This window comes from Cannabis sativa, chromosome 6 (genome assembly GCF_029168945.1).
Source record: "Cannabis sativa cultivar Pink pepper isolate KNU-18-1 chromosome 6, ASM2916894v1, whole genome shotgun sequence".
NCBI lineage: Eukaryota > Viridiplantae > Streptophyta > Magnoliopsida > Rosales > Cannabaceae > Cannabis > Cannabis sativa.
Genome location: NC_083606.1, coordinates 28,201,221 through 28,273,309, shown reverse-complemented (window position 1 = coordinate 28,273,309; position 72,089 = coordinate 28,201,221). Strand labels below are relative to the sequence as shown.

The 72,089-nt window shown below is 34.5% G+C and overlaps 5 protein-coding genes and 1 pseudogene across 5 annotated transcripts; 3 read left to right on the top strand and 3 right to left on the bottom strand.

Annotated features, from left to right (window-relative positions):
* Positions 1-2,231: 2,231 nt before the first annotated feature.
* On the top strand, positions 2,232-5,586 carry LOC115725587 (uncharacterized). The gene is made up of 4 exons (XM_030655163.2): positions 2,232-2,915; positions 4,126-4,575; positions 4,655-4,985; positions 5,081-5,586. The coding sequence occupies exons 1-4, from the start codon at positions 2,502-2,504 to the stop codon at positions 5,215-5,217; spliced, it is 1,332 nt and encodes a 443-aa protein (XP_030511023.1). The 5' UTR covers positions 2,232-2,501; the 3' UTR covers positions 5,218-5,586.
* A 29,843-nt stretch (positions 5,587-35,429) lies between these two features.
* LOC115695084 (uncharacterized) lies at positions 35,430-39,077 on the top strand. The gene is made up of 4 exons (XM_030622177.2): positions 35,430-35,892; positions 36,002-36,351; positions 36,399-37,110; positions 37,225-39,077. Exons 1-4 carry the CDS (start codon positions 35,430-35,432, stop codon positions 39,057-39,059), a joined length of 3,360 nt encoding a protein of 1,119 aa, XP_030478037.1. The 3' UTR covers positions 39,060-39,077.
* Positions 39,078-40,714: 1,637 nt separating this feature from the next.
* Positions 40,715-45,276, top strand: LOC115725669 (EH domain-containing protein 1). The gene is made up of 16 exons (XM_030655253.2): positions 40,715-41,038; positions 41,111-41,190; positions 41,710-41,778; positions 41,884-41,941; positions 42,041-42,096; positions 42,231-42,273; positions 42,358-42,419; positions 42,768-42,881; positions 43,001-43,103; positions 43,214-43,263; positions 43,422-43,550; positions 43,629-43,880; positions 43,977-44,056; positions 44,266-44,392; positions 44,527-44,670; positions 44,759-45,276. The coding sequence occupies exons 1-16, from the start codon at positions 40,954-40,956 to the stop codon at positions 44,942-44,944; spliced, it is 1,638 nt and encodes a 545-aa protein (XP_030511113.1). The 5' UTR covers positions 40,715-40,953; the 3' UTR covers positions 44,945-45,276.
* Positions 45,277-45,749: 473 nt separating this feature from the next.
* Positions 45,750-47,808, bottom strand: LOC115724538 (GDSL esterase/lipase At4g26790). The gene is made up of 4 exons (XM_030653842.2): positions 47,689-47,808; positions 46,695-47,564; positions 46,109-46,601; positions 45,750-46,018 (listed from the first exon to the last, which is right to left on the bottom strand). The coding sequence occupies exons 2-4, from the start codon at positions 47,061-47,063 to the stop codon at positions 45,822-45,824; spliced, it is 1,059 nt and encodes a 352-aa protein (XP_030509702.1). The 5' UTR covers positions 47,064-47,564; positions 47,689-47,808; the 3' UTR covers positions 45,750-45,821.
* Positions 47,809-68,537: 20,729 nt separating this feature from the next.
* Positions 68,538-69,001, bottom strand: LOC133039227 (uncharacterized mitochondrial protein AtMg00810-like). The gene is made up of 2 exons (XM_061118068.1): positions 68,899-69,001; positions 68,538-68,803 (listed from the first exon to the last, which is right to left on the bottom strand). Exons 1-2 carry the CDS (start codon positions 68,999-69,001, stop codon positions 68,538-68,540), a joined length of 369 nt encoding a protein of 122 aa, XP_060974051.1.
* Positions 69,002-70,020: 1,019 nt separating this feature from the next.
* On the bottom strand, positions 70,021-71,416 carry LOC115695083 (uncharacterized; annotated as a pseudogene).
* Positions 71,417-72,089: the final 673 nt, after the last annotated feature.

Genomic DNA, 72,089 nt, shown 5'->3' with positions numbered 1-72,089 from the left:
GAAAAAATTATTAGAGAAAAGGCCTGAGAGATGTATCAGAAATCTAATAAGATTGACTCATGGACTATGCAGAATTTTAACTGCAAAACCACGTAAAAACCTTTGTGTTCTTATCTTTTCTTTACTAGCTTTTAATTCCTGTACAAGTTTATCACGACTTAGGCTCAAATATAGTTAACGAAAATCTGCGCTAACAAATAGAATCCTACAAACAAAAGAAGATGATTGAGAAAGTGAGAGTGACTATCCGATCAAGTTCTCCATCTAGATTCATTCTCTTCCTTTTTTTAATTTTGTATGTTAATTTTTATTTTTAGTTAAAACATGGATTTGATTGTTGAAGTTATGAACTAATTTTCCAATTTAGAGATATAATGAATGTTGATTGATTTTATTCCAATTTGTTAATGTGATTTGCTTCTTCTTCTTTTTGAATCTTTGTGATTTGTTCATATTTGTGTTAATACATATTTTAGATTGGTCACATTTAATATGATTTATGATCCTTATATGAAATCTCAAAAGGTGAATATTAGGAATGTTCTAATTGAACAAACATGGATTTTGATGTGAAACGAGAGTACTCACATCGCTTGTGTGACTCTTAGATTATTTTTTAATTCAAACTATACGTGATTGATCTATCTCAAAGATGCAATAAATGATATATAGTTTAGGACCTTAATGATCTGAGTAGAGTTAGGGTTATTTTTATAATTTATCTCATCACTTAAAGAAAGAAGAATAGTAAATAGCATTAACAATTGTGTAATTGAAACAAGATTCCTCATCTATATTTGAACAACGTTAATTGCTTTCTTCAAATTTTCTGTCAATTTTTATTATTTTTCTTTCCAAAATTATTTCAATTAACCAAATGGAAATATAAGTCTAATTTAGTGGTATTTAATTTTAATTCCTTGTAGTTCGACCTCATATGTGTGAGTACTGCTTGATACGTGCACTTGCGTAAGTTTATACTTTTCGTAACCACATGCTGTCTTTTATGACAAATTTAACCTAATTTTTAGTTTGGGTCAAATTTAACACACATTTTACACTATTAAAGTTAAATTAAACTTATCTTGTACGTAGAATTTTTTGCATAAGGCTCAATAACAGTCAAATTTTAAATCTGTTATGAGATATTTCAAATGAGTTTGGTTTCTATAATCCAAATCTGACAAACCCAAACCCGATTCACTCGAACTCGACAAACCCGCCCAAGTTCAGCCGTTCGAGTAACACACTTCACATGCTAAATCAATAATTGCCTAAATATAAAAGTAAAAGTAATGAGGATCAAAGGATGCGATGTGTTCTCTGAGTGTGCACATGTATCGATTCAAATCACTGAGCTCAAACTTTATGTACACTAAACCACAAATTCGAAGGTTTGTTTGTACTAAACTAGAGTACAACAATAAATGAAACATAGGTCGTCCAATCTTTCTGATTAGTTATAAACAATATATATTTGTAAGGAACAAACATATAATTTTAATAATATAAAAAGACATCCCCATGTTCTTTAGAGGTTTCCCATAAGTAAATAAATTTGGCCGATAAATCTTGGACAAATTTATTATGAAAATCGAAGTCATATGATGCAGAAACAAAAATTATTGTCATTTTTAAAATATTATTAGTTGAATAATTGGCATCGTTTATGTGACACCTAGTCCTAATCTAATATATACATTATTTGCCAGGTTAAATCACATAATTATTAGGTATATATCCAAAATAAGTCATTTTCCAATCACCATATCCCACGCAGTCATTCCAAACCACCATTGACCAAGCTACCAATTTTTTTTCCCATGGATACTGTGTATTATTTGATGCTATTTTAACTTTAAATATTATAAGTGAATTAAGGTGTAAAGGAATAAGAATTCAAATAGTTCACGAACAAGTGTACTTTGTATAGGTGTAAGTAAGTAACCCTTTTGTTTGTTTAAAAATAAAACAAAGACAAGAACTACTCTCAATTTAAAACGACACCATTGACATCCTAAAATGGGATTCCCATGTGGCATCGTCACATTGGCTACTTGCGTAATTAGCGCCCTACAATACACGTCGAACGAATGGGTCCCATCCCCAGCTGTTTTTTTACCATTTTTAATTTGAGATCTCAAATTAATTATTATTATTAAAAAAAAAATTAACAATGAAAGCTTACAGCATAAATATCAATAATTAAAAACAAAAAGGAAAATTATCTAATTTATATAGTCGATTACGGCTGGAGCTGTTTCAGTAAAACCCGTAATTTATTTCCTTTCTTAAAAACAAAAAAACAAAAACAAATCACCACTTCTCATTCTCTGATTGGGCAGTGCCCTTTGAAAAACAAAAAATAAAAATCATAAATTTTGCATCATGTATAAATTTCCAATCCCATAGACCAGGAAAGCACATAATAAAGCCTCTCTCTCCCGTCGTAGGATCATCAAAAGGACCCCAAAACATATATTTTCCACCGTCGTTTTGGGATGGAGGGTAGCAATAGGGAGCCGTTAGTAGCGGAGGGAATAAAGAGCAGGAAATTCATGCGGTGCGTTTCGCACGCGCAGGACGAGCTCCAGAGCTTCCGATCGTATCTACGGTGGATGTGCGTGGATCAATCAACCATCTGGACGGCCAGCCTTTCGTGGTCGGTATTCGTTCTCTTCACGATTGTGGTTCCTGGCATTTCCCATTTTGTCCTCGCTTGTTCCACCTGCGATAGCAAGCACGATAGGCCATACGACAGCGTCGTTCAGCTCTCGTTGAGCAGCGTCGCCACTCTGTCGTTTGTGTGTCTCTCTAATTTTTATAGGAAGTATGGACTTCGAAGGTTCTTGTTCTTTGATAAGCTTTGGAATGATAGTGAGACCGTTCGCAGAGGATACACATCACAACTCGATGTGAGTTATTCTTTTTATCTTCATCTTTATCTTTTTCTTTTCTTTAATCAAATTGATTTATATTTATTTATTTATTTGTTTGTTTTTAAAACTACAATTGTTCTACCGAATCGCCTTCTGTTTTTCTTTATTAGTACTCTTTTGGTTATGGTAACTAAGAATATTTACAATTATATCATTCTTTACTTTTGTCAAATGGGAGTGTTGGTCCTACTTTCAATCAAAATATATTAACTTATTTGATTTAGGCCAATTGCATTGCATCATCAACCATTAAGAGTTTGACTTTATTTCATTATAAGGCTATACCAAAATTAAGTATTCGTTTTTGAAATAGTGCAATCCTTCACAAGAATAATGGTGTTATATAAAAGTCCCAAATTTATGAGTTTTATAGTACAGGACTTCATTTCCTACCACAAAAAGAAAAAAAAAATCTCTTTTATTAATGTTGATCTGTGGTTCATAATAAATAGCAATAATAATAATAATAATAATAACGTGACCGTGACAAAATATAATACGAAATCTGTCTACTGCTCTTTTATTTTTATTTTTTACTCCTTTGTATTTTTATATCTTGTCATATGTTACCGACTTATGTCTGAATAACTTTCCCCTGTTAGAAGAAAGCTTTGACATTATGAAGTTTGAACAGTTGTCACCACTCACTGTGTGGAGGAGGCATCCATTATGATTGTTCTGTATAATCCACATTTAATTTGCTAATTAATCATATATGAGCATATGACAGGTCATTCTTAGTGTTAGCTTATCTCTAAATAACTCTTAGAATCTAAGTCATTGCAATGTAGAATATTTCTTTGATTTTCCTTACTTTAGTTTATATCATTCACTAGAAGGTTGCAAAGAAAGACTGCCTACCACTATAAAAAAAAAGTGGGAAAAATTATTAAAGTAGACAAATGTAAAACGTAGGAAGAACATAGATAATGATGAATTAATTGTCTGTTTCGATCCATAAAACGACAAAGAAATAAAAAAAATATTGTTTTAATATTTCAGTAATGATAGTCAGATAGTGCACATTTTGTCGAAAAATATCACATAATCTCATTTAACTTTTACCATCATATTAGCTAAGAAAAAAATATAAACTGTAATTTTCATATATTTTAACTTGAAATTTGATCTGTTTTAGAAGTTAAAAAGTTAGCTTACCCCAATTTTCACTTGTTGATCATGGCAGAGATCACTAACGATTCTTGGCATATTTGTATTACCGTGCTTGGTAGCAGAGACTGGATACAAGATATGGTGGTACACCTCAGGATCTTCACAAATCCCATTCCTCGGTGATGTTGTGGTGAGTGATACCGTGGCATGCATAATGGAGGTCTTCTCCTGGTTCTATAGAACCACGGTCATCTTCCTCGTCTGCGTTCTCTTCCGCCTCATATGCCATCTCCAAATCCTACGTATTCAAGACTTTGCTACTCTTTTCCATGTTGATTCTGATGTGGGCTCTGTTCTCTCTGAGCATCTCCGAATCCGAAAGCATCTCAGGATCATAAGCCACCGTTTCCGAGTCTTCATTTTGATGGCCTTGATCTTGGTTACCGGTAGCCAATTCGCGTCACTTCTAATCACCACCAAAGCCAAATCCGAGCTTAATATTTTCAGAGCTGGTGAACTTGCTGTAAGCCTCTTAACATAACAATTTGATAAGAGAATCCAAATGTTGTCATAATTAATCATCATTTTTTTGTTGGATGTAGTTGTGCTCCATGACTCTGGTTACAGCAGTCCTCATACTACTGCGTAGTGCAACCAAGATCACACACAAGGCACAGGCAGTTACATGCCTTGCTGCCAAGTGGCATGTCTGCGCCACATTGGATAACTTTGAAGCTGACACTCCTATTTCTCAGGCAGCTGCCGCTGCTGCCCGTGATGTGTTTAATGCTGCTGCAGCAGCAGCTGCAGCAGATGATCAATCCGATGGTACTGAGGATGAAGCTGAAGGCGAAGAAGATGAGTTGGACAATAGCAAATTGATACCAGCATATGCTTATAGTACAATTTCATTTCAAAAGAGACAAGCTCTTGGTAAGTTAACACCAACATTAATTGTCAATTACACTATTTTCATGATTAGCTTAGCTTAATATACTCTTCTTGTTTTTTGTTTTTTAAATTTGCAGTCACATACTTTGAGAACAATAGAGCAGGTGTTACAGTATTTGGATTCACATTGGACAGAACAACTTTACATAGCATATTTGGAGTTGAACTTGCTTTGGTTCTATGGTTACTTGGAAAGACCATTAATGCATTGTAGAAAACTGAATAAAAAGTCTTACACGCATATCCTCACCAATATATTTGTATTCTCCAATTATGGTGCCGTGAAAGGAACAAAAGGGGTTTTGAGGTTAGCCACTTTCGATTATGATTGCTAGCACGATTGGACATAGAAGAAAGATCCCTTTTGGTTAAGTGTTCGTAGAGCTTTTCGATCTATTGGTGCAGCACAGCTTAAATAAATGTCGTTTTCTGAGTCCCCTTATGCTCTATCACTTATAAAGTCGTTTTTTCTTTCTTTTCGTCTTTATGTCTATCCTCCCTTGTATTAGTTATAACTCTTTCCTGCATACTGTAATATTTTTTAATTGGTAAATACCAATTTCTCCCCAACGTTTCGCCTCAATTCATCATTTTGCCCCGTGTTTATTAAATAATAAAATAGACTTGTTCTGGTCAAATTTTTGTTTAAAACCAAACTGACCACAATTTTTATAAGAAGAAAATACCAAACTGGCCATTAAGAGAAATGCTAAAGGGCACTAGTGGTGCTTAGTATTCTTGGTCTAACTAAGCATCGAGTCTCATATAGTTTAATATAATAATTTTAGGGAATATCGCTAGTCAATCGCAACGCAACATGTCGAGAAGGTGCTAACTGGTGCCTAATAACAATGCTCTTATGTTAACTAGACTACACAATTGCTCATATCTATATATCTATCTACTATATAGATGTTACGTGCTAAGTCACGTATGTTAATTTTATTTTAGTTTTCAGTTTTTTTTAATATCATAATTTTAAAATTAATAATATTCAATATAGTGATAATTATTGAAATTTGAAAGCATAATAGTGATTTAAATAAAAACACAAATTACTATTATACTTTATAATAGTAAATAAAAAAAATTATTATTCGTCATAAATTAATGAAAATGCTCATCTCGTTAAACTATCAAAACATTCAAATTTAATAACTACATGGATGTTGACCCTTTACATGGCAACATTTAATAATTTTTTATTTTTTTAATTTTTTTTAAAAAAAAATCACCCAATAATTTCTCATAAACCAAGAATTCTGTTATATATATACATAATAATACTAGCAAAAAACTACGTGCGAGGCACGTATACTAAATTTATGCTAGTTTTTTTTTTATGTTATTTGAAAGTGATACAATTAAAAATTAAAGAAAAAATATTATTAATTATTAGGTGAGATTATTATTATGTGTATCTAAATATTATATTTTATAATATTGTCAATTAAAAGTGAATACCGAATGCAATATATTAGTGTTTAAGAAAGCTTGATGATTTAAATATGTTCTTTAAGTTAATCTAAAAATAAATTAAAAATTGATGTTCCAATACTTAAAGAAACATTACTTAAATGGGTGTAAGATAAAAAGAAAATTAAAAATCAATCTCTAAATTATTGATAATTGAAGATAGCATTTGTCTAAAAATTGTAGATAAGAAAACTAATGATAGTCATTGGTGGATTTCAATCTTCATTTGTTTCGATAGAGACAATAGTGTAATTTTTGTATTTTGCACTTTTCATTCTAGCCGGGTCCGCATATATTTGGATTGCCATTTTTTCGTTGATAAATTGAATATGGTAGTGTCGACAAAAAGTGAAAACCATGTTTAACAAAAAGTGATAGTATTCTATAACAAAATACTAGTAAATTATTTTAAAATACTATATTTTATTAAAATAAAACTCTATACGATTAAAATTTCATATTTATCATTACTCAAAAAGAAAAAAAATTGATAAAAAAAAAGAAAAAAAAATGAAAAGTTTCTATTATTATCTCTACTGCCTTTCTAGATGTGAATAATGGTCTCTTCTTTCTTCCATATTCTTCTTTATTTTTTGTATATTGTGTTTGCAACATATATGTAAATTATTACGTAACTTTAAAAAACTTTGCTCCTGGAAACTAATGCATATGCCGAGCACTTAGAATCATTAATTAGCTGTAAACTTTGTGGGTTTTTTTCGCCATTGATGCTTGGTTTTGTGAACTTTGATAAAAGTCACGCTTCTTTTTTATTATTATTATTACTTATATATTTTGTTATTAAGTTGTGAAGAAGAAAAAAGAGAAGTGCGGATTGGAATATTATGTGTGATCCCATGAGAATGTCCAAATTGTAATAGAAAAATGAATACAATAAATAATTAAAGAAAACCTAATCGTAGATCCCATGGAAGGACTGTATATGAATACCCATATATTATATTTATTAACTATCATTTCGAAGATAGAAAAGAAAAAGAAGGACTGTATATGAATATACAAATGGCATAGTTTAGTTTCCGTATAACACAACAACGATGTGAGCTTATTAATTTTGATAGAAACAATGCAGATTTGAAAAGATTCAATAAGGAGACAAAAAACCCAAAAATGTTAGAAAATGAAAAATTAATCTTAAAAATCGGGGGATGATTTACGAATAAAAAGAAGACCCAATTGGATCAGAACCTGAAATTGGGGGACGATTTTTTTGAATTTCTCACAGCGAATTTGCGTCAGATCCTCCATTTTTCGTAGATTCACTCATCCATCTAGACGGCAATAAGAATTTGCGTGCTTTGTTCATTAAATAGTGGGAGTGGACTGCGATTAAAAAAAATATATATATAAAATGAAGATAAATACCTAGAGGAAACCTAAACGATTTGGTAAAAAAAAATTCCATATATAATTCGTTCTTTTCCTGATCTCTCTCAACAAACTAATTGTATATGCGGTTTAAGGTTCAATTTATTTTATATATATATTTTTAATTTCTAGAGTTATAGTTGTGATTATATATAGAGTTGAAATATGCTAAATATCAGTTCAAATATTAATAGGATTTGTTTTATTATTATTTTATTATATATAAATAATATTTTATTATTTTATTAAATAAAAATAAAAAGTCACCCATGAATTTCTCATAAAACAAGAATTTCAGTTATATAGACACACTTTATATAGAATAGATATGAGGCGATGACATGATTCTTTAAAATTATTGTAAAGCTATTTTTTTTTTCTCTCCTTAATTCTCTATTTTTTTTTTAATTTTTTATTATGTTTATAAATATTAACTAAAAAATTAAGGTGCTCTTTGCACGGCTATTTAAATTTTTATTTTTTTAAAAAATTACACTTTATACGATATTTTTTTATGGTAAAATAATTAATTAGAAAAATATTACTTAATTTTTGTAAATATAATTTAAAAATATGTAAATAAAAACTATCTTTTTAGGCAAAATAACTTATATAGAGGTGAATCCCGAGTCCTGACTTTTAAAGTAAGAGTTATGCCCGAAATACTTAAGACTGATTATTATAATCATTTTGGCATGTATCATCAAAACTAAACATAAATGTAAAGTTACGTCTTACCACTTGATGTGCAAGCTAGTGAAACTTAATTAGTAGTTTTTTTTAACTTGAATATCGTCTCAAATTTAAAACTTTTCGATAATACTATAATTAATTAACTAAAAAAAAGCGTAAACATAATATTCAAAACTAAATCTTATTATATTCAAGTACGCGTGACTACAATTATTTTCTCAACTAATTTTATAAATATGCTATTAACACCATTGTCTTTTAAATTGTAAAATAACATTTTATGAATATATATTGAATTATGTTTTAAAAATAAATTAGCCTTTTGATAGAAAAACATAAATAAATAAACAACTATTTATTTAACGATTTTATTTACAGTAGAGATATATGAAACCATTTTAAAGTGTCATATCATCATTTTATACTTAATTTTATGTATATATATATATATATATTTATATATCTATACATATTAACACAAATTAAGCTTCGCTTGCCGTTGTATTAAGACATGAAAAAAAAAAAAGATAGAGAACACCATGAATAGGTATGAGAGCTTAACAATTATACATTTTAATATGATATACTCTTTGTATAACAATTTTTTTTTTTAATTGGAACTCTTTATAACAATTATAATTACATATTTCAATGTGACTAAAACCTAAAAAATTTAGAGATATGGCTAATAAAATATATTTACATTTATAATGTATATTAGTCACAAAATATAGGATTTATAGTTTTAAAAGTTTTTTTTTTTTTTTTACGAACTTCCAATCGAAAAATCCACTTCTGCTAAAATATAATAAGGACATTCTATTTCTTTTTTTTTTTTTTTTTTTAAAGTAAACAGAGAAACTCTATTAAAATGCATCAAGCCAAAAGATCAAGATACAAAAGATAGGCAAAAAGTTATTTTTTTTAATAAATGAGAACATATTATTACCGAAATTTTTTAGAATAAATGAAGTTTTTTTCATAACATTATTTATGAATATATTTTTACCAAAAAAACGTTAGTTGAATATACATATTTTACTTCTAAAACTATATGAATTTTTCTTTTTTTTTTTAAAAAAGAAAAGTATAGATTGATTATGATATTTACCATATAGAGGACTAAGATTCATATTATTTTAAATTTTAAGTTTTGTTTTTATTTAAAGTTTTAGAAGGAAAAAAATACTGAAATAGTTGTTTTCTATTTTTATGTATTTTTTTTATATGTAACTGAGTGTACAAATAATGATTAGAATTTTTTTTATATCAAAAATAATCCTATCAAAATTTAAAATAAAATATTTAGTTGTAAATTCGAAATATAAAATAGTTGAAAATAAATTATTAAAAAATATCTTATTTAAATAGATAAATAAATAAATAAATAAGAGTAATTATAATGTTCTTTTTTAAGGAAAACTAACCACATACAAAAAAAGCATAATTTTTAGAAAAATATATATAAATCGTCCAATCCAGTAAATAATTAAAATAATTAAAAAATAATAATTATATAATTATACAAAAAAAAAAATACAATATTTCCAAAATGTTAATAATTTACTAAAAATAGTTTAGGAGTTTTTTTTCTTTGTATTGCCTCGATCTATTCAAGTGGTTGCATATTTGTTAACCAAATATGTCATAACTTCTATTCTTAGTACTGTTTAGTGGTCTGACTATCTATCATGTATTAAAAAAGTTATCTTTACAGATATTAATATTCAATAATTCATCTAATCTTTTTTTAAAAAATAACATCGCAAAATTTAAATTGCTTCATATATATATTTGACAAATAAAAATTTCCACATTTCTATGGATACCAAATAATAATAAGCACATAGATACTTATAAAGAACAAACATTTATATGGAGGCTTTCTTTCTGGACCCACTCTGTTGAAAGATAATAACCGTGAGGGGGATTACTCTTGTAATGAGAAAGGAAGGGTTTTGATCAATGAAGAGAATCCACTTGCTCTGGGTGTTGGGAGTTCGGTCGATCCCCCTTTTAATGAAGAGAATGCTTTGGCTCATTTTTTCCATGCTCAAGAGGAGTTGCTTCATGACCTGAAACATTTTGGTAAGCTTGATTTGTATGAGATTAAGAGTATTGGAGGGGACATTGGTGTGCCGACCTCCTCGGATATCAATGAAAGAACTACTCCTTTTAAGAAAAGGAAATTTGAAGGCTCAGCTTCTTTATGTACTAGACCTCACAAGATTATTAGAACCCACCTTGATGTGGTTCGAGACTTTCCGTGGGACACTAAAGAGAAGGACCGAGAATCTAAGGTGATTTATGATGAACCGTCTGAGGAATCTTCCGATTCCCCGAGCTACAATGAAGGTATCATGAAGAATCTGCTGATTGGCTCCTTTGTAATTGATGAGGCAGAATCCAGCGGGTCTGTGTACTCGCCAAACCCTGTGGAGGAGATTGTCATTGCTCCTCCACAGGAGCCATGAGAGGGATCGCGTGGAACCTGCAGGGTTAGGGCGTACCCCGGTTCGTGAACTGAAGTCCCTGATTAGAGCGCGCTCTCCCGATTTTGTTTTTCTGTCTGAGCTAAAAGTGGATGCGACTCCTCTGGTACGTATTCTTAGATCCCTCCACTTTTACTTTAATATCTGTGTGCCTTCTATTGGAATTGCGGGAGGTATTATTTTGGCTTGGAAAGTTGGTTTTAGTTTTGAATGTATTTCTTGTACCCGAAATCATATTTCTGGAATTGTGTACTCGGATCCCCCCTCCAATCCGTGGCTTCTCTCGTGTGTGTATGGCCCCCCTTACCTCTATGCAAAGAAAAAGTTTTGGTCCGACATCATGGCCATTGGGGACAGGTTTGGGGTCCTTGGTTGATTTTAGGAGACACCAATTTTGTTTTTAGCGACTCTGAAAGAGAAGGTTCCTCCGGAAGGGACCCGTTTATCCCTTTCATTTCCAACCTGGTAGATATGAGAGGATTGATTAACCTGCACGTCCAGGGTGATAAGATGACGTGGGACAACCATAGATCTGGGGGTCATCATGTGAAATCGGCACTTGATAAAGGGATTGTGAATGAAGCGTGGCTCCATCTGTTTCCGAAAGCAATTATCTGTTCCTCCCATACTAGCAATTCGGATCATCGTCCTCTTTTTCTGAATACTAGTGGTAATCCTCCAAGCTCTAAGAGAAGTTTCAAATTTGAAGAGGGTTGGACGAGGGATGATAGGAGTAAATTGATAGTTACCAATGCTTGGGATTCAGTGAACCACTCTTGGGCTCCTGCCCGGATGTTCAAAAAGCTGGGAGCTACTAGGGTTGCTCTTTTGAAGTGGAATAGGGTGCAGTATGGAAGAATTGATTGGGTTATTAAAGACCTGGAGCAGAAACTGGATAGACTCCAGAGACTCCCAGTGGGTGCTCGGGAGTGGACCCAGGAGAGTGAAATGCGCAGATCGCTGAATGAAATGTTAACCAGGAAAGCGCTTTATTGGAAGCAACGTGCCAGAATCACTTGGCTCAAGGAGGGTGATCGATGTTCAAAGTTCTTTTTCCTCTCGGCTGCAATAAGAGGAAGGAGAAACGCCATTGAAAGTATTTTGAGCAAAAATAATGTCTGGCTTACAGATAGAGAATCTATTGGACTCGAATTCACAAATTTCTTCCAAAGTATATTTGAAGGCTCAGATCTTGACCAGAGCCTGGATTGTAGACAGCTATTCCAGGAGAGGCTGTCTATAGATGACCAAGAGGGGACCCTTCTGTGCCCTTCGAGGGAGGAAATCAAGAATACTTTGTTTGCCATGAACAGTCATAAGGCACCGGGGCCGGATGGAATGTCAGTTCTTTTCTTCAAACATTACTGGGAGTCTGTGGGTGATGATTTCTGTGAAGCAGTTTCGGACTTTTTCAGGAACGGCAATATGCATAAAGGGATAAATACCACCAATGTCGTTCTCATCCCTAAGGTCATGAACCCGAAGAGACCTAGTCAATTTAGACCTATCTCCCTTTGCAACGTTATCTATAAGGTCATTTCTAAAATAGTTGCAAATAGAATCAAGCCTTTGCTGCCCTCTATAATCTGCCCTACTCAAACGGCGTTTGTTCCTGGTAGAAATATACAAGATAATAATGTCATAGTCCAGGAGATTATTCATTCCTTCAAACGAAAGAAAGGTAGAGAGGGTTATTTTGCAATCAAAATCGATCTTGTTAAAGCTTATGATAGACTGAGTTGGAGGTTCATTGACCATGCTTTGGACTGTTTTGGCTTCCCTCCGAAGATACGCTCTTGGATCTCGCAATGCATATCCACTACCACCTTAAACATTTGTTTGAATGGGGGCCAAGTTGGAAAGATTATGCCATCGTGTGGCATCCGCCAGGGAGACCCCCTATCCCCTTACCTGTTTATTTGTGCTGCGGAGGTGTTCTCGAGACTGCTGGAAGAGACTCTTGGGCAGGGCAATATTCATGGAATCAAACTAAGTAGGGGAGGTCCAACTATTACCCATCTTTTCTTCGCTGATGACCTTATTTTGGTGGGTAGGGCCAATATAAATGAAGCAAATTGTGTCTGGAATTGTTTGGAGAGATTTTGCTCTTGGTCTGGCCAGAAAGTAAATAAACTCAAAACGTCAATTTCTTCAGTAAAAACACTCCTGACGGTATGAGGAGAGGGATTAAGGAAGCTTTGGGCATTAATTCTCCGGAAGGATCTATAAATTATTTAGGGTTGCCGCTTTTTAGAGCTAGACAGATTGATGCTGATTTTAAGTTTGTTCTGGACAACCTAACCTCTAAATTGCAGGGCTGGAAGGCGAAGACTTTGTCGAAAGCCGGACGCGCTACCCTAATTAAGTCTGTGGGCTTGTCGATGCCTGTTTATGCCATGCAGACCACAAAACTCTCTAGTCGCATGGTCTCGAGAATAGATGGTTTAGTCAGAGATTTCTGGTGGGGCTTTGAAAGAGGAAATCATGATATTCATCTAAAGGCTTGGGATAAGTTGTGCCTGCCTAAGTCTTTGGGTGGATTAGGATTTCGGAAGACCAAGGAAATGAATTTGGCTTTCCTTGCCAAGTGGGGCTGGAATTTTCTAAATGGATCTCAATCCCTATGTTGTAAAATTTTGGAAGCCAAATATCTTAAGGGGAAGGATTTTCTCAGATGCAGCTATAAGGACTCGGATTCCTGGTTCTAGAAAAATGTTGTCAAGGCCAAAACTATCTTAAAGAAAGGGGCTTGTAAACTTGTGACAAATGGAAGGGTGACTAATATTTGGAGGGATCCCTGGATTCCTCATCTTAAAGGTTTCATCCCGAAACTAAGGAGCGGGATTTTAACCAATGATAACTGGGTGGCTGATCTTTTCCTGGCCAATGGAGATTGGGACATCCCGAAGCTTAATATCCTTTTTGATAAAGAAACGGTGTCTGCAATCGTCAAAGGCGGTAATCCCTCGGGCCGTGGGGATGATAGATGGGTTTGGACATTGGAGAAAAAAGGACAATTTACTTGCAAGTCGGCGTATCTGGCTCAAGCTCTGGAGAGAGCCCATCAAAGTGCGGTTGCTCCGGCACTTTGGAACAAGATGTGGAATAGCAAAATTTTGGAGAGACATAAGGTCCTCTGGTGGTGCATCCTTTCTAATGCACTCCCAACTAGATCTGTGATTGGGAAAAGATTCCACATTGAGAATATTGAATGCCCTTTATGTGGTCTAGGGGAGGAATCAATGGAACACCTTTTCCTGACCTGTGATGTGGCAATGCATTTATGGCGTTCCTCACCTTGGGGCATTTATCCTATATCCAATTCTGGGATTCGAGTTTGGGACTGGGTCAAATTCATATGGAGTCTTAATACTAGGGGGATTCGAGTAGATGAAGTATTTCTGTATGCTTCGATCGTTGTGGAAAATATCTGGAGAATGCGTAATGACTATATTTATAACAACTCTCATCCGGATGTTTTGAAATGTATTGACAAAATTTGTAATTCTTATGCAGAGTTTCATGATGCTTTCTTTCCTTGCCCTACCCCTTCTTTGGTGGGGACCTGGAGGCCTCCTCCTCTGGATTGGATTAAATTAAACTGTGATGTCAGGGTGGGTTTGGACAGTATGTGCACAGCGGTGGTAGCTAGAAACCATTGGGGTGCAGTGGTTCGGATTCACACGGCTCGGTTAGACTATGCAGATGCTTTATGTGGAGAAGCTGCAGCTTGTTGTTCAGCTGTCTCGTTGGCTCTTAAGCAAGGCTTCAAGTTTGTTATGGTGGAGAGTGACTCGAGCATAGTTATCAATGCTCTCAATGGGAAGGAGTCTCATTGGGCACTTGAGAACTATGTCTCCTTTTGTTCTAGGTCTTCTCCCTCCTTTATTAGTTGTAATTTTGTGTATGCCAATAGAACTTGTAATTTTGCTGCCCATAATGTGGCTAATTGGGCTTTTACTCACAAGTTGTATGGAATTATCCCGAACGATTCGGTTCTGGTGGACCTATTATGTAATGACCGACAGGTCTAGTTTTTCTTATTTAATGCTACGAATACGTTTCCTCTCAAAAAAAAATAATATATTTGTAAAATTATAATAATCTATATTTATATAAATAAACAAATAATAAATATATAATTAATCTTTTGTTTCAAATTAAACCATGCTATCAAAATAAAAATTCAAGAAAAGAGAAGAGAAGAGCCAACAAAAAAGTATGTTATCAATGAAAAGGAAGTTCTTTCATACTTTATTGAAGAGTCATTACCCAAATATAGTATTTAGACATTAGTTATTAAGTTCTACTGTTTTAGCTGTTGTATTACTAGTAGTTATTACCGTTTGTTATTACTGTTATTTTTGTTGGTTATGTGTTAGTGGGTTGTTAGCCAGTTAGTTTTCTTAGCTGTCTAGACTATAGACTTGTATATATAGTCCTTGTTTCTTGTACTCAACATTCAATTCATTCATTCAATAAGATGAATTTCATTCATTCTCTCTCCGCAATATGGTATTAGAGCGGAAAAGAAATACTTTCCCTGATCGATCTTGATCTTGTTTCTTCTTCTCCGGTGACGGTATCTGTTGGGTTTTGTGCCCTAAATAAAACCCATTACAATCTGATTAGTTATCAATTTAGAATTTTGAAGTGATTTATGATTACATGTATGTTACATGTTTATGGTTTAATATATATATATATATATTTGATATATGCACAAAATCAGTTAAATCTAGAATATATAGTTATTCACAATTACAGTATTGTCAATACAGTGGAATGTGATTGTGATTATATGATTCAAAAGATTTGGTCCCTGTTCATCAGTGTTTTGGATTTACACTGATGTGATAATCCGCGATGAAGTATACTTACACTTGGAGTAAGTGTTATGCTCTTTCCAGGACATTGGTAAAGTATACTAGTTTCGAATGTATGGAGTATGCATTGACTGGACCGATATTGAACTTGGTCAAAGATATTGTAAACTTACCGTTGTATCTTTCCAAGTCAATGTTAGAAGTTGATCTTAGATTAAGAGAATCTAAATCCTGATATGCTTAGGCTCAATCTCAGGAGTGCTATTCATGTTCTTTGATTTATTAGTTAAGCCTACTTTTGGGTCAGGGTGATACGTATATTTTGGGGACATGATAGCATAACTAAGTGGGAGTGTTGAACATAAATATGGAAATCTATAGCTTCTACTGGTGTATAGAAGTAAAGTGATGATTCCCTTCGAGCTTAGTTAAATAGAAGTAAATGGATGAGCTCTTGTTTCAGTGACTGTATATTAGATCACTAAAACATCATTTACAGGTAACTAAGTGTTCAAAGGAGCAAAATACATTGAGGGGTGTAAACGGTAAATTGGTCCCATCTCGATGTAAATCATCTATATAGAGGATCTCTAAATCACATTAAGATTATAACAATGGTTAAATGAAATAGCATATTGATATCGTGAAACATATGATATGCTCTATATAAGTCTGAGAGTGCAATTCCAAGTTCTAAGAGTGGATTCAACAAGGAATTAATAAGTTAGGGATGTACTTGGTAAATCGATTCAACTTATTGGAAGCTCAGTATATAGATCCATGGTCCCCATTCTAGTTGAGACTATACTGTTTGTAAGACTCTATAATTGATTGATGATTAATCAATTATAATTCTAAAAGTTAGACTATGTCTAATTTGTGAATTCTCACAGTTTAAGGATGAAATTGTAAAGGGGTTTCTAGGTTTAATTATTAATTAAGAGACTTTGCATGTCTAATTAATAATTATTTTAAATGAAAATATTATTTAATAATCTATTTTAGTTATTAAATAATTAGTTTTGGCATTTAAATGATTAGAATTGGAAAAATAGCATTTTTGGAGAAATAGAAATAAAATTGAGGAAACTGCAAAATCCATGTGAGGCCCATACACACCATGGCCGGCCACATGCTTGCATCTTTCCCAATTATTATTTTCAATTTAAATTGCCATGTAATTGCTAATCAAGGCCTAGCAAAAATAAAAAAGTGGTGGATCACACTAAATAAGGCAGTCATTCAATTACACAGTAAAAGAGGAAACTATTTATTTGGAAAGTTGTGCTCTTCCCTTTTCCTATTTATAGCCGCCCCCTCTCTACTCTTGGTATGCTTTTGCATGGTCTTTGTATGCATTGTATCACACGAAATCAAGAGAGAAAAACAAGAGAGAATTTCGAAAAACCTAGTGAGAGAGAAGTGCCCACACACATCACTCAGTACCTCATCATAGTTTGGAAGACTGTGAAGGATCACATCCAACTGAAGAACATTCGGGCTCAGATCTTGATTATACTCTGCTATAGACAGGAATCAAGGGTTAGAGATCTGAGTGGAAGGAGACACTTAATTCCGCTGCCATCACTGTAAGTTATTCTTAACTTTTATGTGTTTAGTTCATCGTTTTAGAAGTTCAATTTTAGGTTGTTAAATCAACATACTTGTGAGTAGATCTAAGTTCCTGGTAAAATATAAATCCAACAGTATCGTGTTCCTATCATCTTCTCTGATACTTTGTGTTGGGTTTTATGCCCTAAATAAAACTCAATTTCAATGTAATCTATTTTATTTAACATCAATAAAGAAATAGAAGTAATTTTCATTCATTTGTGTATGTTTTGGTTCACTTTATCAATTGCTTGTCTATTTGATTTATAAATTTATCTTAAATCCTTTTCACATACTTGATCCTGTTTATTGTGTTGTCATCACATTGGAAAGTAAACATGACTATGTGAATAAAGTTTCCTAGATTTATAAGACACAGGGTTTTACTGATATGATAATCTACAACAAGAGTTTACTTGCATTTGGAGAAATGCTATGTTCTTTCCAGAACATTGGTTAAAGTAAACCTCAGGTTGGATGCATGGAGTATGCATCGGAAGGGACCGATATTGAACTTTGACTTAGATTTAATTAAACTTACCGTAAAATCTATTCAAGTCAACATCGCCAAGTTGATCCTAGATCAAATGTTCTTAATCCTGTTATGATTAGGCTCAATCTTGAAAGGCTATTCGTGTTCTTTGATTTGTTAGTTAAGCCTACTTTTAGGTCAGGGTGATACGTACATTTTGGGAACACGGTAGTGCAATTGAGTGGGAGCGCTAACATAAACATGGAATTTATAGCTTCTATCTGGCGAATAGTAAGCAAAGGATGATCTCCTTCGAGCTTGACCAAACGAACATAAATGGTGGAGTACTCATTTCACATAAGCTGAAATATCATTTATACGGGGTCAAGTGTTTTAAGGATAAAATACATAGTAGGGTGTTACGGTAATCTAATCCCTTTACAGTGTAGATCATTCATATAGAGGATCATTGATCAAATTAGGATTATAACAATGGATAACTAATGATGCGTCTATATGGTGGAACATATAGAGCATTCTATATACTAAGAGTGCAATTCTAAGCTCTATGCGTGGATTCAACGAAGAATTAATAAGTTAGTGAATTTTAGTGCTAAATTCTTTGATCTACTTATTGGAAGCTCGGTTATATAGACCCATGGTCCCCGCACTAGTTGAGATAATATTGTTTGTAAGACTCATGTAATTGGTTTTGATTAATCAATTATAATTCTCAAATTAGACTATGTCTATTTGTGAAATTTTCACTAAGTAAGGGCGAAATTATAAAGAAAGAGTTGTTAGGGGCATATTTGTTAATTATGATACTTTGTATGGTTCAATTAATAAATATGATAAATGACAATATTATTTAATAATTATTTATAGTTATTAAATAGTTAGAATTGGCATTTAAATGGTTGAATTAGAAAATGGGCGTTTTTGAGAAAATCAGATACAAAAGTGTTAAAACTGCAAAATTGCAAAAAGCAAGGCCCAAACCCAATAATCCATGGTCGGCCACTTTTGTAGGCAATTTAAACTGATATTTTCATTGTTTTAATGCCAAATAATTCAAACCTAACCCTAGTGGAATGCTATAAATAGATAGTGAAGGCTTCAGGAAAATTACACTTCTAATTCAGAAAAACCTGAGCCTTCTCTCTCTACCTTGGCCGCCACTCTCTCTCTCTCTTCTTCCTTGATAATTTCGAAACCCCTTAGTGATTAGAGTAGTGCCCACACACAGCAAGCAATACCTCAATAATAGTGAGGAATATCGTGAAGAAAGATCATCAGCAAAGGAGTTTCAGCATCAAAGATTCAGAGAAAGAGATCCAGGTTCAGATCTTGATAATACTCTGCGACAGAAAGGATACAAGGGTTAGAGATCTGAACGGAAGGAGTCATTTAATTCCGCTACACCCAAGTAAGGTTTCTTAAACTTTATATGTGTTTATTTCATCGTTTTAGAAAGTTCATATTTAGGGTGTTAATCAACATACTTGTGAGTAGATCTAAGATCCTGGTAAAATAATTTCCAACAACTGGCCTCAGAGCCATGGTAATTGATTTGCTTGCAAGAAATTTGGACTTTAAAACGATTGTTTGATGTTTTTTAGATGGTGTCATGTTGTATTGAGTGTTATTTGATGATTGATTGATGTTTGTGAATTTTCGTGAAAAATAATTGAATATCTGTTTCTGGAATTATTTTTATTGGATAGTATGGAAAAAATTAAGCAAGTTATTATTTTACAGAACTCAATTTCGATTTAATTTGAATTAGTTATGATTTTTTGAAGATTCGGAAAAATTGGGGTTGAGCTGAATCCCACCTGCGCGCGCGGAAATCATGCGTGACACGCATTCCACCGAGCAAACTCGGCCCAGCACCCAGCACGCGCGCGCGGACGGGTATGCACTGCATCCCGTCCGTACAACTTGCAATTTTTTCATTTTTCTTCATTTTTTCATGCTTTTTCATGGAATTAACTTCCGATTTTTTGTGTAGTTCTGTATTTATATATTTACTATTCCTAATTCAACTCTAATTATCATAATGAATTAATTTAATATTTTTTAAATTTAATTCATGATATTAGTGTAATTTGAATTCGAAATAGTCAATATCTATTTTTTTTTTTTTTTGCTTAATTATCTATCTTATTTTTAAATTTGATTATATCTTATCTTATTTTAAATTTAAGGTCAGATTTTAAATTTTTAAATTAAATTTTTTTAAAATAATTTGACCTTATTTAAATTTAAAATAATATAACTATAATCATGTAATTTTAAATAGATGTAAGATATTTTGCTAACTTTTAAATTTTGTTATTTTATTTATTTAAATTACATTTAAAATCTGAAAAAGATATTCATTTATCTTTTTTAATTTTTTATTTAATTTTTATTTATAAAATAACATTTAATTTTTAAAAGTAGTTAGCAAATTTTAAAATGATATTTAGGTTGGTTGAAACCTAATTTTTCAAAATTGTAGGTTTAATTTTAATTTTAAATTTTTCAATTTTTTTTTAAAAAAATTTCGAAAATATATATATTTTTTTAATTAATTATTTTTTCGAAATTATTTAATTTAAAATTAAATAAATCCTACATCCAACTATCCAGCTAACCTTGTTGCAGGAGTATGTGTTTTAGCTTGTGTGTAAGTTTTTAAAACCTATTATTACTTGATTGCAAATAGCCATGGTTAACTTGTTCATAGATCCAATGATCTGATTTTAACTCATGGCTCCCTTGGTCAAGTAAATAATTTGTAACAGGTATATTTACAATCTTCTTTCATCTGTGTATGACCTAGCAACATGATAGGACCCATCCAAAGTGTGCCTGTGTGAGCCTATGTGTTTAATTTCATTATAGATGCATATAGGTTGTTGTTGCTAAATAAAATGTCATGGCTCTTGATAGATTTTATTTAGGCCCATTTAGTTTTTGGGCCTATTCAATTAATAAAAGATGTTCATTTTAAGGTTAAGTGTGAGAGTTGGGAGCCATAGTAGTGGGTACGACATACTGAACCCAACACCCCCTCACATGAACCACCCCAATTGTGAAGGCCCATTTGCTTGATTTGAATAACTGTACTAGGTTAATTGCACTAGTTTAACCTAATAAAATTGATTAGCAACATAATTAATTTCATTTATTTTGAAATTAATTTAAGAAAACCATAGTTTAAAGAATTTTATATTCTAAGCTAAACTATATGTATTTTCTTGTATTTAATTAAATATAGAATTCTAACCATCTAGATTTTTTGTGAAGCTTAATTTAAATTTTTCATTAAATATTCCTATTTAAGTTGATATTTAGTTATCTACAACTAACCAACTTAAATCTGAATATCTTTTGGATTTAAAATTTAAAAATTAAGTTGAGGAATTTTAGGCATTGGTTATTAAGATTCTTTAGATATTTTTTAAGTTAATATCTTTTCGAATATTAACTTAAAATGAAATATTTTAGATATTTTTTGAGTTAATATCTTTTCGAATATTTACTTAAAATGAAATATCTTCAAATTAAGTGGTTACAACTTAATTTTAATTTACTTAAATCTGATTTGAAAGATATTTAAGTTGATTTTTTTTAGATTATTTTAAAACAACTTAAACATGATATTTTCAAATTTGTTCCATTTTAATTCGAATTTAAATAATAATGGAAATTTAATTAAAGTTGATTTTTTATTTAAACCAACTTTGATTTGTAATTTTTCATTATTATAATATGGAACTTGTTCGATATTTATTCGAATTTATTTTTCGAATTGAATAATAATTGAAGTTGATTTTTTATTTAAACCAACTTTAGTTTGTAATTTTTCATTATTACAATATCGAATAAAAATGATTATACAAAATACATATAATCTTTTTAAATAATGAGCTTTTAATCAAGAGACATTCGATCTCCATTGTTGGTTTTTTATCGCGTTTGTTTTAGTGAGTAATCCTCCCTAATGGAGGAACGTTCATTAGCAATTTCACACCGTTTAATCTCGAAAGATAAGTAGTTTGTAAGTGTTTTGTATGGTATAGATCACCCTAATGGTGGTGACCATACTTGACTTGCAAATTATGAAACAATGGTGGAAGCTCATAAGATAGAATTGCCTTGACTCTCGCCTAAACGAGACAACGCTGAATTCCAATCTTGATCGAATAAAAGGTTGCTAGAATGGTTATCATTTTAGATGAGCTGACAACTCTATTCAATGGATGATGCTTTGACTCTCGCCTAAACGGGACACTGTATCAGTTTGTTGAAAAACCTTGGAAAATAAACTATGTTAGATTTAGTATTTCTATAACATATGTGATTATTTGTTATTTTCTGAACTGTGTATGAATTTATGAACCAAAACCTTACTTCTGTTTTATTGATGTGTTGTAGTGTCATTATGAATAACCCTGACCCCGATCCTCTCCTAGTTAATATCTTAGCAAAAGAACTCTATAATGTGAAAATGCATCCTGGTAGTTGCATAAACTTGCACCTGTTGATGATGAATCTGAAGTTCCAAAAGGCAAATCTACTAGGAATTGATTTATCAAGAGAACAATGGGTCCAACTCATCCTTAATAGTCTTCCTCCGGAGTATAATGAATTTGTTATCTCTTACATGATCAACAATTCCAACTCCTCCGACATGGACAAGCTCGAAGCAGAATTACGAGCCCATGAACGAAATTTGATTGCAATAGGTCCCCCTGGGTTTGCAATTCATAATCAAAGGAAAAGGACTAAGTATGAAGGATCTAGCAAAGCTGCTTCTTCAAGTACAATTATAAGACATAATCTTCTATGTTTGAATTGTAATGAAAAGGGACATCAAGAAGAACGATGTCCCAGGCTTCTAAACAATTCAAACGAAGGTAATGCTTTTGTCTTTGAATCATGTGTTTTAGAGAACGACAAATCCATCTGGATTGTTGATTCTGGGTCTACTAACCATGTATGTTCTTCACTGCAGTTGCTTGAAACTTGGGAAAATCTGCTTCCAGAAGAGTTAAAGCTTAAAGTTGGCAATGGCGAATTAGTATCTGTCAAGGCTAGAGGAAAAGCCCGCATCAAGTTTCAACAAAGATTTTTAATTTTAGAAAATGTTTTATTTATTCCAAACTTTAGTAGAAACTTGATTAGTGTCTCATGTTTGCAAGCACAATCTTATATATTGAATTTTTCGAGTACAAATTGTTCAATTTCTCGTAATGGATTTCAAATATGTGTTGCTACAATGGAACAAGGGCTTTATGTTTTAAGACCGAATACACAAATCTCACTAAATAGTGAACTTTTCAATGTAGCTAGACCTAGAAACCTCAAAAGAAAAGAGATTGATAATGATGATCAAACTTATCTATGGAATTTACGTTTAGGTCATATAGGCTTTGATAGACTCAATAGGCTAACCAAAGGCGGTCCATTGAAAAATGTCATCTTAGGTGAACTGCCAGTATGCGAGTCCTGCCTAGAAGGAAAAATGACCAAACGTTCTTTCTCTGCAAAGGGAGAGCGTGCCAAAATCCCTCTAGGGTTAGTGCATTCCGATTTCTACGGACTTTTGAATGTCAAAGCCTGAGGTGGTTATGAGTATTTTGTCACTTTCATTGACGATTTCTCTAGATATAGTTTTCTTTACCTAATGCAAAAGAAATCTGAAACGTTTGAAAAGTTTCAAGAATTTCATGCTTTGGCCCAAAACCAATTAGGTAAATCATTAAAGATCTTGCGAACTGATAGGGGTGGAGAATATATGGATATGCAGTTCAAAGATCATTTAATTGAACTTGGAATTGAATCCCAATACACTGCCCCAAGCACTCCACAACAAAATGGAGTTGCAGAAAGAAGAAATCGCACTCTTTTGGAAATGGTTAGGTCTATGCTGAGTTATTCAACTCTGTCTACGTCCTTCTGGGGATATGCTATACAAATGGCAAATGATATTTTAAATGTTGTTCCATCTAAAGCAGTCCCTAAGACACCCGTTGAACTTTGGAATGGTCGTACACCTAGTTTACGCCACTACAGAATTTGCGGGTGCCCTGCTCATGTCTTAAGAAAGAAAGAAGGCAAACTTGAATCACGTACCGAAGTATGCATGTTTGTCGAAAATTCTAAAGAGACTAGGGGTGGACTATTTTATAGTCACAAGGACAACAAAGTGTTTGTTTCTACAAATGCTACTTTCCTTGAAGAGAACTATATTAAAGACTACAAACCGAAAAGTAAAGTTGTTCTAGAGGAATTGCTATCAGATTTAAGTCCTTCCAATGTTCCATCCTCATCCACAGGTGAAGAGGACAATCCCACTTCCTCAGTTGAACCAACTGAAAAATCCACTACTAAAGTTTCTGTTCAGAAGATCACCGCACCTCGTCGTAGTGGGAGGGTTTCAACAAAACCAGCTCGTTATGGCTTGGATGGTGAAATCAATATGGTTGTAGGTGACGGTATTGATGACGATCCATTAACCTATAAACAGGCAATGGCTAGTCCGCAATGGCAACGATGGTCGGCCGGCATGGATTCAGAAATGGATTCCATGAAAAAGAACAAAGTCTGGGAATATGTAGACGCACCTGACAACTATCATCCGATAGGATGCAAGTGGGTTTACAAGAAGAAAAGAGGAGCTGGAGGCGAAGTCAAAACTTTTAAAGCTAGACTTGTAGCCAAGGGTTATACCCAAAGAGAAGGCGTGGACTATGAGGAAACTTTTAGTCCTGTTGCCATGCTCAAATCCATCCGAATTCTTCTCTCCATAGCTGCTGCTTTCGATTATGAAATCTAGCAAATGGATGTCAAGACTGCCTTCCTTAATGGGGTACTTGAAGAAACCATCTATATGGAGCAACCAGAAGGTTATGTTCTTCCTGGGCAGGAAAAGAAAGTTTGCAAATTAAATAGGTCTATCTATGGACTTAAGCAAGCTTCTCGCTCATGGAACAAAAGGTTTGATGAAATCATCAAGACCTACGGATTTCTTCAGAATGAAGATGAACCTTGTGTTTACCAACTCAAGGAAGACCAAATAGTAGTATTCCTGGTCCTTTATGTTGATGACATTTTGATTATTGGAAACAATGTCAAGAAAATGACTCACATCAAGGAATGGCTCAACACTCAATTCGATATGAAAGATTTTGGTGATGCAGCCTATGTTCTTAGTATTCAGATTATTAGAAACCGGAAGAACAGATCTCTTGCTCTCTCTCAAACAACCTACATAGACAAAGTCTTAGAGAAATTCTCCATGAACAACACCAATGGGGCAAACATGCCTTCTAGATATGGTATTCGTCTATCTAAGGAACAGTCTCCGACTGATCCTCAAGAGATAAAGGACATGGCGAAAATTCCCTATGCCTCTGCAGTTGGAAGTCTAATGTATGCAATGCTATACACTAGACCGAACATCTGTTATGCAGTGGGAATCGTGAGCAGGTATCAGTCTAATCCAGGACATGAACATTGGAATGCAGTTAAGTATATTCTGAAATACTTGAAGAGTACAAGGAATCTTGTGTTAGTCTACAAGGGTGGTGCTTTAAAACCCATAGGCTACACTGAATAAAACTCCATTTCAATGTAATCTATTTTATTTAACATCAATAAAGAAACAGAAGTATTTTTCATTAATTTGTGTATGTTTTGGTTCACTTTATCAATTGCTTGTCTATTTGATTTATAAATTCATCTTAAACCCTTTTCACATACTTGATCCTGTTTATTGTGTTGTCATCACATTGGAAAGTAAACATGACTATGTGAATAAAGTTTCCTAGATTTATCAGACACAGGGTTTTACTGATATGATAATCTACAACAAGAGTTTACTTGCATTTGGAGAAATGCTATGTTCTTTCCAGAACATTGGTTAAAGTAAAGCTCAGGTTAGATGCATGGAGTATGCATCGAAAGGGACCGATATTGAACTTTGACTTAGATTTAATTAAACTTACCGTAAAATCTATTCAAGTCAATATCGCCAAGTTGATCCTAGATCAAATGTTCTTAATCCTGTTATGATTAGGCTCAATCTTGAAAGGCTATTCGTGCTCTTTGATTTGTTAGTTAAGCCCACTTTTAGGTCAGGGTGATACGTACATTTTGGGAACACGGTAGTGCAATTGAGTGGGAGCGCTAACATAAACATGGAATCTATAGCTTCTATCTGGCGAATAGTAAGCAAAGGATGATCTCCTTCGAGCTTGACCAAACGAACATAAATGGTGGAGTACTCATTTCACATAAGCTGAAATATCATTTATACGGGGTCAAGTGTTTTAAGGATAAAATACATAGTAGGGTGTTACGGTAAACTAATCCCTTTACAATGTAGATAATTCATATAGAGGATCATTGATCAAATTAGGATTATAACAATGGATAACTAATGATGTGTCTATATGGTGGAACATATAGAGCATTCTATATACTGAGAGTGCAATTCTAAGTTCTATGCGTGGATTCAACGAAGAATTAATAAGTTAGTGAATTTTAGTGCTAAATTCTTGATCTACTTATTGGAAGCTCGGTTATATAGACCCATGGTCCCCGCACTAGTTGAGATAATATTGTTTGTAAGACTCATGTAATTGGTTTTGATTAATCAATTATAATTCTCAAATTAGACTATGTCTATTTGTGAAATTTTCACTAAGTAAGGGCGAAATTGTAAAGAAAGAGTTGTTAGGGGCATATTTGTTAATTATGATACTTTGTATGGTTCAATTAATAAATATGATAAATGACAATATTATTTAATAATTATTTATAGTTATTAAATAGTTAGAATTGGCATTTCAATGGTTGAATTAGAAAATTGGCATTTTGAGAAAATCAGATACAAAAGTGTTAAAACTGCAAAATTGCAAAAAGCAAGGCCCAAACCCAATAAGCCATGGCCGGCCACTTTTTTAGGCAATTTAAACTGATATTTTCATTATTTTAATGCCAAATAATTCAAACCTAACCCTAGTGGAATGCTATAAATAGATAGTGAAGGCTTCAGGAAAATTACACTTCTGATTCAGAAAAACCTGAGCCTTCTCTCTCTACCTTGGCCGCCACTCTCTCTCTCTCTTCTTCCTTGATAATTTCGAAACCCCTTAGTGATTAGAGTAGTGCCCACACACAGCAAGCAATACCTCAATCATAGTGAGGAAGATCGTGAAGAAAGATCATCAGCAAAGGAGTTTCAGCATCAAAGATTCAGAGAAAGAGATCCAGGTTCAGATCTTGATAATACTCTGCGACAGAAAGGATACAAGGGTTAGAGATCTGAACGGAAGGAATCATTTAATTTCGCTGCACCCAATGTAAGGTTTCTTAAACTTTATATGTGTTTATTTCATCGTTTTGGAAAGTTCATATTTAGGGTGTTAATCAACATACTTGTCAGTAGATCTAAGATCCTGGTAAAATAATTTCCAACACTTTGCTCACTGCGTTCTCTGTCATCGTTTTCTGCTTCCCCTTCATGTCGAATGAAAATCAAGCTGAAACTCAAATGGAGGGTGAAGATTAAACTGTAAGGGCAACAAAAAATCCACCAGCCTCTATTGGACATAGAAATCAAGACATACAATTCATCAACTTAAAAAATCCACTCGAAGATCCCACAAATCCATACAACTTCATCATGGTGATAACCCAGGTAACATTCTTGTCTCTCAACTTCTCACTGGACAAGATAATTATGTTTCTTGGAGTAGAGTTACGCAACTTTCAATCTCTGTTAAGAACAAACTTGGCTTTTTTGATGGATCTATTTCAAAACCATCACCTTCCGATTATACTCTGTATAATGCCTGGATTAGGAACAACAATATTATAATTCTTGGATCTTGAATTCTGTCTCAAAAGAAATCTCTTCGAGTATCTTATATGATGAATCTGCTGCAAACATCTGGACTGATGTCAATATTCATTTCTACCAAAGGAATGGACCACACATTTACAATCTCAGAAAGAACTTAATGAACCTTAAACAAGGACTATATATGCAAGTCTATAGTCTAGACAGCTAAGAAAACTAACTGGCTAACAACCCACTGACACATAACCAACAGAAATAACAACAATAACAAACCATAACAACTAATACACTAGAACTTAATACTTGTGTGACTATGAGTGTCACTCTGTGATGCAAGACAAAACTTCTACTCCACATGGTCTTCACAAATTTGTATCCTATGACAAATTATCAGATTCTCACAAAACTTTTATTTCTGTTATTACATCTTTGTATTAACCAGCTACTTATAATCAGGCTTCTCAATACAAGATTTGGAACCAAGCCATGCAAAAGAGTTGTTTGCCTTACTCAAAAATAAGACTTGGACCTATGTCAAGTTACCACCTAACAAGAAAGTTATTGGATGTCGTTGAGTGTATAAAATCAAGCTCAAGAGTAATGGTACTATAGAAAGACATAAAGCCTGTCTCGTTGCTCAAGGCTACACTCAACAAGAAGGCATAGACTTGTTCGACACTTTTTCACCAGTTGCTAAGATGGTGACTTTCAAGTTACCGCTGGCTAATTCTACCGTCAAAAAATGGCACACTTTGCAACTCGATATTAACAACGCCTTTCTAAATTGAGACCTCTATGAGGAGGTATATATGGAACTTCTCAAAGGACTGACTTTACCCCTGAAATTGACACCAACTCCAACATAGTATGCAAATTAAATAAGTCAATTTATGGACTCAAAAAATCATCATGACAATGGTACAGAAAACTTTCTCATGCCTTAATTCAAGAAGGTTTTACTCTATCCCAAGTCGATTATACTTTATTCACCAAAGGATCTCAAGACAATTTCATTGTTCTCCTTGTCTATGTGGACGATATGATCATAATTGGACCCAACTTGTCCTCATTAAATCAGTTGCAATCCACTCATCACAGCAAATTCTCCCTAAAGGCTCTTGGCAGACTTAAATACTTCCTTGGCTTTGAGATTGCTCGTGCACCAGAAGGATTAGTGTTGGGTTTTATGCCCTAAATAAAACTCATTTCAATATAATCAGATTTACTTATTAATATAGATCAGAAATAAAATTTAATGTTGCATGGTTCACATGATTTATTTCATGATTATGTGTACATAATGTATGAATTCATCTGAAACCCTTTTCACATATTTGATCTTGTTTATTGTGTTGTCAACACTTTGGAAAGTAAACATGACTATGTGAATAAAGTTTCCTAGATTTATCAGACACAGGGTTTTACTGATATGATAATCTACAACAGAGTTTACTTGCATTTGGAGAAATGCTATGTTCTTTCCAGAGCATTGGTTAAAGTAAAGCTCAGGTTGGATGCATGGAGTATGCATCGGAAGGGACCGATATTGAACTTTGACTTAGATTTATTAAACTTACCGTAATATCTATTCAAGTCAATATCGCCTAGTTGATCCTAGATCAAATGATCTTAATCCTGTTATGATTAGGCTCAATCTCAAGAGGTTATTCGTGTTCTTTGACTTGTTAGTTAAGCCTACTTTTGGGTCAGGGTGATACGTACATTTTGGGAACACGGTAGTGCAATTGAGTGGGAGCGCTAACATAAACATGGAATCTATAGCTTCTATTTGGCGAATAGTAAGCAAAGGATGATCTCCTTCGAGCTTGACCAAACGAAAATAAATGGTGGAGTACTCATTTCACATAAGCTGAAATATCATTTATACCGGGTCAAGTGTTTTAAGGATAAAATACATTGTAGGGTGTAACGGTAATCTAATCCCTTTACAGTGTAGATCATTCATATAGAGAATCATTGATCAAATTAGGATTATAACAATGGATAACTAATGATGTGTCTATATGGTGGAACATATAGAGCATTCTATATACTGAGAGTGCAATTCTAAGTTCTATGCGTGGATTCAACGAAGAGTTAATAAGTCAGTGAATTTAGGTTATAAATTCTTGATTTTCTTATTGGAAGCTCGGTTATATAGACCCATGGTCCCCCCACTAGTTGAGATAATATTGCTTGTAAGACTCATATCATTGGTTTTGATTAATCAATTATAATTCTCAATTAGACTATGTCTATTTGTGAATTTTTCACTAAGTAAGGGCGAAATTGTAAAGAAAGAGTTTTAGGGGCATATTTGTTAATTATGATACTTTGTATGGTTCAATTAATAAATATGATAAATGACAATATTATTTAGTAATTATTTATAGTTATTAAATTGTTAGAATCGACATTTAAATGGTTGAATTTGAAAATTGGCATTTTTGAGAAAATAGAAATAAAATTTGTGAAAACTACAAAATCCAAGTAAGGCCCATTACACAACATGGCCGGCCACTTGGGATGGTTTTTCAAACTGATATTTTCATTATTTTAATGCCAAATAATTCAAACCTAACCCTAGTGGAATGCGATAAATAGATAGTGAAGGCTTTAGGAAATTCACACTTAACTTTCTACTTTTTCCTTCAGAGAAAAACCTGAGCCTTCTCTCTCTATACCTAGCCGCCACTTCTCCTCTTTCTTCTTCCTTGAGATTTCAAAATACTTAGTGATTAGAGTAGTGCCCACACACATCAAGTGATACCTCAATCATAGTGAGGAAGATCGTGAAGAAAGACTTTCAACAATAAGGAGTTCCAGCATCAAAGGAAGAAGAGAAAGAGATCCAGGTTCAGATATTGATAATGCTCTGCTACAGAAAGGAATCAAGGGCTAGATATCTGAACGGAAGGAGTCATATTATTCCGCTGCACCCAATGTAAGGTTTCTAATACTTTATATGTGTTTATTTCATAATCGTTTTAGAAGTTCATATTTAGGGTGTTAATCAACATACTTGTGAGTAGATCTAAGATCCTGGTAAAATAATTTCCAACAATTAGTCCTATCTCAAAGGAAGTATACACTACAACTCCTAGAAGATAATGGATACATAGGGAGCAAGCCCACGAAAACACCAATGGACCCAAGAATCAAGCTTAATGATCACCAGGGAGAACTTCTTGAAAACCCTTCTCCATATCAACAACTTGTTGGCAAATTACTTTACCTAACTCTTTTTAGGCCTGATGTAACCTTTGTTGTCAACATTCTAAGTCAGTTTATGTCTTCACCACGCACACCTCACATGCAATCTGTGCATCACTTGCTCTGTTACTTAAAGGAAGCCCTGGCTAAGGTCTTCTCTACTATGCATCTTCATCTCTACAACTTCGAGAATTTTCTGATTTAGATTGGGCCTTCTGCCTTGTCACCAGACAATGCATTTTCCTTAGAGACTGTTTAATCTTCTTGGAGAACCAAGAAACAACCTACAATCTCTCGAAGCTCTGCTGAGCAATGACAAAACTTAATATTCAGGATAATTTTTTGTGATTATTTTTTAATGATATTTTTCGTTGTATTGGCCATTGGGTAGATGGTGGTATGATTTCATAATTTATAAAGTAAAAATTACACAATATATGGGAAAAACTGAAGACTTTACTTTTTTATGGCACATTTTTTTAATGCATTTGTATTATAGATTTTTAGCAATTTTTATATTTTTATGGATTATTTTTATGCCATATTTTTGTAAAAATAAACTAAAGTACCATATTTTATAGTTTTTTCTTATCATTCTCCTGTCTTCTTCCTGGTCAATCTAAAGCCTGCAACCACATCGTCCGCCCTAGATTTGTATTTAGAAATAGTAAGTAGATGAGATATCCAGATGGTATAGTTGGGCGAGATGAGTTATAGACGCCGGAAACTCGCCGGAGAAATCGTTGTAGGAGAGACAGTTACTTTTTCAGCTCAAGGCTCGGAGCTGAGTTAGTGCGGTGAGTGACTCGAATGAGATGCAGAGATTGGGGTTCTCTAAGATGTGGTTGGAAACTGTGCGGTTGATGTAGGAGACGCCAGAGAGGCTACAGATGGAAGTAGAGTTCCAATCGGAGAGGTTGTTCAATCTATTCCAATTACATCTCTTCCTTCCTTTCTTCTTATCCTTTTCAACTCACCTGAACCTCTCCGACTCAATTCCTCTCTGCCTCTGCTTTAATCTTCCTCAATTGTTTACTCAAAAATTGGTAGTGGCTATGCATCGCCAAACTTTTCCCTGCAAACTCGACCAAAGGTACATTCTTCGACCATATTATGTAAAATTGTTTAATTGTGTTTTGTATGTTGAACGAAATATTCTCTCTGTATGTATGTATATATATATATTGATGTATGTGGTTTTTAGATGAAGTCCATCTTTTTTAGTGGTCTATTTATTATGCAGAGTAATTTATAATAGTTTTTAAGTAATGTAGAATAATTAATATTTGATTGACATGTACAATATATATAGATTAAGTATTAAATTTTGTGTAGTGACTTGTGAGTTATATATATGTGTAAGTTTGTATAATTCTATTCTATTGTGTTATGCTCTAAAGTTTGAATTTGTATATTAGTTTTTAAATGGTTCTATTCAATTTATGTCTCAATATTATTTTTGGCTTTGTTCTTTTGTAGGGATATGTTTGGAGGTGATAATAACACAAGTCCTTTGTTCTTTGCTTTGGTTGAGGAGAACTACTTTCAGTATCCTCCTAATAAATTCCCTCAGCTGCAATTATTTGCAACTGTGATTGTGAGTGTTTCTTTCACTTTTTATTTAATCAAATCAAAAATTAATTCTTGAATTATTTATTTTAGAAACTAGTTTTAATTTAGTTATTTCGAGAACTGATTTTTTATTTAGTTAATTTAAGGTATTAGTTTTTTTATTGATTTATTTTATTTAACTGGTTTTTGTGTGTGGGTTTTTATCTTAGTTACTTTACGAACCTAGTTTTTTTTTCTCAAATTTTTAACTATTTGATGTATATAACTGGTTTTTTTATATTATATTTTTAGTTATTGTGTGTTATTTATTTTTTTTATGGAGCTGGTTCTTTTCATATTTATGCCTCAGTATTTTTTCAAATTGATCCTCACCTTTTAAAAAAAAATTATAATCGGTTTTATGAGGTATTATGTGTTAAGAGGTTTTTTAGTGTAGAACTAGTTTATTTTTAATTTATGTTTCAGTGTTTTTGTTTGAGTTATTTTATTAAACTGGTTTTTGTGTGTGAGTTTTTATCTTAGTTGCTTTACAAAACCAGTTTTTTTGTCCCAAATTTTTAACTAGTGGATAAATATAACCAGTTCTATTTTAGTTATAACCAGTTTGATTTATTTCGTGTTATTTATTTTTATTCATTATAACAATGTTATATAACTGGTTCTACTTTAATTATAACTGATTTGAGTTATTTTATGTTATTTATATGTATTTGTTATGTTACAGAACCGGTTATATTTCAATTATAACCGGTTTGAGTTATTAGTTTTTATTCATATAACCAGTTATTTTTTTAGTTATTGTGTGCTATTATTTGTGTTATTTATTTTGGTATGGAGTTAGTTCTTTTTATATTTATGCCTCAGTATTTTTTTCAAATTGATCCTCACCTTTTAAAAAAAATTATAATCGGTTTTATGAGGTATTATGTGTTAAGAGGTTTTTTTATTGTAGAACTAGTTTTGTTTTTAATTTATGTTTTAGTGTTTTAGGAACTAATTTCCCTTTTATTTTTTAATTGTAATCAGTTTAAATTATTGTCTGTTGCTTGTTTGTATTCATTATGTTTTATAACCGGTTCTATTGTAGTTATAATCGGTTTTGAGTTATTTCGTGTTATTGATTTTTATTCATTATAACACTATTATAGAACCAGTTCTATTTTAATTATAACTAGTTTGAGTTATTTTGTGTTTTTTGTTTTTATTCATTGTGTTACAGAACCGGTTATAATTAAATTATAACCGGTTTGAGTTATTGTGTGTTATTTATTTTTATTCATTATGTTATAGAACCGGTTCTAATTTTATTATATCTGAGACATTTGATTCCCACATTTTTTTAAAAAAAAAATTATAACCGGTTTTATGAGGTATTATGTATTATGAACTATTTCATTGTGGAACTAGTTTTGTTCTTAATTTATATTTCAGTGTTTTAGGAACTGATTTCTTCTTTGTTTTTAATTGTAATCGGTTTGAGTTATTGCATGTTACTTGTTTGTATTCATTACGTTATATAACCAGTTTTATTTTAGTTATAACCGGTTTGAGTTATTTCGTGTTATTTATTTTTATTCATTATAATTCTATTTTGGAACCAGTTATATTTTAATTATAACTGATTTGATTTATTTTATGTTATTTGTATTTATTTATTATGTTACATAACAAGTTATATTTCAATTATAACCGGTTTGAGTTAATAATTTTTATTCATATAACCGGTTATATTTTTAGTTATATCTGGGACATTTACTTTGGTGACTTTTCCGGCGACTTTTCCGACAAATTTTTCGGTGACCGTGATTTTTCCGGCTACTTTTCCGGTGTCGACAATTTTTCCAGCAAAATTTATTATTGTTTTACAAATATGGGATTTCTACTTTTTTTTTACAAAAATATGGCATAAAAAAAACCCATATAAATGTCAAAAAATTTAAAAACCCATAACCCTATAATGTTATTTATTTATGGCATAAAAAAGTAAACCATACCCTCAATTCCCATATTTATAAAAATTCCACATTTATAAATAACAAAAAGAAAATCAAATTAATTAATAAAAGAGCGGTCTGCCCACGTTTTTGTGCTCTGAGGCAGTTTATTGTCCCTTATGGGTTTAACTGTTTTATTCATCTTTTTTCCAGAACTTAAGTACTTTCATTACAGTTTTCTGCAGTTACCTTCCACTTTTCCATAAATCCCCTTTATCTCTGCTACTATTTTATCAATATCATCTCATTCCTCCACTCCCCTGCATACCATCCCGCTACTTCTTTTTTTCTCTGTTGTTAGTATTCAATGGATCCTCTCTTGGACAAGATGAAATCTAAGATCAACCTTACAGAGGATGAAGAATCAATCTTTAAATTTCATGATTCTGAGGCTATCTCCCCCACTGTTAGTGTTGATACCGTACTATATGCTAAGATTTTAACTAAGAAAAAAGTTTGGCTTTCAACTTTGCAACAGCAAATGTCTGAGCACTGGGATGGTAGATTTCCCGTTAAAATCTATGAATCTTCCGATTTGTTCATGCTTACTTTTGGCTGCGAAGGAGATAAGCTTCGTGTTCTGGATCGCGAGCCTTTTCATTTTCAGAATCACCATGTGGTGTTGCATACCCCAGTTGTTGGACAGAATTTTAACAGTGATGATTTAAAGTTTACTCCATTTTGGGTTCAAGTATACCGCCTTCTATTTCTCAGTAAGACAAAAACTTTGGCTATTGCTCTTGGTAATATCATTGGAAAATTTGAGGATGTGTTCGAGGACTCTCTTAATGAAGGCTAGGGACCCTTTTTACGTATCCGAGTTCTTATGGATGTTACTAAGCCTTTGAAAAGAGGACGAATGATTTCTTTGGGCCATGTTAAAGACAAGTTCTGGGTTGATTTTCGATATGAGAGGCTTCCTGAATACTGTATGGAATGTGGGATAATTGGTCATCCATATAACAAGTGTTCCATTTTTCTTGAGAAACTAGATAATGGTGAAGAACCTGCCTTGGAATACCAGCCCTTTATTAAAGGTTCGGCCCTGCCTACTTCTTCATATGATCGTTATCGAACGGATTTCGCCAAGGGAGATACTTGGCCTTTGCTGACACGACTTGCTAAGAAGAGTCTCACTGCAACTGTCCCTCAACTTCACCTGCGTGGTCATCCACAACCAAGGCAATTACATACAGGAGAGTCTTCTCATGCTAATGAACATGATAATCTGAATTCTCATGTTCCTAACCTTACTGTCCAGACTCCAATTGTGAAACCACCAACTATTTGTTTTCAGCCATCCCTTTTAAATACTTCTACCATACCTTGTCCCACTTCCTCTGCAAGCATTGACACCAGATCCATTGTATCTCACGGCCCCCCCCTCCAACTTCACAGATCTATCATCCATTTATATGCCTTTTACTACCATTCCTCCAACCTGCAATGCCTTTGCCACATACCCCCCTACATGCCAATCTACTAATTTTCCCAACAAGCAAATAATGGTCACTTCTGCACTCACACCACTATTGTCTACTTCCATTACACATCCTGCCACTACAGTCATTAATTTTTCTGGGAAGGAAAACTCTTGTCCGAATGTTCAAACTAAACATCAGAATGACAGCCTTTCTCTCCGACAAACACTCAAAAGATGCAGAGGGAATATTGTTAATGATCTTGAATCAACCTTGTCAGTTGATGAGAATGAGCACCTTCAAGTTTCCACTGATTTCATGGATTCGGTTGGTGATGAAGACTTTTCAGCGGTGACTGTTATGCAGTCCCGCAGGCAGCCACGAAAATCGTTAGTTGGAATGCTCGTGGTTTGGGGAACCAGAAAGCTATTCGTAAGCTTCGTTTGCTTGTTAAAGAGCAAACCCCCACTGTACTTTTTATTATGGAAACTAAATTAGCTTGTAACTCTATTGCTCGTCTTCGTAGTCTTTTAAATTTTAATAATGGTCTAGAAGTCCCTAGAGTTGGTCTTAGTGGTGGTTTGATGTTATTATGGAAAGATGATGTTGATGTATCCTTAAACAATTTCAATGTTAATGTTTTTGATTGTTACATGGCTTTCCACAATGGTCCTTGCTGGCACTTTACAGCCTTTTATGGTGCCCCTACCCTTACTAACCGAAGACACACTTGGACTCTTCTTAAAAGATTGAAAGACATTGCTCCTTTACTTCCTGGGATGGTCATAGGGGATTTTAACAAAATCCTTTATAGTCATAACAAGCAAGGGGGGAATTTAAGAAGTGCTAATCAAATGGATGAATTCAGATCGGTTTTGGACTCATGTCAATTGAATGAGCAACAATTTAATGGGGATCCTTTCACTTGGATTAAGGGAAGACATAATGTGGATACTATTAAGGAGCGCTTAGATTGGTGTTTTACCAATAATTCATGGACTTCTCATTTTCAACCTATAGTTACTTCTCATTTGGACTACTATTCCTCGGATCACAGAGCCATAGCTGTTAATGTCATTGTTATTGGTTCAAACCAGACCACTCCTCAAAGGAAAACACGGTTCAGATTCGAAAAAATGTGGCTGAAAGATGAGGAAGCTGCCACCATTATTTAGCATAACTGGTCTGCTGATTTTGCAGGAAGTATTTCTGGTTTTATGCAAAATTTATCTACTTGTACTGAAGCTTTACAGCAGTGGCACTATCAGAAATTTGGACAAATGAAGAGAGATATCTCTCACATGCAGAAGTCTGTTGCTGCACTAAATAATGCAGCAGTAAGATCGCAATCTCATGTCTCTCAGCTTAAAAATTCTGAGGCAATTCTTGATGAGTTGCTTGCAAATGAAGAGGAATATTGGCATCAAAGGTCTAGAGTGGATTGGTTACAATGTGGTGATCAAAATACCAAATTTTTTCATGCTCATGCTTCATCAAGGAGGGCAAAAAATTCTATCAAAACATTAACCAATGATCATGGAATCTCAGTCAGTGGCAAATCTGATCTAACCAGAGTTATATGTAATTATTATGACTCTTTATTTGCTTCGGAGGGAGTCAATCCAGATGCACTCCTCACTGTGCTTGATGCTATTCCTGCCACCATCACTCCAGCAATGAACCAATCTCTCACCCGACCCTTCACCAGTGATGAGATAGTTGCAGCTTTACAATCCATGAGCCCAGATAAGAGCCCGGGAAGTGATGGAATGTCGGCGATGTTCTATCAAAATTATTGGAACATTGTTGGTGATTCTGTCACTGAAATTGTTCTTGGAGTTTTGAATGAAGGTACTGACATGTCTCAACTTAATAAGTCAATAATCACTTTAATTCCTAAAGTCCCTAATCCTACTGGTATGAGTGATTATAGACCTATAAGTTTGTGTAATGTCATTTACAAGCTCATATCAAAGACAATTGTTCTCCGATTTCAAAAAGTATTACCGTTTGTTATATCAGAGACGCAATCAGCTTTTTTATCAAACAGACTTATAACTGATAATATTCTGGTCGCTTTTGAGCTTGTTCATCATCTTCGGCATAAAACTCAAGGAAAGGTTGGTTATGCTGCTCTCAAATTAGACATGAGCAAAGCTTTCGATAGAGTGGAATGGAAGTACCTGGAAGCTGTAATGTTGCAAATGGGATTTGCCTCTCAATGGGTTACTCTTATCATGAATTGCATCACTACAAGTTCATTTTCATTCTCACTCAATGGAGAAGTTGTAGGACATGTTCAACCTCATCGTGGTTTGCGACAAGGCGATCCCCTCTCACCATATTTGTTCCTTATATGCTCTGAAGGACTCTCAAGGCTGCTACACTATGAAGAGACTATTGGGAATTTGGATGGATTACGCTTAACAAGGAACTCCCCTGCTGTGTCACATCTCCTCTTTGCTGATGATAGTTTGTTGTTTTGTCGAGCAAATGACCAATCGGCTGTTGCTATTCAAAGAACGCTTGACATTTATCATAGGGCCTCGGGCCAGGTTCTAAATAACAACAAATCAACAATGTCATTCTCTCCCAACACTCCAATGGCTGCCCAACATTTTTTTGCTCAAACACTTAATATGCCCATCACAGAATGTCATGAACGATACTTGGGACTCCCTTCTTACTCTGGAAGAGATAAACAAGAGCTTTTTAGTAATATTAAGGAAAAAGTTTGGAAGCTTCTTTATGCTTGGAATGAGCAAATTTTCTCAGCTGGGGGAAAAGAGGTCTTGCTTAAAGCGGTGGTACAATCCATTCCGACCTATGCTATGAGTTGTTTTAAACTCACAAAGAAATTTTGCAATCAATTGGAGAGCATGATGGCTAACTTTTGGTGGGGTACTAATCAAAATGGCACTAAAATCCATTGGAAAAGGTGGAATTCTCTATGCAAATCAAAGCATGAAGGGGGCATGGGATTTAAATCTTTTGTTCATTTCAACCAAGCACTCTTGGCCAAACAAGCTTGGTGAATTTTTAACATGCCGGATTCTTTACTCAGCCGTTTGTTAAAGCATAGATATTTTTCAACCACTTCCTTTCTGGATGCTAATATTGGGCACTCTCCATCGTATACTTGGCAAAGCATTTGTTGGGGAAGAGAACTCTTGGTGAAGGGTATGAGATTCAAGGTTGGTAATGGTCATCACATATCCTGCGGTACGGATCCTTGGATTCCAAGCCATACGAATTTCAAGCCGATTAGCTATAACGGTCCACCCAACATGTCGGTCTCAAGCCTTATTACTGAACAGAGAGTTTGGAACCTTGAGATGTTAAATAGCTTCTTTCAACCGATCGATGTGGAGAAGATTTTAACCATTCCTTTGAGTTTCTTTGCCTCCAATGATCGACTCATCTGGCATCATTCTACCTCAGGTTCGTATAATGTTAAATCTGGGTTCCATTTAGCCTCATCCTTAGAGGAACAAGATGCATGTTCTGCCTCTGATTTGAATCTTGCTTGGTGGAAGTTCTTCTGGAGCTTGAACTTACCCCCAAAAATAAGAATTTTTGCATGGAAAGTTCATCATAATATACTACCTACTGCTGCTGCACTTCACAAGAGGAAAATTATTGATTCAGCAGCTTGTTCCCTATGCACTTCTAGTTGGGAATCAGTTGGGCATGCACTTTTTGATTGTAAGCATGCTAGAAAAATTTGGCAGGATTCAAAGTTTCTCACTGATTTCAATATGGCCAAAACAATGCAGAATGGTGATTATCTCCAGCTTTTATCTTCAGTTTATACTAAGGAAGATTTCGAACTGCTGGTTTGTATTATGTGGGGTATTTGGACAGATCGAAACAAAATCTTCCATGGTGGTCAGGCACGGCCCAGTTCCTCAATTGTTGCTTATGCAACTAGTTTCCACCAGGACTATTGCAGAGCAAAATCGCACTCTGGCCGCACTGCTACCTCACCTTCTACCGATCCTTTGCCGATTAACAATCACCAAAAGAAGCAAGTTCCCTGGTCTGCGCCTACATTAAATGGCTATAAGTTAAATGTTGATGCAGCCACGAACACAGAACAGAAACTTCTTGGCATAGGGGCCATTCTTAGGGACCACAATGGCATGGTTATTGCAGCACTTTCAAAAACAGTGCAAGGAACTTTCCGCTCGGATGAAATGGAAGCGAAAGCCCTTTTTCATGCTCTCAATTGGGCGTCACAACAGCAACTCGCTATAACACATATTGAAACTGATGCATTGAGAGTTTCCACTTCAATTAATTCATCTCTTGCTGATTTATCATGTTTTTCGGATATTATTTTTGATGTTCAGTGTCTTTTGTCCTTTTTCCCTGATGTTTTCAAGCAGCTCATGGGTTAGCTAAATTTGCTTTAGGGTTGGATAACGACATGTGTTGGATAGGAGAGATTCCCTATCCTATTTTCTCTGTTGTTGTAAATGACTTCAATTTATAATAACAGTGATTTTCTCAAAAAAAAAAAAAAAAGAAAAAAAGAAATCAAATTCAATCGGTTACAGATATGAATTTCATAACAGATGTTAATTTTTATTTTCCATAACTAAAATCTAGAAAAAAATAATGATAAATAATCGTAATGAAAAATTAAAAAAGAGGATAAAATAAAATAAAACAAAGTTAGTTTTAGTATAAATGAACTAAATAATTTCCACCGCTTTTTTAGGAAGATTCCTTTCTAGTCTCTGTACAAAGAAATCACTTTCCCATTCAAATTCATAATTTTGTTTCGTTTTTTTTTTTTTTCAAAAATAGAAAAATGAGAAGATTTAACAGATATTTGAACTGATTATATGAAATTCGTTACATTTTATATTTAAATTCGATATATTTCTCTCTCAGTAGGAAAAACCACTCGTTTTTCTTTTCACCATGGAGATTGCTTCTTCTCCAATCTTTTCTTGCTCTAAAGAGCATCAAAGGATTTATCATGAATGGTTTCTTTACGCAGATTCAGGTACATTCTACAATTATTTCTCTAATTCGATGACCCCAGTTCAATTCAAATTTAAACTTTTGTTTTTTTCAGATGGTGATGGCCGCATTACTGGCAATGATGCTTTAAAGTTCTTCGCTTTGTCGAATTTGTCTCGGCAAGATCTCAAGCAGGTTTTTCATTTTCTTTTTCAGAGGACTTTTTTGGGTTGTTCGTGTTTTAAAGTTTTTGACATTTAATATGAATTTGGTTCTTCTTCTTCTTCTTCTTCTTCTTCTTTTTTTTTTTTTTTTTGCTTAACGAATTTGGTTATTCTTAGTTATCATTTTTATTGTTTACATATATATTTACTTTTTTTTAAAAGGATATCATTTTTATTATTCAGGTAAGCATTTTAGCCGAATTAACATAATAAATTAAATAATGATTATACTGCTTTTAGAATGGTTGTTTCTTTTTCCGGGTAATTAAACTTCCAATGGAATGATCGTTGATACCATGGTGTTACTAATTGAAAAAAAGCAAATTTCATGTCCTATTGTTATGGCTTTCTGTTATTTGTATTATTGGGTTGAGATAATTATTTCAAACCAATAATGGAGAAATAGCTTGGTTTGTTCATGTAGTCTTTATTTGGTGTTTTAGTATTATCTCGTTACATTATTGACCACACTTTTTTTTTTATCTATTAGGTTTGGGCGGTTGCAGATTCGAAGAGACAAGGGTATCTTGGTTTTGGAGAATTTGTTGCTGCGATGCAGGTGTTTTATTTTGTGTTTGTGGAGTATTTTCTTTTCGAAAATGAATTCATGAATGTGTTTCCTTGAAATGACATCTCTGAGTTGTTACTATTCTTTTGTTTGTAGCTGGTTTCTTTGGCGCAAACTGGACTTGAAATAACACATGATTTATTGAATAGCAACGGTAAGTTTTCCTAAAGGTGGTTTGTTGTCACTGTCTTTTTAAGTGAATTGAGCGGTATATATATGTTCTTTCAACTCATTTGGGTTTCTTGTATTGCAGTTGACTTTGAGACTTTGGATCCCCCTGTTATGGAGGGTTTGGCTGAATTACTTTCGGTAATTATTTGGCTTTACTTTTTTCATCATTTCCTTGACTTTGGATCCCCCTCTACTTTTTTTTTTCTATGAAAGATATGTCAAATTGTTTGTCTGTGTTCTATTAAGCTTGATTTTACTTTAATATATTTCAGAAGAAAAAGAGTCCACAGAAGATCAGTGAGCTTGATTTAAATGGTAATAACTTGATCACACTTTTCGCTTGGTTATCATTACTTTATGTTTTATTTGTAAATTAACTAATTGCTGTGGGTGATGCAGGTGGTTCTATAGTGCAACATTCACCTTCATCGCAGTGGTTTTCTTCAAAATCATCGAAAAAGGTGGGCCTTTGTCCTACAGTTTTGAGCAAGTGCATTTTGTGCCTTCTACTAGAACTTTGTTAGGGAAATTGTTGATTTCTTTAAAATGGGTGCCTTATTGTTTTGGTGGCAATTTCAGTTTACATGCTTACACCTATCAATTCAATGCTCTTATAGGTCATAACTCAAGTTAAATTTTCACAAAATTTGTTTGTCTGGTTTTATACACCATATGTAAAGTTATTCATGTGATTTGTACAACTGTTTTCTCTTTACTTTACATATCAAAAGTACTTTATGTTGTTTTAATCTCCTTATCTTTCTTCTTATTATTGTTGCCAATCTATTATATATTATATATATTATCAGGTGTCTCTTTCCTCTGTAACTTCAATTGTTGATGGCTTGAAGCGACTATATCTCAAGAAGCTGAAGCCACTTGAAGACGCATACCGGTTTAATGACTTTGTATCCCCTTCATTAGTAAGTATTTATGTGCACTTGTTAAGATTCTTTTGTATACTTTTAGGCCCCTATTCTTCTTTTTCAATTTTACTTTATTGTTTCTAATTCATGTGCTAATAGCACCTCATATTTTCCAGACTAATAGTGATTTTGATGCTAAACCCATGGTTATGCTTTTGGGTCAATACTCCACTGGGAAAACAACTTTCATCAAGCATTTACTAAGAGGCAGTTACCCAGGCACGTTACCTTAACAGCTATCTCTCTGACTATCTTCTTTGGAGTTCTGGTTGAGCTTGTGTCTGCATGTACTGAATACAATTCTACTATGTTTTTTATGATATTAACAGGTGCTCACATTGGACCAGAACCCACAACTGACAGATTTGTTGTTGTTATGGTAATGGAACGTTTAACCACCTCCTGATGTTCTTGCTTGTTTAAATGATTGTTACAGAGGCTAATCAGATGTGAATATTTTTTTTTTTTTTCATTTTCCATCTTTAGTGCATATTTTTATTTATCGATTCTCTGCTGTATTCTTATGGTTGTTCACAGTCTGGGCCTGATGAGAGGAGTATCCCTGGCAACACTGTTGCTGTCCAAGCTGATATGCCCTTCAGTGGCCTTACAACATTCGGAACTGCTTTCTTATCAAAATTTGAGTGTTCGCAAATGCCACATCCTGTAAGTTATCATTTTGAAATTACAATGAACTTAATTGAATTAATTTTTTATCTAAATATTCTTATTTTGCATCTAAAGCTGTTGGAGCACATTACATTTGTGGATACTCCTGGAGTTTTATCAGGGGAGAAGCAACGAACACAACGAGCATATGACTTTACTGGTGTAACATCATGGTTTGCTTCAAAGTGTGACCTCATACTACTTTTATTTGATCCTCATAAGCTTGATGTTAGTGATGAATTTAAACGTGTAATATCATCTTTACGGGGACATGATGATAAGATTCGTGTGGTGCTGAACAAGGCTGATCAAGTTGATACTCAACAAGTACTTCTCTACCATTTTATTATTTCTATATTTTTCATTTTTCTAATTTTTGGGAGGTTGTTGTGGAAATCTAATATCTGTTGTACTATACTGCAGCTAATGAGGGTTTATGGAGCATTAATGTGGTCTCTCGGCAAGGTTATTAATACACCTGAGGTCATGCGTGTATATATTGGGTTAGCCTTTCTTTATATATTTATCTTTCAATACAATTAATTTTTTTGCGTTCAAAGGAATAACAAGAATTGAGCAATTAAGACGAACATCTAGAAATTTTCTGTGTTTAGCCCTTTCTTTTGGGAGCATATTTGTATAATTCTTTGTTGTGTCTTGAGCAAGTTAATTTTCCCTAATTTTAGTGCTAATAATTTGGATACTGTAACAGCTCATTCAATGACAAACCAGTAAATGAAGCTGCAACTGGTCCACTTGGGAAAGAGCTTTTTGAAAGGGAGCAGGAGGATCTTCTTGCTGATCTAAAAGATATTCCAAAGAAGGCTTGTGATCGTCGTGTAAGTTGAATTTCTTGTTTTTCGTGTCTTTTGAATAGCTCGGTCATACAGTTCAACATGGCACTGTTTTCTGGCCTAGTAAACTTATTAGTTGCTGATTTGGATTATTATCACCTATTTTCCTTTTTTTATAGATCAATGAATTTGTGAAACGCGCCAGAGCTGCTAAGATACACGCTTATATTATTAGCCATCTAAAGAAAGAGATGCCTGCTATGATGGGAAAAGCAAAAGCTCAACAGAAACTAATTGATAATCTGGGTGATGCATTTGCCAAGGTTTGAAAAATCACTCTATCTTGTCTAATTTGAAACTCATTACATTTTGTTAGCTGAACTGAACTCCTTCATCTATTACTTATTATAGGTCCAAAGAGAGTTTCATTTACCACCAGGAGATTTCCCAAATGTAGAGCAGTTCAAGGAGACATTAAAGGGGTACAACATTGACAAATTTGAGAAGCTGAAACCGAAAATGATACAAGCCGTCGATGACATGCTTGGCTATGACATTCCTGAGCTATTAAAAAGTTTCAGGAATCCCTATAATTAAATACACTACTACACAACAGTAGGTAGCGCACAGAGGTTGCATTTTGAAGGAGCCACATTATTATGCATATAAATAAGATACCCAAAAACATTATTCAATTTTTAAGCTCCAAATCTGTGTAGGATTGCTTTTGAGATTTCTTATTAGTTTTCTAAAATTATCTACACTTTTTAATTTTTTTTTTAGAAAATTTTGATCCATGTTTCTTCTCAACCTTTGAGATTCTGATTTTGTTTCTAGTAGAAATTTTTAATTTCAAAATTATTATTATTTTATTGGTCAAGTATATTAAGCACAACAAAATTGCCATGTCAAAAATTCCATTTCTCTCATTATTTGTTAAGAGATTTTTTTATTTTTATTTAATTTTTGAAAGGGGACGTTATTATGAGATTTTACATAGCTAATGTCAGGTACCACAAATGCATATAAAAGGTTTTATCTTTTTCGAATTTAATACGTTGTGACATACGTAATATACGTAATATTAGTATTTGTCTGCAGGATACATTTGTTCGGTGATTACCGTAATTCTTTTCAGAAACTTTATTATATAAAAGAGGATTGTAAATTACAACTTTACATTACAACTTAATTAATTTCTGCATCTAAAATTATATGTTTGGAATATATTTTTTTTTTTAATTTTTTTTCATAGTATTATTTATTATAATTACAATATTATTTTTATAAATTTTTAAAAAAATTTAAATAGTTTACAAATATTTTAACATACATTTTCGGATACAGAAATTGATAGTGTTATCTGAAAAAAAAAAAAAAGTCAAAGTTACCGCATAAAACAGAAAAGAAAAAATATTACTTTTACATTCATCTACAATAAACTTACACAGAAGACTATTGTGCTCATTAGATATTAAACCAGAAACTGAGCCAGAGAGCCTTTCACAGCATGGTCAGCTACAATAGCATTGGTTTTCTCTGTTGGGTGGAAAGAATCCCAAAATACATATTTATTTGCATCTTTACATGTAAAATGGTTCATCATATCACACAAATATCCCATTTCAAAGAATCCTGTCCCACAACATGCTACTGCTACATCTTCAAATCCTGCAATAGTCTACACTTCATCAGCAAAATTCACAGCATAGTACAAAATAATCGCCCTTTTTATTTATTTTAAGTACTAAAAGGACTTACCATAAGTAGACGGATTCTGAATCATGTCATAGAGAAGACCATATGGATCTGAATACACAAAAGAACTTCCAACAAGTTTCATATTGAGCTCTTTAACCAAACCAATTAACTTCTGATTAAATTGCTTAGCTACATCATTATACTTTTCTATACATTCACCCCCAGATAAGAAATTTGTAGCTCTCTCCAATGGTAAACAGCCCATTGGAGGAAGCCCACCAATAGATATCTTCCTACCTCCAAGGCTATAAAGCTGTGTAACAAAATTTCTAGCAATCCCAACAAGAAACTCTTGGTACTCCTCAATGGAAAATTGAGAAGATCTTCCATTTGGGAATAAGAAGTAATTCTCTAAAAAATCATTTGTCCCTATACTTAGCAAGTATAGTGCTTCTCTTATAACCTCATTAGCTTTCTCATTGCCTAGATAGCTTCTCAAGTCTTTCTGGTATTGCTTGTAATACTCCAACTCCTTCCAAAATGGTATCACAGACTACAAAACATATTGAGAATCAATAAATAAAGCTAATAATTTATAATAAATGTAACACTATTAATTGTTGAGGTATAATTATTTTATACTCACTAAGACTTTTGAAGTGGCATTGTCATAACCAGTTCCAGCAGAAGCAAAGCAGACTCCAGTAGCAAAATCCTCAATGGTATAAGTTGGATCCAAATAAGCTGGTATAATTGGTTTGATACCAAAAGCTTCAGAGATGAAGTCTGTTGGAATCCGACCATTAGAAAACCTTCCTGTAGCCTTGCCACCAAAGAAGTCCCGGCCATATGGCTCAAAATTGCTCTTCAAGAGGGTCGAAATCGCGTTATTGTTACCTGCATCGACAGAAGAGTCTCCAAACACAATTATGGCTGGAACTTTTGCATGTATTTTAAGAAATTGGAATAAAATATGTACTAAGAAGAACCAGTTAATAGCCTTCTCTGCCTTCATTGATTTTCTCTGTTTTTTTTAATTTTTTCTTTCCCTTAGTACTTTAACACTAAATTCTAATGTTTGAACGAAATGGTTGGTGGTTTATGGTTGGTTTAGCTGGCAAGAAGGATTTGATATAAATAGAGGTCGATAAAGTTGGTTGGGACTTAAATTTCTCAAGAACAATAATGGTTTTTCATTTGTCTTTCCTCTAGAGTAAAAATGGAATACAAGTTAAGTGAGGATGGTTAGTGGTTGGCTCACCCTTTTAAGTATAACCCTCATAGACTAACATGAACTTAACTAAATCAGTCTACAACTCTTCATTTAAAGATTAAAAAGAAAAAAAAAACAAACAAACAAAAAAACGGTGAAAAGAAGATTGTTTCTCAATTTGAGAAACTTCTCCTTTTTCCACTGCTGTCCTTTCTTTTGTCATTTTTTCTCTACGGTTGAGCTGTAGTTGTCCATATCACATGTTCTTCTTAATAGAGAACCACCTCTGGACTTGCTCCGGTCCTAAAATGTAGAAAAGTCCAATGAAAAAAAAAGTAAAATTCTGAAAAGGGGTACTTTTATATATGTCTATATATATATGGTGTTCTGTAACGGTTAAGAGGAAGTTAGGGTTAAGAAGTGTGACCTTTTGAGTTAGAGCAGGCGATTTAGATGATCAACCGGGGTAGTGTGACTGCACGTTATTGTGTCTACTGTCTAAAAAGTCTCTATAGAAAAAGAAAGGAATCTATAATGAGTTATAGGATTTAATCTTTTACTAATTCGATGACAGAGATAGATATATAAAAAGAATTACTTATAATAATAATAATTAATGACGTTGAGAAAATTAGGTAACATTAGATTTTTTTTTTTTGTAGGAATCAAAGCTATAACCGCTACGCATTTCAGATTCAGAAGCTGGGAAAAGCAAATGAAAGCACAACCGTTTCCAATAAATGTTTTGTTTGTTCAATTGGTAGTTTCACGTTGATTTCTATAGGAGCAAAACAAATTACATTTTCTTAGAAAGCTAGGGGTGTTTTGCTATAGTTTTTTTTAATCAATAAAAAAAAATTAGACTAACTAAAAATGTGTTCAAAAAAATATGTTGTATAAAATCGTATTCACTTTTTTAATAAATAAATAAAAACTTTAAAAACAAAAACAATTCACTTTCAAAATTTATTTAAATAGTTTTTTTTTACTTAATTATAATATATTTGTATTATTTTTCATTAATATATTGGACCCCAACTCAGACCAGGACTCCCGATTTAGACCTAGATCCGGACTAGACCCGACCTAGACCTAGAACTAGACCCTGGACCAGACCCGAACCCCGACCTAAACCTAGACCTAGACCCGAACCCCTTACCCGACTCGGACCTGGACTTGGACCCAGACCATGGCTCGACCCTCAAACCCGGAACTGAGCCTCGACACTAGACCTAGATCCAAGACCCAGACTTGGATCCCGACCCGAACCTAGACCCAAATAATTAACCAAAATCTAGACCCCAGCCTGGACCCAAACTCTGGGCCTTGGACCATAACCAAAATCCTAGCCCAGCCCTCAGACCCGGATGAGTCTCAATGCTTATCTTATAACATCAGGGCCATAACTCATACTATCCTATGGACGAGTCAAAAGGGCTCCTTTTTCTTTGATTTTTACAATCTACTTGGAAAAGGTACTGGAGGAGTGACATAAGTTGGTACAACTGGTTTGTACGACTTTTTCTGTGATGGTGGACCAACTAAAGTATGAGATTCAACCTTTGGTAGAGATGAGCTTTCAAGGGATAAATTGTTGACTTCTTTAGTTGGAATCAAATCATTAACTTCTTGGTGTGGTGGTAATTCAAGTTGTGTACCACTTTGTGGCATGGCGTTGACATTCTCCATTGGGCTACTCTCCACTTGTGAAGGAAAAGTATTTAAACTTTGAATTTCATACCCACTCATATATGTTTCCATTGACTCCGGAAGATTCTCCAACTTTTGCAGAGATCGTTGAAGGCTCTGCATAATTTCATGACAGCTTTGCTAAAATTGCAAGGTATTAGCTGCTAACATTTCAATCAGCTCAGTAGTAGTTGGTTTTCACTATATGGTGCAACATGAATAGGTTGTTGAAATTGTGCATTATAGTAAGAAGTTGGTTAAACATATTGATTGACCCACCGTAAGAAGTAGTGGTAGAATAATTTCCCCATTTTTGATTGTATGTCACCATGTTTCTAAAGGAAGATCTAGAAATTAAAACTACAACTAGAAGAACAAGTTAGTAAAGCTAAAACTAACTATGAATAATAAAATAAAACAGTAGTCCCCAGCAACGGCGTCAAAAATTTGATGCATGTCATAAGTCACAACAACTTTACTAATATTTATTTCTAATACCTCCAATTATCTTTATGAATGTAATTTCAGTTTCCAATCAAACTATTAATCCTGCAGATAAAGCTGAAGCAGTCAATTATCTCAATCTCCCTATTGTATGTAATCAAGGCGAAGCGCTTAATAATTAACTCTTTTACCTAAGCAATAAATCCACGAAACATGCAATTTATTCAACTTAGATAAAGCTTTGAGATTTATGGAGACAGACTAATTTAAGCAACAAATCAATGAAGCATATAATTTATTTAACCTAGGTTCTATTCTTCATTACAAATAAAAATTGTAATTTGTCACAAACACTTAGAATCCTAGACTATTAGGTGAATGGTAATCCAAAGAGGACAGTAGATTAAAGTACAACCTAATTTAGTGGCCATCTAAACAAAATTAAAACAATAATCATAACATTGAACATAGAAGAATAGAAGCAATTTGATATATAATGGAAACTAAAAATTAACATTCAATAATAAAATTAAGAATTCATGTTTTAGGTTTTGAAATAACCCTTAACTAAAAGAAAACTACTCAGAACTAGACATTATAACCAAAATCATAATATTTAGTAAAAGTTGAAGGAGAAGAAAACAACTAGAATGAAGAACACTTTGAAGTCGATCTCCGTCTCTTTCTTGCTTTCTCTCTACATTTCTCTCTCTAATTTGTAGCTTTTTGAATTGTTAAATTCATAGCCTAAGAGGTCCTATTTATAGTGTTTGAAAAGATAGATAAATCCCCTTAGATTTAGGACTGTATTTATAGTATTAGAAAATATCTCACTAAAAGAAAAGATAACTCATCTTAAAAACTATCTTTTTTTTTTTTCGCTATCTTTTTTTCTTTTTTTTTTTTCAGGAATTTCCTACTTCGATGACTGATAGTATTTTGGCCATAACTTTCTCGATATTACTTAAAATTAGACGATTCAAGATGTTATGGAAAGCTAAGACCGAGATCTAAACTTTCATGTTGAGCTCCAAGTCCAGTTTTGCCTTTAAGGTTGTCCAAATTTCCAATTAAGTTTTGCCTTGTAAATCGAGCTCGCCGGCTTCCACTATTTTCTACCAAAATATGCTAAAATCCCTCCAAAAGACTCTAAATGCATGAATAGTCTTTAAAATAGCCTAACAAATTAAAATTACACTAATCAATAATTTAAAGAATCAATTTAAGAATATTAATACATAAATTGATCGTATTTATAAGATAAATATAAACTCATCAACGAGTCCCTATTTTACATTATGACTAATATCGACAAATCATCAAGCTCACTCACTGCTCCTCTTCAACCCCTCTCACACATACACCCTCTCCAACGTGTATAAAACTAACTTCAAATAAATTTGACTTCTTTTATGAGCTTTCTTATGTTCTTGATGAAAATAATTACCTCAAATTTTCTTCCTCTCTTAAATCTATACTAACTGTTGACTGTGAATTTAGGCAACCGACTCGGAGTCTAACTAGGATCGTAGCTTATAGTTGCCACGTGTGGAAAGACAATAAATGTAAAGAGACACACAAATTTTATAGAAGTTTGACCACTTTTAATTAAGAAATGACCTACTCCCTTTTTAATTGTATTTACTATTGAGATAATACCAAGCACTTGGCTAGGCTCTCTTTAGTATTACAATGAAGTTTGTAGGTGAGAAGAGTGAAAAAAGAGAGGACTTAGAGCTTATGAGCAAGTGTGAAGAAGAGGTGGTCATGGTCAAGAGGTGATCCCCTTTCACGTATGACTACTGCCATTTATATAGTATTAGGGCTTACAAAGCTGCACATAGAGAGGTCCCTGGAAAATAAAGAGGTTACAACATACATTTGAATTACAAAGAGAATATCTCCTAAAAACTACATTTATTATTTGTCGATGGAGAGTCCTATCTTCGTGGGCAGTTTGAACTGATCCGGAGTTGTAGGCCTGTTAAGGGGGAGTTGGAGGGCTTTGGAGAAAAACATAAGTGCTAGTGTGTTCTTGCACCTTTGGCCAGCCAGCCTTGCTGAAGGCTGGCCAATGTATGGAAGCTAGCACTCCTAACCGGCCAGGACCTTCTTGGCAGGTACATGATCTCTTGTTGGCCTATATATGTCGTGCAACATATAGTTTCTAAGTCTAAAAGAATTAATCCTTGCAGGTTAGTGTTGAGCTGTCTTCTACATACTTTTTTCTTTTTGCCACGTGGAGAAGCCACATCAGGTGGATAAAATTTGGGATAACATTTTCCCCCAAGTCCCTATCCGAACGGGACTTTTGGTCTATCTTGTATTGCAACTTCCTTTGCCGTGCAGGTATGCACAACCAAATATTAGACTCTTCGACTTACGTGACTTCATGATAGTTATTAATTTTTACGCTGATCAATGTGGGAAGTCGTGTGACAGCTATACATTTTCCCACATTGCAACTCTTGGCCTTCTCTTTCCCATGCATGCTTATTTCTGTGGCATTAACTCCCAATTAAGTTTTTTTTTGGGGAAAATTTTCCAAAAACTATAATAGCCTCATTCTTCTCTTCATTATTCACTTTTCACTTTTGAACTTCAAAACCTCTCTCAAAGACTCCTTAGAGCCAAATTCTTGTGAGCTTGAGTTCTTCGCAGATTTTTGAGTTTCTGACATCCACACTTGGTGCGTGGACTAGCTCGATCCTCATTGTGTCTTCCCAGTGGGTAAGTTCGAACCTTTTTCTCTCTTTCTCGTTCTTTAAACTTCTGTCATTATTGAGTTTCAAGATTTTATGAACTTCTTGAATCCCATGCTTTAGGATAGTTTTTACGCATTATAATCTACTAGATATCTTTAGGATGTATAATGGGTAACTCCTTGATAAAAAAGACTGAATCTTGAGCTTTATTTTGATATCTTAATCTTTGGGGTTCGAAGAACATAGTTCAAATCTTTGGAAAATACATTTTTTTTTATTCGATTAGGGATCTGGCCAGTACTTGGGGTCTATTTGGGACCCTAGCTAGTTCTTGCTCCCTTTCAAAGAATCTTGGTCGGTGCTTGGTTCCTTTCAAGGAATCCTGGCTGATTCTTTTAGGGCGGAATTTCACCCTGTTCGATTCATGGCAAGCTGACCATGAAGCTAGTCCGTTCATGGGGGAATTTCTTGAAGTTGGTCAGTCCATGGTGGGAAAACTATGAGCTGGCCAGTATGTGGTCTGAGACCTCATGGGCTGGTCGGCTAGTACCCACAGGTATCGGTCTGTTAGCCCATGTTTTCATCCTTGTCTTTATTTGTAATCTTGAGTTGTTCACCTCCCTTTGTTTTTCTACACAGATGAACCTGCATAATTATTGGGGAGGTGACAACCAGATCAACAAGGACTTGCTCCGTCATTTTGTATGAAGACTATCGCTCAGCTGGTTCTTCTTATGAGAGCTTGTCAGGCAGCTGTTTGAGTGACTTTAAAGCGAGCAATGACTTTCTAGAACTCAAAGTTCAACATCACCACTATTTTGAGAGAATAGGGGGTGAGATCTACAGGAGATTCATTTGGGAACTGAATCAAGGGTTGAGATAGCTCTTGCCTAAATTGTGGACTTACATTGTCTGCCAGGGTTTTCTTGATACCTCGCCTGTTGGGTAGGCATCTCCTACACTTAGAGATATTCCTGCAACAACGACTGTTGTTACTGTTGCCCAGTACTCTGAGCAGTATTCAAAGCTGGCACTGAAAAAGTAGACTTATCGCAAGGCACCTCTAACCGACCCCCATGTTGCCGAGCTCATGAAAAGAGTGAGAATTTGTCAGGTTGAGGAGGCAGAGTAGCCTGAGGCTGGTCAGGCAGAGGAGCCTATGGCCAGCCAAGGGGAGGAGCTAGATGTAAATCAGGTTGAGCCTAGGGCTGCTAGGAAACACCCTAAGGTGTGTGGCATGGTCCAGGGAAATCCTCTAGTCTCCTGAAAGGATGGAGATCTTATAAAAAGTAGAGGTCAACCTTCAGAGGTTGGGGTTGACCATATTAAGGAGGAGACTGCTGAGCCCTGGATTCTTCAAATGGGGGAAGGAGATAGGTGGGTATCTTCTCCTTCTACGCTATTGAGTGCCAAGCTTGACAACATCATTGATAATGGACTTGTTGGCAGGTCTGGTGCATTAGGCCTACTTGAGACCACCTAGCTCACCATCCACAGTCGAACTGGATAGTGTGGCCTCATCCCCATGCGGAGCAGGGTACAGTGCTTCCTCTACACCCATATTTTAGGGACATAGCTAACTTTTTCAAGCTTTGTCCAACTCAAATTACACCAAAGAGCATTAAGTACTTATCAACGCTTTTCGTTTTGTATGTTGAGCAGGGTTGGCGAACCTTTTGAGGTGAGTTATTACTTTGAGCTGAAATCCACTCCAGGCTAGAATAGGATTGGGTACTAAATAACATGACTTATTAGAATTTTTTCAATGACTTATGGATTATTAATGATTAGTTATAGATTCTCAATAACTATTAACCTTAAGGGTTGTTGTAAATCATAATTAATCTAATACTTCGGGTGGAAGTTTGATAAAACAAATGATCTTTTCTAGAAACTAGGTTCCTAGATCGATCGCTCCCACTGATCAAGTCAATTTTTAATTCCATAATTCTAGTGTGGTGAGATGGATAATAAAACATGTAACCCTCATATCTTATAACATTTCTGATGAAATGATCAATTATGGTATTTGGGCCCAGTTCTTTTCTTTGATAATTGTACTCTAACTGTATACAGGAATTTATAAAATGTGTATGTCATCAATTCGGTTTCCAACCTTATCACAAGTCAAAATATGTTTGAGAAACAACTTTGGTTAAAACATGATCTGATATGTACAATCCCCTGGAGGAGTATCAACCGACGAAGATTAGGAAAGTTTGGAGTTTGCTATGCAGGTTCCCCCCCATGTCCAACAATGGTTAGTTTCTTAAATTTGTCACAGACTATTATTTAGGTGTACCAAGTATATGTATTGAGCAATGAACTCATGTTTTTTTTTAAGAAACTTTACAAATGGAGTGGGAGCTTAACCATCCTTACAAATTTTAATGTTGTATTCTCCATCTATATTTAATCTCACTATTTTAATATGCAAATTGCATTATTTCTCTTCATGTGTTTTAAAATATCTTAAAACACATAAAACATCATTTTGTAAAGATACACCTAATGTGAGTAATCATTAATAAATAAGATAAAAAATATGAGTCCATGTCTACAAAATTAATTAACTTGTATGATTTCTAATATGATAGAATTCCAATGTGCATCGATTTTAACTTGTTGGAATGCATTTTCTTAATGAAATTCACACAAGTTCTAAATAAAGTTAGTAAAATTAAGTGTAATGAGTATTCCCACCATTTACTAACATTTATTCTATTTATGGAGATATGTTTCATAATCTTTGGTGCTATAATATAGAAGAATTCTTATTAATAACATATTTTTTATTGTCAGATTGAACTTGCATATCTTTATGAGTGACGTCATTTTTTAAATTAATGTAGTAAATACCTTTAAATATGTGTCTAAATCAAGTTTTTAAAGAAGCTTGGAACATAAAGGTCTTTGACAATTTTAAAACAAAATCACTACTATATTGCTTGTTCCTTAAATTTATAAATGTGAGAACTCATTTTGTCTAGATAAGATTTGCTTATAGTTACTGACTTCCTTAGGTTTATTTGTAAACTTTGCAAGAAATTATGAATGTGGAATAACAATTTAAAATAATTCACTATGTATTAATAATCACATTAACTATATTAGAATTAAATCATACAAAATAAATTGAAAATTTATTAGTGATAACGAAGTGTGATATATTTTTCTTAATTATACAATAAAAATTTGTACATTCTAGATGGAGTTATCAGAATAAATTTTGGAAATTTCTACTAGTATTGTAAAAATTTATGAATAGGGATGTAATAAAATAATATGATTATTAATATATAGTTTTGAGGTTTAAATAAATAATATTTTTAACAATGTATGAACATGCTCAAATATGAAATCTTATTAAAGAAAAATTACATGTGGGCTAAATTTTTAATTTAATAGGATTAGATTTAAATGTAGATTATGATAGATTTAAACAATTTATGAAAAACTTAAAGTTTAATATTTCTATCTCAATGAAATGTGTAATCCCATTTTTTGCACAATGACATGGCAGAATACAAAAGTGACACATGTCCTGCATTCCTCGCATCTGGACAGAGATGAATGTCCCGAGAAAACTTCATATTATACATCTACATATATAACTTCTAATTACCCGAGCAGGGTGAAAGGCAAATCATTCGAGCAGGCATAGATCTGCCTTTTTGAGCTACTTGTCAAGACTTAACTACTTCAGAATGATCTCGTGAAGTCCAGGCACGAAGACAATCCCTACGATTGTGGGATTGAGTCAAAGGAATATGGCAACCTGTTCCAATTTCCCATTTTGTGTATCATAATTATGTAATGAATATTCTTTCCTATTTTATACATTGTAAGCAAAGGAGAAACATTTCCTCATGCATTAAGGCCCTATAAATAGTGACTAAGCTTCAGTATGAAAAGGATCGAAAGAATTGCTTTGAGAGAGGAAAACACTTTGTTCTTTGTCTCAAGTCAATACAATCTAAGGGGAGTAGGCTATTACCACACTTACAAGGCCGAACCTCTTTAAAATATGGTGTTCTTTATTACTTATTTATTTTTGCTCTATTTTAATTATATTCTTAATCGCTTAATAATTGACTCACAGTCGTTGGCTAAAATCGAAGTCAATATTTTAGTGCTTTCATTGAGAGCAAAAACCCAAGTTTTTTGTTTGTCTTAAGTTTTAACAGGCATACAGGATGGTGGTGCAAACTCGCAGAGGCCTAGTTGATCAGGGTGACCCAATGGTGACAAATCCTAATGTAAAAACTCCTAGAAATACGAGAGGACCACCAAGGACAAACCCCGAACAGGCCAGTACACAGCCACCTACAGTGGGCCATGGTGTGACTTCCCTTCTAGCTGGGATCACACCAGGTGTGCAAGAGACTGGGAATACCAGTTCTACAGCCGATCAATCCACTCATAACACTGAAGACCCGTCCACCACTAATGCTCAAAGGACGGTGGGGGATGATACTGAGATCCAAAACCTCCATACAGCCCTTGGACTCATGCAAGGCCATAATAACGCTTTGCATCATGATCAGGAGGATCTTTGTGCTGCTGTAAACCTTGCATTTGACGAGCAAAGATGCCAGTTTATAAAGTGGCGGGACAAGAAGATGGAAACTTTAAAGGCTCAACAAGCAGCCATCGATGATCGCACGAGGCAAGCCACCGTGCTAATAAGGAGGGCCTATTAAGTCGCTAATCAACAACCAGCTACCGTGTCTAGTATCCCACTGAGCGGTCTAAAAGAGTATGCTACTGGGCATACAGCCCAAGCTCATAATGGTCAGTCGTCCAATCTCTGGCCACAGGTCCAACCTATGGCCCAAGCGGTAGATGGCCAGATCCTTCCTAACCGTCCTTTGGGTGGAGTTATACCTAATAACTTCATCAAGACTGAAAATTCTAGCCAACCTACCGGCCAAACAAATCAGACACCGAGACCACCTAGTACCTTGGTATTTAACAAATTGGGTGATGCACACAACCTCAAGGCTGACCTGAATAGAATAAGGGGCTTGGATGAACAATACATCCAACCAGCTATCCAACCAGGCATCCACATCCAGGACCTAGCTCCAAGAGATCCTGATGTGACATAGGTCGGTCAACAGGCTGAACTAGTTCATCCATTTAATTAGATCAACTAAAAAACATGGTACATGGCCTTATCGGCCCAAAACTCACTGATGTCGAGCTGGATCGAACACGTGGATCACCCTTCTCCCCAGAAATTGAAGTCCTTGAGTTACCCTTAAAATTCAAAATATTGACTTGGAAGATGTATACGGGGAAAGAGGACCCCTTATCACATCTTAAATATTTTGAGATGCAAATGGACCTGCATGGAGTACAAGGTGATGTAAGATGTAGAATATTCCCTGCTACACTTGTAGAGGTTGCCCAACAATGGTACTTCAAGCTACCTCAAGGAAGGTTTAATTCGTGGAAGGCTTTCTCTTCAAAATTCCACGCACAGTTCTCCTCCTCCTGTCAATTGCCCTCGCACCTAGAAGACCTGGTCGAGGTAAAATAAGTGTCAGGAGAACCCCTAAGAGCTTACATAAGTAGATTCATGACAGAAGCTACAAAGGTTAAGGGGTCCCCTGAGGAAGGATGGCTGGCTGCCATACTGGGGGGCATTGAGCTGCTTGGGGAACTATGGAAGGATATCAAAAGGTTTGGCCCCGTGGGGTCCATGGTAGAATTTCTAGACCGAGCAAATGGATTTATTAAGCTCAAGGAGGCTATTTGGCGTGTGGACACAGTCGGACATAAGAAAGGCCAGCAACGTATCTCCTCGGTAGGGGCATCTGCTCAAAATCCACAATATCCTAGCAGTTCGAATCCAAATGGGAAGAGGTCTAATAACAGTGGCAGGAAAGGTGACGGAAAGAAGGGAAAGTTCACTGGCAATGCCGAACATAACCCTAGAGAAAATGACTCAAAGTTTGTTGCCTTTTCTGTCCTGACTGACGACCTAGAGACAATTTACGTAACAACCCAGTCTATGGTCCCGTATAAGAAACCCTCTCCCATGAAGAAGGACGTAATTAAGAGAGATACGTCTAAGTTTTGCTGTTCTCAAGCATATTATGGCCATGACAAGAACCTGTGCAATAACCTGAAGTAGGAAATTGAATTCTTGATCAGAAAAAATAACCTGCATTTGCAAAAATATGTCAAGGCTGATCAGAATCAAAAGGTCGCTCAAACAGACGATAATCAGAATCTATTAATGCCTCCACCATTGGATGGGCATTTACAAGTTATTATTGAGGGCCCGCATCCAGCTGGAGACTCAGGCAAAGCTCAGGAAAAGTATGCTCGAGCCTTACAGCACGAACAAAAGGAAACAGTTCTGGTTGTAGAGATGAGAAAGCCAAAAATACCACGGGTAGGGGAACCCACTATAACTCTTACTGAAGCAGATGCTATTCATGCCCACTTCCCGCACAATGACCCCTTGGTCGTGGAAGTACAAATAGAAAATAAGACAGTGGCCCGAACTATGATAGACAATGGAGCCTCCTCAAACATCTTGTTTAAGACAACATATGAGAAGATGGGTGTAACGTCCCCGCTTCAAGCCTCCATTGGGCCCTTACGCCCACGGACTAATGGCTCTTATACACGAGTACGCCACTCTGGCTGCTTCCTGGATTGATGACTAACCCTACAGACCAACACAAGTGTTTCCAGCGTGCTTTGTCCTCACTCACACGCATCCTGAGAAAACTTCCCAGGAGGTCACCCATCCTTGAAATTGCTCCAGGCCAAGCACGCTTAACTGTGGAGTTCTTTCGAGATGGGCTACCGAAAAACAAGATGCACCTTGTTGATATAGGTAGTACCAATCAATCCATTTAAGCCCTCTTCAACTGTGTAGTCCCATACCTACACAGTCTCAGAATCATCCCACTTGACCTTCCCCAGGCGATGTGGGATTGCACAGCTTACCCGGTATTTCCCCTTACGGATCACGGGACTACTGACTGTCACAATCACCCCCCCTTACGGGGTCCGACGTCCTCGTCGACCACACTTCCGGCTGGGTCAAGGCTCTGATACCAGTTGTAACGTCCCCACTTCAAGCCTCCATTGGGCCCTTACACCCACGGACTAATGGCTCTTATACACGAGTACGCCACTCTGGCTGCTTCCTGGATTGATGACTGACCCTACAGACCAACACAAGTGTTTCCAGCGTGCTTTGTCCTCACTCACACGCATCCTGAGAAAACTTCCCAGGAGGTCACCCATCCTTGAAATTGCTCCAGGCCAAGCACGCTTAACTGTGGAGTTCTTTCGAGATGGGCTACCGAAAAACAAGATGCACCTTGTTGATATAGGTAGCACCAATCAATCCATTTAAGCCCTCTTCAACTGTGTAGTCCCATACCTACACGTCTCAGAATCATCCCACTTGACCTTCCCCAGGCGATGTGGGATTGCACAGCTTACCTGGTATTTCCCCTTACGGATCACAGGACTATTGACTGTCACAATCACTGTACCCAACTTGTATATGGTTTCTCTAGCCAAAGCGTTGCACCTCTAGGGTAAATCCATCTACCCCTCACTGTTGGACAAGCTCCGAGGAGCAAACTGTGATGGCACAATTCTTGATAATTGATGTCCCGTCAGCTTTCAATGTCATGTTAGGCCAACCGGCCCTATATGACTTAAAAGCTGTCACATTAGTTTTTCATTTGTGAGTCAAGTCCCCAACAAAGAATGGGGTAGGGTGCCTCAAAGGGAATCAAAGAATAGCACGGGAATGCTACAACCTTGTCCTAACTAAGGTGAAAAAGGAAAATACCTCTGGCCAGAGTTCAGGCAAGGGAAAAAGTATTGCTCAATAGGGAGTCGCCCAAGGCGGCGATAAAGATGTGGATCCCATACTTGGGGAACCAAATACAAATGTAGGGTTGGTGGACGAAATGGAAGAAGTAGAAATTGACCCAAATATCTCAACCAGAAAACTCAAAATTGGCAAAGGTTTGTTGCTCGAAATAAAATTAGCTTTAATAAAATTTCTAAGAGCAAACCTAGACATTTTTGCCTGGTCACACGAGGATATGGTCGGTATTGATCCTTTTGTAATATCTCACACCCTAAACATTGACCCAAAGTTTTGCCCAGATGAATAAAAAAGAAAACTATTGGACAAAGAACAGGCGCAAGCGTTGAAAGAAGAGGTAGATAAACTATGTAACAACAAGTTCATCATTGAAGCTTTCTACCTGGTTTGGGTGGCTAACCTTGTACTGGCACCCAAGCCCAATAAAAAATGGGGTGTATGTATTGATTTTATCTATCTCAACAAGGCGTGCCCCAAGGATTGTTTTCCACTCCCAAGAATAGATCATCTCGTGTATGCAACAACCGAGCACGAGATCCTGAGCTTGATGGATGCCTATTCAGGGTATAATAAAATCAAAATGCATCCACCATACCAAGAACATACAAGTTTCCAAATAGATATGGGTCTGTACTATTACAAAGTTATGCCGTTTGGTCTAAAGAATGCTGGAGCTACCTACCAGAGGCTGGTGAATAAAATGTTTAAAGATCAGATTGGACGAAATATGGAGGTATATGGATGATATGCTCGTCAATTCCAAGAAGGCTGGGGGCATATAGAGGACTTAGATGAATGCTTCAAAATCCTCAGAAACTACAACATGAAGCTCAATCCTTTAAAGTTCTTCTTTGGAGTCAGCTCGGGTAAGTTTCTTGGTTTTATTGTTAATGCTCAGGGTATCGAGGCCAATCCAGAATAAATACAAGCTCTCCTGAATATGAAATCGTCAACAAAAACTAAGGAAGTCGAAAGCTTAACTAGTTGGATAGCCCACTCAGTAGATTTGTTTCAAAGTCAATAGACAAATGTGTTCCTTTTTTCAACATCCTTCGAGGTAACAAGAAATTTGAATGGACGGAGGAATGCGAGAACGCCTTTCAAGAATTAAAAAGACAACTTGTAAAGCCTCCCGTACTCTCCAAACCACTGGATGAAGAAGAATTAGGAATATACTTGGTTGTTACAGAATACGTTGTAAGTGTCGTGCTGATAAGAGAAGAGAACAACGTCCAACATCCAGTCTTCTATATCAGTAAAAGACTCGTTGAAGCTGAGGGAGGGTATCCTTTGATAGAAAAGCTTACTTATTGCCTAATCTTTGCAACAAGGAAGTTAAGGCCTTATTTCCAAGCTCATCCTGTTCGGGTATAGACCAACCAACCATTACACCAAGTATTGTAAAAACCTGGCGCTTCTGGATGGTTACTTAAATGGGCGGTAGAGTTGGGTCAGTACGAAATAATCTTTCAACCCTGAACAACAGTCAAAGGATAGGCCTTAGTAGACTTTGTAGTTGAGTGCACATGCAAAGAAGAAAGCAGCATAAGGGACAACCCGGAGCTAATGCAAGAGTCCCTGTTGAACAACAACGAAGACAGACCTACCTGGAAATTGCACGTAGATGGGTCGGCTACAGATCAACTGTTTGGTGCGGGAATTGCCCTTGTCACACCTAGGGGGAAACATCTGCACGGGGTAGTCAAATTTGGATTCAAAGCTTCCAATAAGGAAGCAGAGTATGAAGCCTTCATTGCTGGCTTAAAACTTGCTCAGGAGATGCATGCTAAATATATTGAGGTCTGTAGTAATTCGCAATTGGTAGTAAATCATGTTTCAGGATGGTACGAGGCCTGGGGAGAGAAAATGATAGCTTATGTAAGCAAGATACATGACCTGCTCGCATAATTCAAGGGTTACACCCTCAGCAAATTCCAAGAGAAGAAAACACAACTGCTGCAAGCAGCACAGTAACTAATAAGGTCAATCTAGTCCCTATTCAATTCTTAGAAGAACCTAGCATCAATTTTGTGGAATAAATCGAAATGATAGACACAGCACCGAACTGGATGACACCTATAGCAGCCTACCTCAATACTGGAGAACTTCCAAATGATAGAAATGAAGCTCAGAAAATGATGAGGAAAGTTGTACGGTACATCATAGTGGAAGGTGTAATGTATAGAAGAGGATTCTCCATGCCATTACTTAGATGTGTAACAAAAAAAGAAGTTGCACGGCTCCTGTCAAAAGTGCATGATGGATTCTGTGGTAACCACGCAATAGGGCAAAGCCTATCAAAGAAAATACTAAGGCAAGGATATTTTTGGCCGACCATGATGGAAGATTGAAAGGCCTATGTAAAGAAATGTGACAAATGCCAAAGATTTTCAAAAATACCCCGTGCACCGCCCAACGAGCTAATTCAGATGCAAAGTCCTTGGCCTTTTGCTATTTGAGGAATAGACTTAATTGGACAAGTACAATATGCAGTGGTCGCAGTTGATTATTTTACAAAGTGGACGGAAGTCGAGCCTTTGGCAACAATTACATCTAAAAAAGTATTGGACTTTGTGGTGAAGAATATAATATGTCGGTTTGGACTCCTGCACAAAATCGTCTCAGATAATGGCAAATAGTTTGACAACCAATTGTTTACAGATTTCTTATGACTCATGGAATCATAAAAAAGTTTCTCCGCAGTGGCACACCCTTAATCAAATGGTCAGGTCGAAGCAAGCAATAAGACACTTAAAGACACCATGAAAAAACAACTTGAAGAAGCTAAAGGGAATTGGCCAGAGGAACTACCAAAAGTATTATGGTCATATCGCACAACCAAAAAAAACAACAACTAGACAAACACCATTCGCTATGGCCTATGGTTATGAAGCTATGTTGCTCGTAGAATTAGAACCTCCATCCCACAGAAGATTGACCTACAATCAAGAAGTTAATCATGCTCTCCTAGCAGAATAAATTGACATTATTGAAGAAAAACGAGCCTCAACAAACCTAAAGTTAGTAGCACACCAACAAAAGGTGGCTCGATACTTCAACAAGCAAGTGAAAGCAAGGAAATTCTTTGTGGGAGATATGGTCCTTAGAAGAGTATTCTTGAACACAAAAGACAACACGACTGGTGTGCTCGGACCTAACTGGGAAAGACCATATCAGGTGGTCGAAGTTCTTGAGTCGGGGGCATATAAGCTTGGGCGGTATGACAAAAATATGGATCTCATTCTAGTACAAAGGTATTGGAATGGAGAACATTTGAGAGAGTACTAACAGTAAATGTACAAGGTCAGATGACCACCTTAAGTACACAAAGAACATTTACTTCTAAGTAGATGGCCTTCTGGGCAGATCCCGCCCAAAGCTTTTGATGAAATAATTAAGTATTCAGGTCAGATGACCACCTTTAAAAGTGCAATTTTTGTTTTTTCTTTAAGTGCAATTATTTTATGTTTAAATTTAGCTAAAGATCAGAGTAGATCATGTAATAGCTTTCATAAATGTAAGTTACTACAGTAACAAAACTGTTTCGACCAATAAATGAATATGTTTATTTCCATTCTAACTGTGTCAATTGTATTAGCAAGTTATGAATTTACCATTAATACGTACAAAAGGTCTGCTCGACCCAAAGCACCGAATAGACAAAAATCATACTTGTAAAATGCAAGTGACCAAGAGTCATAAGTGTGCTCGGTCACTTGGGGGGCAACTATAATAGTACAAAGCATTGGTAAAAGTAAATAACAAGCTAAAAAAAATAACAGTTTGCATGAATAATTACCAAAACAAGGGAAAATATTCATTGAAAAAAGATAACAAAGCACGACCTAAACCCGGGATTAAAGTCTGCCCGGTCAGCTAGTAGTCTCAAAATAAAATGAAATATTCCAAGTTAAAAAACTGCTTGGCTGGTCATTTTTGTCTCTAATAAAGGCCCATGGGCCGAACAGATATAAAAAAGAAAAAAAAATTATTATTTCATACAGTAGGGGTCCCAGGCTCCTTGTAGGGATCGACCTGATCGGAAGGGGCCTGAGGCTCGACACTCTGGACAGTAAGGGTGTCAGTGCTCTAGTCGGTAGGAACTGTGGAATTGGCTGTCTCAAGGCTTTCTTTGGTCGCCTGACCCGCACAGTAATTAAGATATGCCTCTTTGGTATCTCCGAGGTAATCAAAATTGTCTGATGGGTTTGCCTTCCAAAATTCGTAAAAGACATGACTTATTTATGTAAATTTTGAGGACGAAATTTCTATAAGGAGGCGATAGTTGTAATATCTTGAGAAAATATATTAATATTTAATTGACATATTTTATTCAATATGTGATTATATGATATTGGAGTAAGTTTATAATTATGAGTTAATTAGTGTAAATTTAGTAAATGAATAAATAAAGTGTAATTTATTAAATACAGAGATTTTATCAAATTATGGGGGTATTGAAATACTATTTTTGAAATAAAATATTTTCGAGTTCAGTAGCCGTGGAAACTCGACAGAGTGGTCAGAAATGTCAAGGCAATAAAAAATGAGTTATCTTGGGGATTTACCTGACTAGTTTAGAAAGTGGTGTCAATTTAAATTAGGATAGTTGGTTTGACCAAAATACCCCTAGGTTATATTTAGCTTAAGTGTTAAAGGGAAGGGTAAAATAGTCATTTTGGAGGTTTTTAGATTCTTGTCCTATATGGTTTTTCTAGACTGATTTTTAAAGTGTTTTAATTTATTTTATTTAATTAAGTTAGAAGATAAAGGTTTGAATTTTAGGATTAAATCAAAACAAAACCAATTTTGCATAACTCTTTTTCTCTCTCCCTCTTTTTGGCTCAATAGAACCTAGCAAGAACCCAATTAAGAACTCAACCCAAATCATCAAAATCTTGTCAATTTCTTCGGCCCTAGGAGTTGTTTATCTTGGATGTAAGTTCTTTATTCATTCTCTTTGATTTCTAAAGTTCTAGGTTAGGTTTTGTTGGGTTTTGTGGGTGAATTTGGGGTTGTAAGGATTAGTTAGATTCAGAATATGATTTCTAGGTTTAAATTAAGTTTGTTTGTGTGTGCTTTGAATGATTTCATGGTTGTTAAAGTTATAATTGAAAGAATGAAGTTTAAGAACTCAAGGTTCACTCAATTATGGTGTTTTGGTTATTTTGAAAAATTTCTGAGTTTTGATTGATTGTATACATTGTTTTTATGATATAGAATTGTTCCATGAAGTTTAGGAACAATTGACTAGGTTTGGAGAAATTTTTGGAACTTTGAAGAACTGAAATTTTTGAGTTTCTACTGTAGTGAACCGAAATTTTGGATGGTACAGGACTGTACCAACCGGAATTCCTTTTGGTCAGTTTCGGAAATCGCTGATTTTTCGTATTTTAGCCATAACTTTTTATTCGGGTGTCTATATTAGACATTATATATACCGTTTCGAAGCTTATGAAGAACTCTACAGTTTGAGACATAGATTAGAGCCAAAATATGTATTTTATTTTAGGATATTTCACCATAAGTTTTGGTAGAAAAACCTAGGTTATTTTATGCGAGTTTTAGACAGTGTTTTGAAATAGACCGTTATTGATTTACTATTATCATGACATAGGACCCGAGATCGTCGAGTATCGTTTAACTCAAGTCGGCCCACACACCTGACTTTGGACTTGAGGTAAGAAAAGCTATTTGCACTACTAAGCATGTTAAGAGAGAAACATCTATTATCATGTGTCGCTTGATTATGATTGAAGTAAAGATACGGTCATTACCGTTATTGAGAATGAGTAAAGATACGGTCATTACCATTATTGTGAATGAGTAATTACTCGCTTGAAACTGTAGATAGGTTTCTTACTTATCGAATGCTTTATCGGGCAACGATAGTGACATATGCAGCTCGAGGGTAACGAGTGGTAAGGATGCTTTATGAGGCATCAAAGTCAATTTGTCTTATAAGATAAATAATTGTTTATGTAATATTTGAATACGTATTGAATAAATGTTTATATTGGATGATGAATTTGTTGGTTATGCAATGTTATAATTTCTCATGTTATGCGATGTTTGTGTTTTACTTGCTTTTCTTGTTAAGTCTTTGTGACTCACAGGTACTTCGTGGTGCAGATGAAGGGAAGGGGAAAGTGGACCAGCATGAGTCAGAGGTCTCCAAGCAATGTACATATCAACTGCTGTGTCTCAGCTTTCAGTAGACAGGATCCACCCTTTTGACCGTGTTTTGAAAATATAACCCTCTATTATAAAGGCAGTTTTGTAATGTGATGTAAAAGCTTTTAAATAGGGGATCCCTGAATCCAGCAGTATTTTGAATAAAAGTTATGTTTCAATTTAATCAAAAGTTTAAATAAACCGCACTTTTATTAAATTTTTAATTTATAATTATAGATTAATTTTTAAAAGCACACACACGTGGCATCCCTGTACATCAGGGCGTTACAAAATGTCAGACATGTTTCATGATTTTTGAGAGCCCCAAAGTAGAAGGGCTTCCACTTCAAACTTTTATGATCCCAAACTCTTTTTCTTTTTGAAAGAGTTGAAGCTATGGACTGCAAGCTTATAGATATTCAAAATATGATTGTGTATATTCCTTTAATGAATCATCTTTCCTTGTACTTTTAGGCAGGATTATTTTCCTGAGATAGAAGCAGCATTTGTTGTAGAAGAACACTGACTAACCACCATAGCAAATCACATCATGGATTCTTTTGTTGCTAGGTTTTGTGTGTTTTGATAAGTTTCTTGGAAATATGAGATGGTCTTTGTACTTATTGTAATTACTTTGTTTAGCTTCATTTTCTTGATTTTGATAAGGTTCAATTGGGTTGCATAATTAGTTCAGTTCTAAGTTGTCTAAATCCCCAAGATTCTTATTTATTTGTCAAGTTCCTTGGTGAGAAAATATTTATATAAGTTTCCCTGAGGAGTTTTTGTAAACTTTTATATGCAAAATTGTGACTTCATACTAAATTGATAAAATAAATTGCCAAAAGGGATCATTAGTGCCTAGTACTCTCTACGGTGTCATACCGCTATCGGTGTAATTAAGCATCGCGTCCCATATAACTTAAGAAATAGCTTTTAGATTTAATCGCTAACGAATCGTGAAGCGATATCTATAGAAGGTGTTGGGCACCACTGATGCCCAATAGCAATGCTCAATTGGTAATGTAGTGTTATATTTTAGTATCTTTTAAATAAATATTTCTCTAATAGTGTGTTGCAAGTTGTGTCAAATTTCACACATATTATATTTGGTACACAATAAATATTCTCTTAATTCCATTTTCACCATTTATCAATGTATTGTAGTACATATTTTTTCAATTATAATAATATTATCAATAATTTTTTAAAAAACATTAATATTTTTAAATTCTGAACTTCTGACACCATCAAACTGTACTATTTAAAACATGTTAAAAATTCTCCATGAACATTTACTTTTAGAAAATTTAGTCATTCTACTAGATTTCGTTACATTTTATTATAAATGTTTATTTGTTATTATAAATTAGTATTTTTATCCTCCGAATTTTGACTACTACTAAATTGTATTCAAAAATAAACTCAAATGGTAGAATATAAGAAAAATAAGGATTTTGAATGATTAGGAAATTAAAAAAAAAATATTTAGGTAGTATATTAAAAACAAACTTTGTGTAACAATTCAATATGATGAGAACAAGCTTGAATCTGTTTGTTTGATTATTTTTTTGTGTCTAAAAAAATTTAAAAATTTACATAATAAACTAAAGTTACAAAAATACATCAACACAGAATTTTTTTATTTTTACGCTTTGAACTTTTTTATTTATAAAAATACTTATTCAGTAAAAATAATAAATCGTTTTTTTAGTGTTTTATAGTTGTTGTTGAACGAGAGAGAGAGAGAGAGAGAGAGAGAGAGAGAGAGAGAGAGAGAGAGAGAGAGAGAGAGAGAGAGAGAGAGAGAGAGAGAGAGAGAGAGAGAGAGAGAGAGAGAGAGAGAGAGAGAGAGAGAGAGAGAGAGAGAGAGAGAGAGAGAGAGAGAGAGAGAGAGAGAGAGAGAGAGAGAGAGAACCAAAACAGAATGAAAGAAAGATTTTATTGATATGAAGTTTTTTACATTACACAGAATGAATGAGAAGCTTTTATATACAAACCTTTGAGCAAGAAAAGTTAGTTACAAGTAAAGTTATTTACACTGAAAATAACAAAGCATAACTAACTAACGAAGACTAACTAACTCTCTCATCTAACAATCTCCCTCAAAGTAAGTGTAGAAGCTGAAACCACACTGAGTTTGTCACATGTAACAGGAAACCTGAAGCTTGAAATGGCCTTGGTTAAGCAATCAACAAGTTAATCCTGAGCAGGGACATGTAACACTTGTAAGTGGCCTTGAAGAATCTTGTCACGCACATAATATATGTCTATTTCGATGTGCTTTGTTCGAGCATGCAAAATAGGATTGGCAACCATCATTACTGTACCGAGATTGTCACACCACACCTTAGGAATCGAGGGAGATGATATGCACAATTTAGAGAGTAAATATTAAAGCCAGGTAATATCTGTTACAAGAGCAGCTAGATTGTGAAACTCAACTTCAGTAGATGATCGAGAGATAGTTTGCTGCTTCTTTGATTTCCATGCTACAAGGTTGGAATCAAGAAGAACACAATAGCCACTTGTAGACCTTCTGTCATCAGGATCAGAGGCCCAGTCTGCTTCACAAAAGGCTTGTACAGCAAAACTAGAGCATTTAGTTAGATGAATACCATGGTCAAGAGAACCAACTAAATACCCGAGTATTCTCTTCACTGCAATCCAATGAGATTCAAATGGAGATTGCATGAATTAGGAAACTTTATTGACTGAATATGCTATGTTAGGCCTAGTTATTGTAGCATACTACAATGCCCCCTGTAAAGAGATGGATCAAGGATAGGATCACTTCCAAACTGAGATAGTTTGAGGCTATTGGTCATAGAGGTAGAGCTTGTTTTGGCACCTTGCATTTTGGTTCTACAGAGGAGATCTTGGAGGTATTTCTTTTGTGATAGATGGATACCAGAGTCTGTATGTGTCACTTGAATCCCAAGGAAATAGCTGAGTTCTCCTAAATCTTTTTAGGCAAATGTTGAGTGAAGATCTGTGATGAGTCTTGTCACTTGAGCATCACTATTTCCAATTAAAAGAATGTCATCAACATAAACTAATATGTAGGTGACATGTTCAGGATGAACTCTAATGAAGTGGGAAGTATGTGTTTTTGAGGACTGAAATCCAAACTGTATTAAAGCTTTTGAAAGTTTGACAAACCAAGCCCTTGGAGCTTGCTTTAATCCATAGAGATATTTCTTGAGTTTGAAAACTTTATTTGGAAATTAAAGATCAATAAAACTAGGAGGTTATGTCATGTATACTTCATCTTTAAGATCACTATTTAAAAATGCATTGATGATGTCAATTGGCCTTATTTTCCATCCTTTAGGGCATCTCCAGTGGAGAAAGCCAAATTTGGTGTTAAATCAACACCAAAAACTACTATTTCAACACTAATTTTTTTTTTTGAATTCCAACCACAACACTAAAAATTACACCAAATATTATATTCTTTATTATTCTATTACTTTATTAATATAATAAGAGTATTTTAATGCTAAATATTTATTAAATCCAATAAATTATACCAATAAATATTAACTTTTTTAATTTACAATAAACATTACATTATTTTTTTTACTCTTAAAAAGTGGTATTTAATTTACTCTAAAAATTAAAACACCTTAAAAATATTAATTAAATTTTGTCTTTGAAGTGTTCAATTAATACATTTCAAAACTCAATTAATTAATAAATCATTTATTGAATAATAATAATTTATTATAGCCAAATATTTATATTAGTAAAAATATTAATAGTACTTCATTTGCAATAAATATTCCATTTCATTTTTACTCTTACAAAATAAACTACATTTAATTAACTCCATAAAATAACACACATTAAAGATATTAACTAAATTATACTAATTTTAAGAATTAGTATATTTGTCCCATAGGTGCTCAATTAATGCATTTCGAAGTTCAATGTGAGCTTCTTTATCTTTAATTTTTGTATGTCGAGCGAGAAATTCTTGGAATCGAACATTGTCATCACCCACAATCTCAACTTCTGGACTAGGCACTTCAACTTGTTCTTCAATAGTTGCATTAACATCACGTTCATCCTCTACTATCATATTATGCATGATAATACACGAAGTCATTATGTCATGTAATATTTTTTTATTCCATAAGCGTGTTGGTCGTGCCACAATTGCAAATCTTGATTGCAATACTCCAAAAGCACGTTCGACATCTTTTTCTACATCCTTCTTGTTTCATTGCAAATAATTTTTTTTTGGACCCCGTGGCTCATGAATACTTTGAACCAGAGTAGACCATTTTGGATATATACCATCAGCTAGATAGTAGCCCATATTGTACGATTTTCTTTTAATGACATAATTAGCAGGTGGAGCTATACCTTCAGCAAGATCAGCAAAAAGATGGGATGCCTCCAACACATTAATATTATTATTAGATCCCGATAGACCAAAATATGCATGCCATATCCAAAGATCATAGTCAGCTACAGCTTAAAGAATAATAGTTGGTGATCCACTACGACCCGCATATTGTCCTCCCCAAGCTGTTGGGCAATTTTTCCACTTACAGTGCATACAATCTAAACTACCAAACATTCCTAGAAAACCTCGTCGTTCACCAATGTGGAGTAGCCTTGCAACGTCATCAGCGTTAGGTGATCGAAGATAGCGACTTCCAAACACCTCCACAACAGCACGAAAAAATCGTTTCAAACTTTCTAAAACTGTAGATTCGCCTATTTTAATGTACTCATCAGTAGCATCTGCTGGTACACCATATGCCAACATTCAAAATACAGCTGTTACTTTTTGTAAACCCGATAATCCGAGTTTACCAATACCATCCCTTCGTTGGACAAAGTAGTCGTCATGCATTGTTATTGTATCGAAAATACAAAGAAATAAAGAACGACCCATCCGAAATCTTCGTCGAAACATCGACTCTGGAAATCGAGGATTCTCTGCAAAATAGTCAACTGAAGAGATTGCGATCAGCATTTTCCCGATCACGGTTGATAACTATATGACTAGGAATTGAGCCTTGATGTGATCCTTGGTTATTTTGATTTTCAGTGATGAAAAAATTATTGTTAGCGGTAACTTGACATACCACTTGATTTTCTAGTTCAACGTTATAATCATTATCTGAAGATGATGAAGAAGATGATAAATAAGATGAACTACCAAATTAGAATTCATTTTTGTATGGAAACTAATTTGTATTACATTTTTTTTCAAGTATGAGGTCCATTATTTATAGTGTGTACAATCTTATCTTCATTTTTTAAATCTTAAAGATAAGAAATTTAGCAATTTTATATGGGCCACTGGATTTATTTGATCACCATCTCAACCATTAGATGGTATAGTCAAATCAAATCCAAAATTTTAAGATAAATTTGGGCCACTAGATTTATTTGATCACCATCTCAACCATTGGATGGTATAGTCAAATCAAATCCAAAATTTTACTCTTCTCAAAAATTTAAATAAAATATTTGACGAATAAATTTGGACCACTGGATTTATTTGATCATCATCTCAACCATTGGATGGTATAGTCAAATCAAATCCAGAATTTTACTCTTCTCAAAAATTTAAATAAAGATAATTGACGAATAAATTTGGGCCACTGGATTTATTTGATCATCATCTCAACCATTGGGTGGTATAGTCAAATCAAATCCAAAATTTTACTCTTCCCAAAATTTGAAGATACTTGAAAAATGAATTTGGGCCACTGGATTTATTTGATCATCATCTCAACCATTGGATGGTATAGTCAAATCAAATCCAAAATTTTACTCTTCCCAAAATTTGAAGTAAAGATACTTGACAAATGAATTTGGGCCACTGGATTTATTTGATCATAATCTTAACCATTGGATGGTTTAGTCAAATTATATCCAAAATTTTACTCTTTCCAAAATTTGAAGATAAGATACCTGACGAAT

Coding starts and splice junctions, on each gene's coding strand:
- LOC115725587 (XM_030655163.2), top strand. CDS start 2,502: ATGGAGGGTAGCAATAGGGAGCCGTTAGTAGCGGAGGGAATAAAGAGC. Junction 2,916..4,125: donor GATACACATCACAACTCGAT/GTGAGTTATTCT, acceptor TGATCATGGCAG/AGATCACTAACGATTCTTGG. Junction 4,576..4,654: donor TCAGAGCTGGTGAACTTGCT/GTAAGCCTCTTA, acceptor TGTTGGATGTAG/TTGTGCTCCATGACTCTGGT.
- LOC115695084 (XM_030622177.2), top strand. CDS start 35,430: ATGGATGTTACTAAGCCTTTGAAAAGAGGACGAATGATTTCTTTGGGC. Junction 36,352..36,398: donor CCACTGATTTCATGGATTCG/GTTGGTGATGAA, acceptor GCAGTCCCGCAG/GCAGCCACGAAAATCGTTAG. Junction 37,111..37,224: donor TGTTAATGTCATTGTTATTG/GTTCAAACCAGA, acceptor CTGATTTTGCAG/GAAGTATTTCTGGTTTTATG.
- LOC115725669 (XM_030655253.2), top strand. CDS start 40,954: ATGGAGATTGCTTCTTCTCCAATCTTTTCTTGCTCTAAAGAGCATCAA. Junction 41,779..41,883: donor AATTTGTTGCTGCGATGCAG/GTGTTTTATTTT, acceptor TTTTGTTTGTAG/CTGGTTTCTTTGGCGCAAAC. Junction 41,942..42,040: donor TGATTTATTGAATAGCAACG/GTAAGTTTTCCT, acceptor CTTGTATTGCAG/TTGACTTTGAGACTTTGGAT.
- LOC115724538 (XM_030653842.2), bottom strand. CDS start 47,063: ATGAAGGCAGAGAAGGCTATTAACTGGTTCTTCTTAGTACATATTTTA. Junction 46,602..46,694: donor ATGCCACTTCAAAAGTCTTA/GTGAGTATAAAA, acceptor TATGTTTTGTAG/TCTGTGATACCATTTTGGAA. Junction 46,019..46,108: donor TCAGAATCCGTCTACTTATG/GTAAGTCCTTTT, acceptor AGACTATTGCAG/GATTTGAAGATGTAGCAGTA.
- LOC133039227 (XM_061118068.1), bottom strand. CDS start 69,001: ATGCAAGGTGCCAAAACAAGCTCTACCTCTATGACCAATAGCCTCAAA. Junction 68,804..68,898: donor ATCTCTTTACAGGGGGCATT/GTAGTATGCTAC, acceptor ATTGGATTGCAG/TGAAGAGAATACTCGGGTAT.